This window comes from Lampris incognitus, chromosome 2 (genome assembly GCF_029633865.1).
Source record: "Lampris incognitus isolate fLamInc1 chromosome 2, fLamInc1.hap2, whole genome shotgun sequence".
Taxonomy (NCBI): Eukaryota; Metazoa; Chordata; class Actinopteri; order Lampriformes; family Lampridae; genus Lampris; species Lampris incognitus.
Window position 1 is genome coordinate 146,894,856 of NC_079212.1, and position 72,089 is coordinate 146,966,944.

The following is a 72,089-nucleotide window of genomic DNA, read 5'->3' on the forward strand; positions in this document are numbered from 1 at the left end:
GTGCGGTTTTTTAAGTAGAGGTTTAACCACAGCTGTCTTAAAACTGCTGGGAACAATGCCAATAGTAAGAGATAAATTAACGATGTCTAGCATTGTAGGTCCAAGAAAAGGCCAGGGGTCTTTAAAAAGTTTTGTTGGTAAGGGATCAAGTAGGCAAGCAGTTGGTTTAGAAGCTGACATGATCTGAGGCAAAGTTTCAAGAGAGAGAGTCTCAAAAGCTATAATAACAGGGACTGTCAGTGACTCATCGTATAGATGTGAATTTGGTATGACAGAATCTGCAGGAGTAGATGGAGTTGAAGAACTAATTTTGTTTAAGATCTCATCAACCTTATTGCAGAAAAAGTCTAGAAACTCATGGGCTGTGAATGGTGTGCAGCTAATAGACGGCTGCTGTTTAGTAAGTTGAGATACAGTGTCAAAGAGAAATCTGGGGTGATGTTTATTAATATTTATTAAGAGAGAGAGATACGATGTTTTTGCAGCAGATAAAGCACACTTGTATTTCAATAAACACTCATGCCAAGTTAGGTAAAAAACTTCCCGTTTTGATTTTCACTATTTAAGTTCCAGTCTCCTGCAGGCCCACTTAAGAGCACGTGTCTCGTCATCAAACCAGACTAATATTGTCATGTTGACACCTGTATGAGGAAAAGTGACTTCCCTTCTCTGCATGAAAACCTACAGATGTGTCAGCCTGTGGTTTGGGTGTTGATTTGGAGGCGGGGAAAGTTGGGATTGGCTTAAAGATTAATGAGGCACACCTGTCTGTCTTTGCACGGTTGCAAAACCTCTCTGAATGTCTTTCCCACAAGCCAACAGGAGAGGCTCTCAAAATTCAACCTTCAGGCACAAACACACTAACACCAACACACACACACACACCAACACCTACCCATACCAACACCGACACAAATACCAACAAACACCAACGCCCCCCTGCCTGTGCAGTGATTGTGATGTGGTCAGAGAGCGTGCATGGCACCGCGAGCCACAGCCAAGCAGGAAAGTAAACACATTACCAATTCCAGTGTGTGTGTGTGTGTGTGTGTGTGTGTGTGTGTTTTATGTGTGTTTTAGTTGTATGCCCTGGAGCTGACCACTGAGCTGCGTCTACCTCTGCTCGAGCCGAGCTGTCAGGACAGCGAGGCGTATGTCTGTGCAGAGAGACTTTTCATCAGCCTGCACCACACACACACACACACACACACACACACACACACACACACACACACACACACACACACTATTCAATACAGCAGGAGGGTCTTGTGCCCAGGTTCAATTCCTGTATCATCACCATACACACCAAAGTGCCATTTAGCAAGGTACCTGACCCTATCTAGTGTAGTGACCTAAAATAAAACACATTCTTTGGGGGAATTAATAAAGAAATAAAAATATATTTAATCTGTCAGATAGGTTGTTTTCAATATTCTCAGATTTTGAACCTCTGAACACAATAGCAATAACTAAAAATAACCTTTGAAGACAAGCACACAGGAGTAGCTTCTGAGATGCTGAATGTGGAGCTGCCAAGGAAGAGGAGAAGAGGAAGGCCAAAGAGGAAGTTTATGGATGTGCTGAGGGGGGACATGCAGGTGGCTGGTGTGACAGAGGAAGATGCAGAGGACAGGAAGAGATGGAAACGGATGATCCGCTGTGGCGCCCCCTAACGGGAGCAGCCAAAAGTAGTAGTAGTAGTAGTAGTAGTAGTAGTAGTAGTAGAAGAAGGGAATAGAAACAGCTAATAATATGGCTTTATTAGTGACTTGTATTATTTTGGTTCAATACCCTCTAAACATACCTGCTAGACAGGTATGTTTAGAGGGTATTGGCTTTTCAGCACCATCCTGACAGACGTATGTACATTAATAACATCTCCCCCCCTTTTTTTTTCTCCCCAGTTGTATCTGGCCAGTTACCCCACTCTTCCCATCATGGTCAGTCTCAGCCTTTTTGTCTGTGTCCCCTCAGCCCACAACCAAGATGTCGCCCGCAATAGGCTCGATGCCTTTCAGTCCAACCAGAAGCTCATGTTGTTTTTGCTGACATACCTCAGGTGCCATCGATACTCCGAATGGTAACTTGAGCCAACGTTTCCTCCCCCAGGGAGTCCAAAAAGTGGTCACGAGACTGCTCTCGTTATCCAGTTTGCATTGCAGAAACGCATTTCTGGCATCCACCAAGGTGAAGATTCTTGCCTTTGGTAGTTTGTATAGGACGTCCTCCAGAGTTTAGCGTCTTACCCAGTTGAGTCCTGGGTAAGACACATTGGGTGCCAGCCTTTTCTTATCCTTGAGGCTCATTATACATTACAAGTGGCCCCAGAGTCCAACTGACATTGTTGTGGCTTGAGAAGTCTTCATGTTACAAACCATTTCTTCCCTTTAGCTTGTGCTGCACCGATTCACTGTTTTGCTCTGACTTCTCTGCCATATTTTCCATGCAGTGCACTTTTCCATCAGTAGGTCTTCTTTTGCTTTTTTGACACACTTTGACACTTTCTGCATCTACGGATTTGGATGACTTACTCCGCCTCACTTGGTTATGCCTGGATTTTTGGCGACGGTGTGAACCACATGGGTATGTGGACTTGCTATTTCCATTGTTGTCATTCTAATGTAAGTCTCAATAGCAGTAATTAACGTGAGTTCCTTTTCTCTTAACATTCTGCGCGTTGTTCTCTCATTTGCAACACCCAGTACAATTTTGTCACGAATCATCTCATCTCTTAGCTGTCCGTTCTCACAGGTCACTGCCTTTTCTCTCAGTCTAGTCATGAAATTGTCTATGGATTCGCCTTCCTCCTGTTTGCAGCTCCCAAACACGTACCTTTCCTATATCACCTTCGTCGCAGGTTTGAAATAATTTTCCAACACATTCAGTATCACTGCGGCATCCCCTTGATCCTGCTCAGAGAGGTTCAGGTTGTGACGGTAGATATGTCTGCATTTTTTTAGAAACTTGATGCATCTCTTGTCAATACATTTGTAGCCCACTTCCTCAAGACTGTTAGCAACACCCACAAGCTGGCCGCAGCAAGCCACAGTGACAAGCTGCAGCCAGCGATAAGTTTAAAAAGTCATAAGTTTAAAAAAAAAAAAACTCAAGTAAAGTACAGATACTCGAAAAATATACTTAAGTACAGTACTCAAGTAAATGTACTTCGTTATTGTCCACTCCTGTTTAAAATACATCAGACTTTGTGTGTTAGCTTTGGTCCCAGGATCCATGTTGACAAGGTGGAACTGTTTACTGCTGAGCTGGCAGCACACCAGCCACGATGGCTGCTACACCTTGTTTGTAATCCTGCTAAATCTTGTTTGTAGTCCTGCTACATCTTGTTTGTAGTCCTGCTATACCTTGTTTGTAGTCCTGCTATACCTGGTTTGTAGTCCTACTACACCTGGTTTGTAGTCCTGATACACCTTGTTTGTAGTCCTGCTACACCTGGTTTGTAGTCCTGCTACACCTGGTTTGTAGTCCCAGAACTTCAGAGTCAACAGGTCTGTTTCTCTCTGCCACCTACATCCATTATATCACACCATTGTTCTACTGGAAGACTGACTGTCTGTCCAACACCACCACATCACCTCCACCTTTCACATGGATAAAATAAGCACTTATTAATGGAGAAAAATCATGGATTTGAACTCAAGGGTTGCTCACTGCGTGTTTAGAGCTAATCTTGTTCGCATGGCTTTTTTTGCACCATGTTTCACGTCTGTGTTTGCGGTAAGACAGCGACATGTCCATGCATTGCTTTGCTCTGTGAGTGATGTTTGGGTTTGCTTATACCTGGACAAGCTTCAATTGAATAATTCTTATTCCAGAGCTGTTTTAAGAATCATTGCTGAGTAATGAATGACATTTAAAAGAAGCAAGCTGGGTTCATTGCAGTTCATTGACTGTCTCGTTATGTGTGTTGCTTGCGTGTTTGTGTGTGCGAGAGGAAATAAAATCGCTGCCCTGCATGCACTTTGCATGGTAGCCCTCCTTTCCATTAGTGTGACAGTGAAGAGCCATAATGCCTTAACGACTAAAGCAGTTTAATTGGCATTTGAAAATGACTTCTCTGTGGTTATTAGAGAGGCATGCAATCCAGAAAATGGGATGTTTTGCTTTATTTGCTCCTTTCCCCCTTTCTTTTGTCATGCTAGATTTGTTTTTCTTCAGGCATTTTTCATTAAAACCATTGGAAACTGTCCTCATTTTGGGTTTCGTTGGTGTGTCTGTGTAGTTTTTTAAAGGTTTGGTGAAGTTGTGATGAATGTGGATTAACAGCTGCATGACATTTTTTTTATGGGCAGCAGCCCAGTCTCACTGCAGTGTTTCTATGTGCAGACATAACTGCAGACATGGGAGCCACCGTCCTGTTCCGAATGCCATTTTACCACAAAGTGGATGATTGGATAACAGGGAAACATCTCTGGTAGTGAAACAGTTGATTGCAGGTTTATTTACACTCGTTTAAGAACTCCTTTATTGCTTTAAAATATTATTGCTGTGAATCTGAGGCACACAATAAGTAAGAATTCATTCATTCATTCATTCATCTTCAGGCGCTTCTCTGGGGTGGGGTCGCAGTGGCAGCAAGCTAAGTAGGGCACTCCAGACATCCTTCACCCCAGCAACGCCCTCCAGCTCCTCCTGCAGGATCCCAAGGTGTTCCCAGGTCAGATTGGACATGTAGTCCCTCCAGCGAGTTCTGGGTCTACCCCGGGGTCTCCACCCAGTTGGCCATGCCTGGTAAACCTCCAAAGGAAGGAACCCAGGAGGCATCCTGATCAGATGCCCGAACCACCTCAACTGGCTCCTTTCAACACAAAGGAGCAGCGGCTCTACTCTGAGCTCCCTCCGGATGTCCAGCTCCTCACCCTATCTCTAAGGCTGAGTCCAGACACCCTACGGAGGAAACTCATTTCAGCCGCTTATATCCGCCATCTCACCCTTTTGGTCACTACCCAAAGCTCATGACCATAGGTGAGGGTTGGAACCAAGACTGACTGGTAAACTGAGAGCTTTGTCGTCCGGCTCAGCTCCCTCTTCACCACAACGGTCCGGTACAACGTCCGCATTACTGCTGATGCTGCACCAATCCACCTGTCAATCTCCCGTTCCATCCTACCCTCACTCGTGAACAAGACCCCGATATACCTGAGCTCCTTCACTTGAGGCAACAACTCATCCCCAACCCGGAGGGAGCAATCCACCATAATCCGGTAGAGAACCAAGGCCTCAGACTTGGAGGTGCTGACTCTCATCCCGGCCATTTCACACTCAGCTGCAAACCGCCCCGGTGCGCTGGAGGCCGCGTTCTGATGAAGCCAACAAAACCACATCATCTGCGAAGAGCAGAGATGCAATTCTGAGGTTCCCAAAACGGACACACTCCTCACCTTGGCTGCAGCTTGAGATCCTGTCCATGAATATCACAAACAGAATAGGAGACAAGGGACAATAAGTAAGAATTGGCTCTTAAATCAAGCTTGGTGATATCAGTTGCAGTATTCTGTACTAATATAAGTAGTACTGGCGTGATCATACTTCACACTGCACATTTTTTCATGTAGTCAGAAATACTGTTATAAACATTCAAATAACGTGTTTGCATTTCTCGCTGGAATAGACGCTATTTTCCAAATAATGTGGCTGGAAGTCTGTTCCAATGGAAAGACATTAAAAATCATTATTATCTATAGATCTTTATTTATTTTTGCAGATAACATATATGGCAATCATGCTTTTTCATATAACACCATCTAAAGACATTTATTATATTTTTTTTACATATAATATTTTACATTAGGCCCATGAAACAGTTAGAAATATATAAAACAATATTTTCTTACTAGACAGTGTTTCTATTACATTATAATTATCATTATTATTACTCTATTACTGTTATTGTAACTTTTTTTTTTACATTTGAGAAAGATATGTGCTTTAGTTGTCTGAGATAATCATATTATTGCAGAAAACAGTAAATAATATCAGATTCTTTTCAACATCAAGACAGAAAACGTCAGGGTGTACGGACAGTCACAGGAACATGTATCACAGTCCAGTTCAACATCATCCAAGAGAGAAAACTGAAATATGGTAAATTTATACAAACTTCTGGAACCCTTTGTCATTGCACATTTTAATTCATATGTCTTTACAAAAACAAATTAAACTAATTAAACCTGATCTCTATCACGTGTAGCTGCCACAGAAGCAAACTATGTGTGTCCTTTTCATAGTAGTGTAGTTTTATCTGTGGCGTTGAATGGCCTACAGCACAAAATCAGCATTTGTATTAAACTCTGTTTATATTGCTGAACAAGTTGATATGTAATAGTAGGTTTTCCTTTAACAAAGGAAAAGGAGGCGTTTCAGTGGTGTTTGCCTATACAGTATATAGCATTTGGCTGCCAGAGGAGCGAGCGGCTTTACTGCGACAGCGATGTCTTCTGGTTTAGCAGCGTCCTCTCTCCTTATCGGACACCGGAGACTTGCACGTGCAAAGGGACAGAAACACACTATGGCTTCTAACAAGGGGCTGACTAAATGCCTTCACAGTTCTTATACACTGAAAGAAACCATGCTAGCAAGAGGGGAAAAAACTACTTGGGAGAATAAGTGAGGATGTTGCTCTTTTCATCATTTAATTTTAGCATTCTGCGAAATATTCTACATTTCAAGTTTCTGCTGTTTCAGATATGTTGAATTTACAAAGTAAGGGAAATTGCTGCCATTTAAAAAAATAGCATTGTTTGTTTGTTTTTTTCCAGTGTATAGTCTTTGAGAGAATTTGGTCACTTCCACCTTTGTTCCTGAGGAGCGGGTCTCTAAATATGAAGGAAGGTAAATGCACTCCAGCGACAAGAGCGTTGGCTAACATAGCAGTCCTCCGTCTTAACAGCCATCCTGTCTCCTGCCTTCATACTGCAAGAACGCAGCCGATGCCAGCTTTCTAGAATACTGAACATTTTGAAGACACTTCAACCAAGTGGAATGACACAAAAAACAAATTTAATTCCTCAGAAGAAAAAAACGTAACAGTAATGTATGCTAAATAGAGGTACTGACACTGGCCTCTTCCACCAGAACGGTGCCGGTGCGGAACCAGTTCTCCCTTGGTGCCTTTTGAAAACTGGCCCGCATTTCGACAGGTTTGAGAACCGAACTAAAGGTTACGGAGCGGAAGTTGGGGTAATTTCCATAGGTAGGTGGACAGAATGCATTTGCTTGACTTGCTTTTTATAAAGTTACTTTTACAGTCACTCTGCTTTCACTCATGTTTCCCCAAAATGGTGGCGAATTTCTTATTTTTACTGCATAACTAAACATCAATAGACATGCGCCAAGAGTTAAGGTGCAGTGAATTTCTTGTGGTAGCCCCTCCCATAGCCACTGATGTCAGGTTCCAACTTCTGGTCCAGGATTTTTGTGGTGCCATGCTGGTGCCAAAAGCACCAGCACCAGCACCAGTCTTTTTTCGGTGGAAAAGCGCGGAACCGGTTCTAGATTAGGCACTGGCACCAGGGTGGTGGAAACGGGCCTCATGGCTACTGTAAAGCTAAATAATTCTGTTAGCCGTGCTAGCTTATGACTTGATCTGGTGCTAATAGGCTGGTCTTTAGTACCCTGTTGATCTACAGTGAGACAATGGGGATGTTTGATTTTTCGATATTTAGTCAGCAGGTCTTGTTTTCTCTTTTGGACATGAAAAGATAATTTTGGTCCTTCTCACCCTCCCACAGAAACACCTCAAGAATGACCCTAAAAAGGGATTCACACAACATACAAAGTTATCGTTCTTTAGAAAACAAAGAAACAATTTTAACAGTCTCCTGATATTCATACTACACAGGTTACTTTTGCTTTTGTCACCGGTACTCAATCATGCCAACAAAAAAAAACCCAAAACCAACAAAAAGGACTGGATGGTTCAAAATCCATACTGGTCTTGTGCTTCTCAAAGGTGGCCCCAGAACCGGGTGGTAAACATTATTGGTTAACTGCAGACTGTCTGGCTAAAGAATATTTTACATATACAAGGAGATTTGGCCTTGCCCGTTGCACATTCCCATTTAGTCTGCTTCACATTGGTCAAAATTCAATTTTACCTTTATAATTTTCATTCACCAACAACATCGCATTCAATTCAATGCATTTCTTCAACGTACAAGCAAACTGAATTTTATCTATATTTTTCTTTGAAGAGTAATATTTTAATAGATTATTTACTTGTAAATATCTTTAAATTAGCACAATACGGTTGAATCACACCGGGCCTCCAAATTTAAATTAAAAATCCAAAATACAGTAATCTTCTAGGTCACATTTCCTTTTCTAGAAAGACTAACATTTTTTTGCATAATGAAATACAAACTACCACAACAACATCGCCAGATAGTTTGTCTTTCCTCGTAATTTTTTTAAACTCTGTATTATACAAATGAACAAGAGAAAAACCTCTAAAAGTGACGGCGTAATCAGGTTGTTCTCGTGTGTCCCCAGGAGGTAGGTGAATAAAAGCAGACGTTGAAGTCTGGTGGTCGTTCCCAACCTTGATTACGTGTTTTTCCGTGCGTACGGCGCCAATCTGGCCCATCAGACAGACAGACACACAGACACACAGACACACAGAGAGAACAACGGATGGACAGAAGTTTCTAGATGTACGCCTCCTCGTTGACTGGATTCTGGTTCTGGTTCTCCATCTGCTGGTCAGGGCCGTTCTCCTGGGCCTTCACCACCCCCACTGGCTTGAGCATTGTCCTCAAACGCTGTCGAGGGACATGACACAGACCGTCACAAACTGTCACAAGCATCACCAAACAGCCAAATCCAACCTTATCGGGTTGATACCCGGCTAAAATGGAGTATCGGTATCAGAGATTTTACCTGAGAATAAAATCTACTACTACTACTACTACTACTACTACTTTCAGCTGCTCCCGTTAGGGGGCGCCACAGCGGATCATCCGTTTTCATCTCTTCCTGTCTTCTGCATCTTCCTCTGTCACACCAGCCACCTGCATGTCCTCCCTCACCACATCCATAACCCTCCTCTTTGGCCTTCCTCTTCTCCTCTTCCCTGGCAGCTCCATATTCAGCATCCTTCTCCCAATATACCCAGCATCTCTCCTCCACACATGTCCACACCATCTCAATCTTGTCTCTCTTGCTTTGTCTCCAAACCGTCCAACCTGAGCTGTCCCTCTAATATACTCGTTAGTAATCCTGTCCTTCTTCATCACTCCCAATGAAAATCTTATCATCTTCATCTCTGCCACCTCCAGCTCCACCTCCTGTCTTTTCATCAGTGCCACTGTCTCCAAACCATACAACATAGCTGGTCTCACCACCATCTGGTAAACCTTCCCTTTAACTCTTGCTGGTACCCTTCTGTCACACATCACTCCTGACACTCTTCCCCACCCACTCCACCCTGCCTGCACTCTCTTCTTCACCTCTCTTCTGCACTTCCCGTTACTTTGGACAGTTGACCCCAAGTATTTAAACTCATCCACCTCCGTCACCTCTACTCCTCACCATTCCACTGTCCTCCCTCTCATTCACACATATGTACTCCGTCTTGCTCCTACTGACTTTCATTCCTCTTCTCTCCAGTGCATACCTCCACCTCTCCAGGCTCTCCTCAACCTGCACCCTACTCTCACTACAGATCACAGTGTCATCTACAAACATCATAGTCCACGGAGACTCCTGCCTGATCTCGTCCGTCAACCTGTCCATCACCACTGCAAACAGGAAAGGGCTCAGAGCCGATCCTTCATGTAATCCCACCTCCACCTTGAACCCATCTGTCATTCCAACCACACACCTCACCACTGTCACACTGCCCTCATACATATCCTGCACCACTCCTACATACTTATCCAAGAATAAAATGAAATACCAAAAGCCGTGAGTAACATGTCTTAAATAAAGGCAACATGATTTTATTTGCTGCATTGTTGGCACATGGAAGTCTGTATTTCTTTGATGGTGGGGGGAAAAAAACTGATTCTAACTCAGTTATTTTACCCATTGACCTCAAACTAATGGACTGAATCTGCATTGTTCAGTAAAAGCAAGGGATCAGCTCGGTATTGGCCGATACTTGAAGATGCGCACTAAGAGTCGGTGTCAGCAGTGTCGGTATATCCCTAGCTAAAATGTAGAAAACGGGACCCGAACTTGAAAAAAGTGTGTCTTGTGTTCTGAAACCCAGCTGCAGTAAGTTTGAACCGCTGGGCTCCGCAGGAGTGCATGTGGCGTGTGTCTGCCTCGGTGCTGAGCTCCAATCAGTTGGCTGATTGCTACAATTAAGACAATCAGCCATCGGCTGCTGCTGAAGCGTCTGTCATCTGCTCATCGCCTCAGCAATTACAGCCCCGAGGACCAGCCCGCCAATCATCAGCCAACATATGTGGTGCCAAGTAGCGTACAGGTGTGAGGCTGTTATTCATTCCATCATAGAAGACAGCGGCTCACTACTGACGGCAGCTATTGATTAAGAGCACTGGATCAATAAATACCTCGTGCCATTCATCCATCTGAATACTAATCAGTGTAATTTATTGAGGCTGTCGTTTGTGTTTACTCAGTGTGTTACCAGGAGAGGCAGCTGGCGTGTTTCTTCATTCTACTCCTTTTATCGCCTTTATGCTCCATGCCACATCCTCCCCTCGCTACGACGTTCACTAATGAGTCTGACAAATAACAAAAGCACCTGATCTATAAACAGTACTGCCTTTTGGATTTTTTTCCTTTGGCTTTCCCCCCCTTTTCTCCCCAGTTGTACCTGTCCAATTACCCCACTCTTCCGAGCCTTCCCGGTCTCTGCTCCACCCCCTCCGCCAGTCCGGGGAGGGCTGCAGACTACCACATGCCTCCTCCCATACATGGGGCATCGCCAGCCGCTTCTTTTCACCTGACAGTGAGGAGTTTCCCCAGGGGGACATAGCACGTGGGAGGATCACACTGTTCCCCCTCAGTTCCCCCCCCCCTGAACAGGCGCCCTGACCGACCAGAGGAGGCGCTAGTGCAGCGACCAAGGCACATACCCACATCCGGCTTCCCACCCGCAGACACGGCCAATTGTGTCTGTACGGACGCCCGACCAAGCCGGAGGTAACACGGGGATTCGAACTGGCGATCCCCGTGTTGGTAGCCAATAGAATAGACCACTACACTACCTGGATGCCCCGTTTTGGATTTTGCATCGAATAAAAGTGCACTGTATTACAATGAGCATCTTAATAGCCAGGGCAAAGTGTGAATTCTGTTCAGTGACAGATTATTCATGACAATGCCAATAAATACACACAAGAAAGAGACAGATAGATAGATAGATAGATAGATAGATAGATAGATAGATAGATAGATACAGAGAAAACAGAATGAAGTGCTGTGATGTTATCAGGACGGGACAGGACGGTTTTAATTTAAACGGTGAAAACGTTAGGTACAGGTGACAGACGGGTCGTTGGTTTTACCTCTTTGTACGTGCCCTTGAGTGTGAGGAACATGTAGCCCATGTAGCCGGGAATAAGGACCATGGAGGAGAGGGCCATGAACCAGCCGACACCCTGGCCCCAGGCTGGAAACACATAGTCGCCCATGGTGAGAGGCACCATTTGTACTGCGCTGAACAGGAACACACCCTACACACACACACCAGAGAGAGAGAGAGAGCATGATTGATCACTTATTCATTTACTGATCATTTCACCATTGATAAAAAGGAGTTGGGAGTTTTCTGGTTCCAGACAGTTCTGTGGGAAAAAGAAAAGTTTGTGCTGCAGGCGACTTCAAAAAAATCGATTTCAAGCACACGATTAACATGGCACAAATATGATCATGATAAAATCAGGATGACTAAAGCGCTGCTTCAAACTACAGGTTATTGTTTGGCATCGACCTTAACACCTGGAAACAAGCAGCGAAAAGCAGGGAGGCCTGGAGGCCGGCTCTCCATCAGGGTGCTGGGCGCTTCGCTGTGCTGCTGAAAACAAGTGCAGACTCAGAAAGGAGCGACTTACCAGAGGGGTCCAAATCACGTCCTCAACCACTTCTTCACACCCTGGCCCACATTGCCCCAAATATGCGGCTCCAGGATCCGCCTCTACGCCCTACACCGCATCTACCATTGGCCCCAAAGCATAAAAAGGTCCTCCTCAATAGGAGGGGGGGGGGGTATGCGTTTTTTTCATGTCGGGCTCCACAGATATATGACAGAAAGCTTGACCCATTCTCTTGATAATTAACCAATCAGAATGAAATAAAAGCTGTTTCCAAGAAAATGAACTCTCATGAGTGATTATTGTATTGGTGAGATGGCTGGGCAGGTGGTGCCAGGTCAGCAAGCGGCAGTACACTGTATAGACTGGCTAACGCTCAAGGTGGGTGGGCATAGAGAGCAGGTGGCTTACACTGCACAGATTCAAGATCAGTTTTTCTTAAGCCAAGTCCAAGTTAAAAACGGTGGAATTAATGTTTACCTGACCCACTACCAGTTAGGTTGTATCAGTGAGAAGTGGGCGGGAACAACTGCCAAGCAGCAGAAAATGGACGGCGATAACCAAAAGCCCAGCGGGGCTGCCAAAAGAAAGACAGGAAAGGAAAAGGAAGTGAAAGAAGCGGCCAAAATAAAAATGTCCCGCTAATAACTAGGGGCTCCCCCCCCCCAAAAGCTAAACAAAGTGAAGAAGAGGGCATTCCGATGGAGGATGTCGAGCTAGCTAGTAGTAACGATAGCTTGGAACCGTCTACCATCGATTGCAGCAATGCGCAGCCTCAGCTAGCTAGCAACGAAAACGTTAGCCCGGAAGTCTTTAGCTCCAGCAGCGACGCACAGCCTCGGCTAGCTAGCAACGAAAACGTTAGCCCGGAAGTCTTTAGCTACAGCAGCGACGCACAACCTCGGCTAGCTAGCAACGAAAACGTTTGCCCGGAAGTCTTTAGCTCCAGCAGCGACGCACAGCCTCGGCTAGCTAGCATCGAAAACGTTAGCCCGGAAGTCTTTAGCTCCAGCAGCGACGCACAGCCTCGGCTAGCTAGCAACGAAAACGTTAGCCCGGAAGTCTTTAGCTCCAGCAGCGACACAGCCTCGGCTAGCTAGCAACGAAAACGTTAGCCCGGAAGTCTTTAGCTCCAGCAGCGACACACAGGCTCAGCTAGCTTGCAACGAAAACGTTAGCCCGGAAGTCTTTAGCTCCAGCAGCGACACACAGCCTCAGCTAGCTAGCAACGAAAACGTTAGCCCGGAAGTCTTTAGCTCCAGCAGCGACACACAACCTCAGCTAGCTAGCAACGAAAACGTTAGCCCGGAAGTCTTTAGCTCCAGCAGCGACACACAGCCTCTGCTAGCTAGCAACGAAAACGTTAGCCCGAAAGTCTTTAGCTCCAGCAGCGACACAGCCTCAGCTAGCTAGCAACGAAAACGTTACCCCCGAAGTCTTTAGTTCCAGCAGCGACGCACAGCCTCAGCTAGCTAGCAACGAAAACGTTAGCCCGGAAGTCTTTAGCTCCAGCAGCGACGCACAACCTCAGCTAGCTAGCAACGAAAACGTTAGCCCGGAAGTCTTTAGCTCCAGCAGCGACGCACAGCCTCAGCTAGCTAGCAACGAAAACGTTAGCCCGGAAGTCTTTAGCTCCAGCAGCGACGCACAGCCTCAGCTAGCTAGCAACGAAAACGTTAGCCCGGAAGTCTTTAGCTCCAGCAGCGACGCACAGCCTCTGCTAGCTAGCAACGAAAACGTTAGCCCGGAAGTCTTCAGCTCCAGCAGCGACACACAGCCTCTGCTAGGGGTACAACAAGGTAGGGGAAACGACGAAAGAACGGGAGAAGAAACGGACAAAGACGGGGATGACCAGACAGTGGAGAGTTTAGGTCTTTTGTCAGCCCCGAGCGAGATAAGACTCCTGCAAACCTATTGCAAGTTGTGCTGAGGAATGGACTCCAGACAACCTTCCCCAACGTTTTTGTTACGCTCAGGCTTTTCCCTCACACTGCCTGCATCCACCTGCGAGGGAAAGGGGACATTTTCACACTGAAACGGATAAGAACTGATCTCGGAACAACCATGGGTCAGAAAAGGCTTTCAGCGATGGCCGTCAAGTCTGCGCTTGTGAGGGAGCTGAATTTTGAGGACTTGATCACAGAGTTTGCAAAGGAAACGTTAAGACAGAAGAATTGCTAAAGGTAAGAACCATATGATTATGTTGTCTGTGCATTGAGCAGTATTATCTGTTGTGGTTGTGTGTTGCTGTATATTTTGTGGATGGGTTTATTTGACATGCTGTTTGCATAACGTGTATTGCATCACTGTGGTCGTGTGATGCTGCTATGTTGTGTTGGAGTCAGTTTGTCAAGTTCATTATATGCTGGTTTTTGCAGTTGTGTGTGAAGTTGCCTAGCTCACTTAGTGAGCCTTATTTTGAAACCTGCGTTCAGCTGTGCTGTGTGATTACCTTAGGATGGTGTTATTGTAAGCCCAGTCCTAGTCAGTCACATTACAGTGTGTCAGTAATAACTGGTGTGCTGTCTGCTTGGGTGGTTTTCTATGAACACAAATATTGCCATAGTCTAGAGTCATATGCTGCCTTGGGGTAATTGAATCCATTGTGTCCTTGTCTTGTGATGTGTGAGTGAAGTGGCAGTACTTGGTCTAGTGAAGTGTATAGGCATACCTGCTCAGCTGGACTGCTTATTCAGCCTTTGGCCAATAGGTGGGTGATTATGGTCTGGTGGATTTGACATGCCAGCTTGACTGGAAGCTCCAAATAATTAAGGTGGGGTTTAATGGCTGGGGAGGCAGGATATGAGCTTCATTGCCCAGGGTCCCCTGGGGGTACTAATCCAGCCTTGTCTATGCCCACCTGATGACCCACAAGGCCCTAGAAGGAGAATAGTCATACTCGACCCCAAGTAACCATGGATAATGGTGTGTGTGTGTGTGTGTGTGTGTGTGTGTGTGTGTGTGTGTGTGTGTGTGTGTGTGTAGTATGTGAATGGGAGGTGGAAAAGAAACTGAGGAAGAAAAGCGGCATTTTGAACACCATAAACACTGAGAGCTATGCTTTATAGTTTTTCTCCAAGGCCGGGTGGTTAATGTAATACTATTGTAGCTAGAAGTACGCATTATTTTACCAGTTTACAGTGGCCTACAGTGGTTAACACCTGTTTACAGTGGTAAATACAGTGTAGTGTATGGCTCTGGCCGAGGGGTGTAAGAACCTCCTGGATGGATCGGTCACTTCTGGCTTCTGCCTTTGTGAGATTTGGCTTCGTGAGCTCAATAACTGCTGTTTATTCTCTTACTCGGGCGACAGCATGTTGGTGACTACTGACACCTTACATAAGCCTAATGAGAAGGGCGTGCCTGCCTCTGTGAACACAGTCCAGCAATGTCTTGATCAGTCAAGGTCAGCTTCAGTCTCAGGTTTTGCCCGGCATCCATCCTGCTTCTGTGTTTTGTTTTTATGGCAGCAAGTGAAGAGAAGCCTTTTCGCACAGACGTGGTTGCAAAAGGATGGAGAAAGCGCACGGACTTGTCCGAAAGCATGGGGTATCAGTTGTGTTGCTGTATCCCAAAGTCCAGCAGCGACTGACTTCTGAAAGCAGACTTCAATGTTTCGTCACAAGATAATTCTGTTAAACTCTCCTGCTCACAAACAGCAAAGTCCTTGAGCGTTTCAGAGGTTTCGATGACGGACGGGTTTCTCATCCAGTTGTTTGCTTCGGCTGTCACTGGGAAATATTCTCTATAACTGTTGTCTGAGCAAGACGAGGTGTGCCCTGTTGTTGTCCCTGACTCCATCATCAAGGGTCAGGTCGCTGTCAGACAGAAAACTCTCCAATGCGGGGAAACCTGAAACATCACCTGCCTTGACTTGGATTTCAAACAACTCCATCAGCATTGCGTGGATTTTGTGCTGCACATCAAAAATACTGATGGAGAGTCCCTGTACTCCCAAATTCAGTTCGATTACACGAGAGAAAATGCCCAACAAGTGTTCCCGTTGACTGAGCCACATATTCATTCATTTATTCATTATCCAAACGGCTTGTCCTTACACAGGGTCGCGGGGATGCTGGAGCCTATCCCAGCAGTCATTGGGCGGCAGGTGGGGAGACACCCTGGACAGGCCGCCAGGCCATCACAGGGCCCAAACACACACACACACTCACACCTAGCGACAATTAAGTACAGCTGATTCCCCTGACCTACATGTGTTTGGACTGTGGGAGGAAACCGGAGCACCCGGAGGAAACCCACGTAGACACGGGGAGAACATGCAAACTCCACACAGAGGACGACCTGGGACGACCCCCAAGGGGCTCGAACCCAGGACCTCCCTGCCGTGAGGCGACGGCACTAACCACTGCACCAATGTGCCGCAGTGCGGCTGTCAGAACAGTCACCCAGGCTGGCATTCGTTCTCTGGACAGTGGAATTTTTGGACTGTGTTGCACTGAGTGGATTGTGTTGTTAACTGTTTGTGTGTTGTTGTTGTTTTTTTTGTTTTTTGTTTTTTGGTTTGTTCTCTCTGTTTTTGTATGCTTTTTAGTAGTGTCGTTTTTGGGAAATTTGGGGCATGTGTTTTTGTCTTTTGTGTCGCACTGCTGTTGGGCTGGGGGAAACGGAATGTCGTTTCTTTTGTGTACACAAGTACATGAAGGAAATGACAATAAATTGTTCCTGATTTTCCCTGATTCCTGATACCACTAGAGGAAGCACGCATACCACTACGCATACCACTGGAGGTACCATAGTTTGAGAACCATGGGTTTATAGTAAATATCAGTGGTGGGCAGTGGAGCAGCAAAGGAGCTACAGATTCGAGCTCTCAGTCCCTGCTGAATAAACCCATCTGAAATCTTAAAGACCTCAATGTGTTCTTTGAGCAGAAGGATTTTTTTTCTTGTCATAAGGTGACTGATAGAGGGCTTTGTGAACCGGACCAGCCTGGAGGGTCGATTGTATTGATCCTCTGTAAGACTGGGTCTCACCATCCTCTCATTGAAAGCGATTACACAAAGGCTGGCCAAGCTTGGAAGTCATGTTCACAGCTTTAGAGATTGATCCAAGGGGCCGATACAATGAGATGTAACATGGCAGCGCTTCCAACAATGGCAGCTTTGGTGAATAGTAGAGTTAATTATGTAAAGAAAGTCATCTCATAGAAAAGTGACAAAGATGCAGTGTGTGACGTGCAAGCGAGTGTTGGCTTTGCTCATAAGAATTACTCTGTGTTGTAAGTTTTATGGCTTTGTATCGTTGGCCACTGTTTTTTTGGGGGGGGGTTCCCCCTTTTTTTTATTCCCAATTGTACCTGGCCAATTACTCCACTCTTCTGAGCCGTCCCAGTCGCTGCTCCACCCCCTCTGCTGATCCGGGGAGGGCTGCAGACTACCACATGTCTCCTCTGATACACGGCCAATTGTGTCTGTAGGGACGCCCGACCAAGCAACGGAATAGACTGCTACACTATCCGGACGCCCCAGAATGTAAGATTTTGACCCTATGATGGGTTAAAATAGACATTCAGGGGCCATTTTCATGTATTTCATCATAGTACTAAGAGTACTCTTAGATGGCACTAAAAGTTCCTAGCTAAAAGTTCCTTATTAAAACTGACTGTAGGGACACCTGACCAAGCCAGAGGTAACACAGGGATTCCAACTGGCAATCCCTGTGTTGGTAGGCTACGGAATAGACCGCCATGCCACCCGGACACCCCATCTTCTGCCATTGTTGTTTAAAGATTTGTGGCACAGCTATAACTACTTAGCCTAATTGGATTCGCCTCCAGAGGTGTGACTGGAACGACACCTTTTGGAAAGGCCCACCTTTTTGAAACCACTCTCAGCAGCGAGTCCTTCAAAAGATCTTTGGGATGTTTTCTAAATGTAGTCCAGCTCACAAGATAAGGTGATTGACAGAATCCAGCCTGTTAGAGAAGAAATTCAAAGACGGAAGAAGATACTTACAGCCACTATGAGAGGAGTGAAGACAACCCAACAAGCCTTCCACCACAAACAGGGTTTATAGCCGATCATCTCAGCGATGTTGTCGTAGAACTTGTTCACGCCTTAAAAGGACAAACAATAACAAATCAGTGATGACCAATTCTTTAGACAGACAACTAAAAAACAAGGTCCTTCTCATGTGTGTCGATTAGCATGTGTGCGATCTGGTGCTGGTTAACATGTGTGGTGATTTCAGAGAAAACCTAAAGTAAAGCTAAAGCCTCGGTGTGTTCAGATCACTCAGAAGGACCCCGGAGAATCAAACTACCACGTCAGATTCAAAATGTAAAAAATTATGGGTTGGGGTTTTGGGAGGTGGGCAGGGCTCACCGTAGAACCAGGAAATGGAGATGCACTCAAAAAAAACCAGGAAGAGAAGACACATTCCACTGGCAGAGTAGTAGTCAAACAGCTTAAACACATACAGACCACCCTGTGGAAAGAGGGATGGAGAAGAGAGGAGAGGAGAGAGAAAAGAATAAAAAGGACAGAAAAGAAGAAGAATAAACCTTGTTTCCATAGTGCCTTTCTTAACAAGAGTACAAGGTGCTTTACAGTAAAATGAAGAAAATTAAAAGACGTGTTAATACAAATCAGCCAATAAAACACCAGCGCCGATAAAAGCTGAAATAAACAAAGTGTGAAAGCAGCAATGGACAGAAGAAATAAAAAACGTGCTCAAAAGCATCCATTATCCATCCATCCATCATCCAAACCGCTTATCCTGCTCTCAGGGTGGCGGGGATGCTGGAGCCTCTCCCAGCAGTCATTGGGCGGCAGGCAGGGAGACACCCTGGACAGGCCATCATAGGGCTCAAAATTTCCCAAAAAAAATTGCTTCAAAAGCAATGCAGTAAAAATAAGGAACAGAGTCACACTAAAATTAACACATTTAAAAACTTTTTTTTTAAATCACACCTCAAATGGGATTTAAAAGAAGACACTGAGCTGGCTGACCTACGTTTCTAGAGAAGAGATGGCAGCCAGTCAGAGAAGAGAGAATGGGAAAGCGAGTGGAGGTCATAATAACAATAATCATCACCATCATCATCATCATCATCATTACATTTATGTAGAGGATTAGATATTCAACGTAAAACCAGTGGAATGGAAAAACATCCAGGACACCAACGACCTCTCACTGGGGCACTTTGGAGAGGAAAATAGTCAGAGACGTCAACAACAATCTCTGGATCCCTGCCAAGATGATTGTTGCTGAACTGGCCTCTTCTGGACTTGAGGTTTCAAGGAAGACTGTTGTGAGGGGTCTTCATCGTGGTGGGCTTCAAGGTCATCGTCCAAGAAAAACTCCATTGCTCACACAGTGGCACATCAGAGCCAGACTGAAGTTTGCCCGTGAACATTTGAAACATGGGCATGCGTTCTGGAAGTCTGTCCTTTGGTCTGATGAGACTAAACTTGAGCTTCAACCCTAGAAACACAGTTGCCAGAGTTAAACATGGTGGTGGGGTTATAATGCTGTGGGGCTGTTTTGCTGCTTCAGGCACAGGGAATCTTGTTCGGGTGCATGGGATCATGAAGAAACAAGATTATGTTGACATTTTGAAGGATAATGTAAAGAAATCTGCTGCCAGTGTAGCTTTAGGTCGCTGCTGGGTCTTCCAGCATGACAATAAGCCAAAGCACATATCGCGAGGCAATTCCCTGATGCTCTGCACGAGAGCGGGGGTAAACTGTTTAGCACCACGTGCAACGTTGTGGTGGAACACAAACGAAAATCATCGATTGACAAACACTTTTCCACCGCAAAACACACCCGGCGCATGGCTGAAAGGCGTGGACAACACAAGACAAATCACCGTGACAGGCTGCTGCGTCCAGATCTGCTGCATCCAGATCTGCTGCATCCAGATCTACTGCATCCAGATCTACTGCGTCCAGATCTTCTGCGTCCAGATCTGCTGCGTCCAGATCTGCTGTGTCAAGATCTGCTGCATCCAGATCTGCTGCGTCCAGATCTGCTGCGTCCAGATCTGCTGCGTACAGATCTACTGCGTCCAGATCTGCTGCATCCAGATCTACTGCGTCCAGATCTGCTGCATCCAGATCTGCTGCGTCCAGATCTACTGCGTCCAGATCTGCTGCATCCAGATCTGCTGCATCCAGATCTACTGCGTCCAGATCTGCTGCGTCCAGATCTGCTGCGTCCAGATCTGCTGCGTCCAGATCTGCTGCGTCCAGATCTGCTGCGTCCAGATCTGCTGCAAGCGCGGAAAGAATCAAGGTGGGTTAGATTCAGTATGCATGGTTAGTGGTGAGGTTCTGTGCACTTTAACTTTTAAGCCTGTTTGCTGCTTTGTGGAATACCCCTAGGTGCACTTCTTCATTTACAAATAAAGCACATTTTGTTAGAATTTTTGTAACCCTGAGCCTTTTTTTGTTGTTGTAAGGTTACTTATAACACTCGGAACAGTGCGGTTTTACTCTCACTGGAACAAGTTGCCTTTGATTTTTAATGAACTTTAGGAGAAAAAAATCGCAGCTATTTTTGCAATTTCCACTTGCTCCTGCAATTTCATGGCAAACAAACAAACAAACAAACAAACAAAACAGCTAAAAACATCGCAACGTGCATTGCAATTTTTTTTTCAGAAAAGCTGCGGTGTAATCAGGCATTTTAAGCCACAACAACCCCCCCCCCAAAAAAAAAAAACAAAACAAAAAACAAAGCCCCCGAAATCCTGGAGGGACTGGTTTGAAACGGAACCGGGTCACTTGTACCGGGCGGTGTAATGCTGGACGGTGGCGTCTGACCGTCCGTCATGTCACATGTTCCTCTGCGAACATCTCTCCCTGGCAGGACTGGGATGAATTCCTTCGCAGTGTGGGGTTATAAAGGTAATTATTTCGGCCTGTCTGGAGTCGGGCAGTTTATTTACCTGTGTGATGTTGGACAGGCCAATGATGTAGGAGATCAGACAGACAACGGCGATGAAAAGCTCTCGTCGGTTCCGGAGAGCACGAGGGAACTCGTCAACCAGCGCAGTGATGAAGCCCTCCACGGTGCAGAACTAGAGACACGTGGGAAACGTTAATTCTGTAATGTCAGAATCAAAAGATGAACCCTCAAGCTATGCTGAACTTACAGTATCTTACAAGAGCACATGTGGAGAACACTAACATGATCCCAGTCATGAAGACTGCCCTGCAGACCGGACCATCCACATGAGCCCCAACACTGCCTGGCTTAAACATGACTTGATCTAACTCTCCCTGAAAGAAACAACTCGTCTTTACATTTTTATTTCTCTGTCTTGTTGGACATTCTCACAACCAAAATAAGAACCACTGACTTTTCTCCATCAGTGCAGCACATTCAAACAAAAACGTTGATATAGCGGGAAGCTATGGTGTACAGTTTTTACCATCAACTTGATCAAATGGGTCCTAAATATAGAATCTGAATCGGTTTTACATTTAAAATACCAGGAATTCAACATGATTTGTTTCTGACTGCGACAAAACAAAATGTAAGAATATGAAAAGTAAAAGCTAATTTGATGTGTACTATGTTTTATGACCCTACCAACAGAGCCTGTGTGACAGAGGTATTTGGAATGGGGGGGGGTCTTGTTTGTTTCTTGTATTGTAAAATTGTAAAATAAAGAAATGGTACAGAAATAGCTGACGGAACGAGATTCATAAAAGTACGTTTCAACGAACGGGTCCGTTCAGACAGTGGCACTGATGAAAAGACAGGAGGAGGAGCTGGAGGTGGCAGAGTTGAACATGATAAGATTTTCATTGGGAGTGATGAAGAAGGACAGGATTAGGAACGAGTATATTAGAGGGACAGCTCAGGTTGGACGGTTTGGAGACAAAGCAAGAGAGACAAGATTGAGATGGTGTGGACATGTGTGGAGGAGAGATGCTGGGTATACTGGGAGAAGGATGCTGAATATGGAGTTGCCAGGGAAGAGGAGAAGAGGAAGGCCAAAGAGGAGGTTTATGGATGTGGTGAGGGAGGACATGCAGGTGGCTGGTGTGACAGGGGAAGATGCAGAGGACAGGAAGAGATGGAAACGGAAGATCCGCTGTGGCGCCCCCTAACGGGAGCAGCCAAAAGTAGTGGTAGTAGTAGTAGTAGAATGTAAGATATCAAAATGTAAGAGTAATGTTTCTGTAATGTCTCTTCACCTGACTGTCGATCCCCAACATCAGCAGCATGGAGAAGAAGAGGATGGCCCACAGCGGAGAGATGGGCAGCTGGGTGACCGCCTCTGGATACGCTAAGAATGCCAAACCCGGTCCTGGAAAAAGGTAGACAGCCAAGTCACTCATGCAAGATCAAATATTTTGTATAAAAAACAGGTGAAAATTACATACTTAAATGGTCAAAGTACCAACATTGCATGATTATTTTACACTAAACTGTTGTAGCTAGGCTCGGCCACAATCATGGTCCTCTGGCGTACATATGGCCGGTGAGGGCTGAACAGACCGTTTATTTAAAGACAGCATTCAACAATATTAACACATAAAACATTTTAACCCAACCAGTCATCTTATAGTTAGTGTTTATTAGGGGTGGGACGATACTGGATCGAATTCTGAGTCGTTTGATACGGTCTTCACGGTTCGAGACGCTCCCCATTGCGCGAGAACGACCGGGATTTCACTCCTACCTAAAACGACCATGGGCGGTCAAAATGACCGCCGGTTTTTAAACTCTATATTCTGTCAAGGTAAATACTCAGTTGAGATATTAATGCATTACATGTGTTAGTATGTCTGTTATGAAAGTAACTGACACCAAAATTAACATTTTAACAACTGTAATACTATTTTTCAAACAATCTAAAATCGCCGGTGTCCAACGCCTGTAAATACTGCAACACCTCAGTGGTAGTCATGGTGCGTCTGTAACGGCGTCTGTACCCAGACATGTTGGACATAATACCTGAAAAACAAAGCGGAAAACACATGTTGCTGCTCTAACAAACTAACAAGGCCCATAAAACGTGAAAAAAAGAACTGAGTGTTGTGCAGGAAATGAGCGAACAACACACGTCATAAATAGTGACATGATGCGCAAATTACGCGCAGTCATTTTGACCGCACATGGTTGTTTTAGGTAGATCTTATCATAATTTTTTTGTGCAATTGATCTAAATCTCATTTTAATGCAAATACATGCAGATTTAGGGGCATTCAGGGAGCGGCAGGTCTGTATCTTTTTTTCTCATAAAGTTTTTAAACTTTGAAAATCCAAACCGGTCAAAATGACCGCCCATGGTTGTTCTAGTAGTTGTTAAAGTAAAGTAATTGTATCACACAACATGAAAAGATGGCACAACATTTTGCCAGAACTTTTGCATGTGCATTATGTCTGAATACGTGCCGTAATGATGCCAACATGTTGGGCGCCCGACTGCAGCGGTGTTTTGTCTCCTGCGCACCAAGGCATCCACTGTGTGGTACTGAATCCAAACCCTGAGCCCTGACTCATCAGACGTATTGAACCCGTCAGGTTTGTGACTCGTCCCACCCCTAGCATTTGGCTTGCCAGGTCTCTGTGTCTCGCTCTCTTTTTGCCTCTGATGGTTCTTTGTCTAATCATCCCAACGTAATTTGGCTAACTTGGGGCAACTGGTCCAAACCACCACGTCTGTGTTAAATACAAATACTCAAGATCGCTGCTGCACAAAATAAATGTAATACTGAACAGAATTCAGACACTCTTCCAAATTATGAGTGTATGACAGACCCCTGATTTTGAACTATTTTGTAATATTAGTAGTTTGATTCCTAAATAGCATTTACATTAGTTTTTAAAAATACTGAGTATTTTTTTCTGAATATTAAGTAATGATTCTTAGCGTTCCTATCCTATCTAGAATAGTACACCTTTGGTAACTCAGCTAGAGCAAGTAAACTACCGCCCTCGGAGGGAAAAAATGCATTTTTGGCCATAGTACCAGTAGTCTTTTTAGTCATGGCAAAACAGGATCACAGAAAACCAATTCCCCTTTCAGGCTAAAAACACCAATTCAAAGCTGCTCCTGTCGCAGCGTAATTTTCTGTCAGCGGTTCAGAGCGACCCCTGCCACGTCCCTTTTGTCCCCATTGAATTGGGCATTGATTGTAATTACCTGAGGCCGCCACGTCAGCGATGGGTCTCTTTGTCACGTTGGCCATGAATCCCACAATGGAGAAGATGACAAAGCCAGCAAACATGCTGGTGAAGGAGTTGATGCAGCAGACAATGACAGAGTCTCTGCAGGTGGAGAGACAAAGGGATGAGGCGACCATTGTTATGCCTGTATCAATTCCTTATCAACCCGTCCCACATGTCCTTCATGGTTTGGGGGGGGGGGCGTTAAGTATTGCCTGTCTGAATGGTCCAGTACGTTTATATTGAGCTGTTCACACAAAGTGGGACTGGACTGTCAGTTAAATGGCGACGAGGCAAATCAGGAATTGAGCTAGATGACTGACAGCTGCTGACCTGCACGTCTGATGGAAAAACTTCTGTCCTTCTTCAAGGACAGCATGAAACCACAACTGACTGACAGGAGAGACGAACTCAATGACTCAAACGTAAGAGGTCTAATACCACCTGGAGGCCAAACGAATCCCCTGAAGGAATATTTCCAACATGGTTTCTAGAACAGAACAGGCTGGAATACTGTAGAATAGGATTGATTTCTGTTTTCAAAGGGAACTTCAAATAATGGCTAAAACAGCACGAGCAGCGCCCTCATAACTACAGCTGCTTCCATGTTCCATTATAAACAAGTTGACGTCAAATAATTCAAGAGGAAATGGAAAGGTTAAATAATATAACGACCTAAAACAACCAGTTTCAAAGAGAAACAACTGACACTAAACATCGCCGTCACTGAACTATCCTAGCTCAAATGTTTCAAGAATTACTTTTCTTAAAGATCCAGTCCAATGATTTAAATCCATTCAGACAGTTTATATTGTGTGCCGCGCAATGACTGCTGGAATAGGCTCCAGCATCCCCGCGACCTTGAGAGCAGGATAAGTGGCTCAGATAATGGAGGGATGGATGGATTGTTATTATTATTATTGTTGTTGTTGTTGTTGTAGCGAATTTGGAGGGCAGCCCGGGAACCGCCGCAGCCAGGATGCAAATCCGGATCTCCCGCACCACAGGCGACTAAGTTAACCAGTCGACTAAAGGGTCTGACCCGTTAGCCAAGGGCCAGCGAGTCTAGTCATCCGTGATCGTTACAATATTATTAATAATATTAATGTTAGGAGTGCTTTTTTTTTTTAGCTTCAGAAGCATCATTTGATTTGGTATAACTGTTTTAGCGCCCCCTCTCTCTGAACACAGCCAATTCTCAGGAGGTTGAGGGGGCGTGGTCTCTGTTGACTGACAGTTGCCTACATAAGCTCCTCTGTTGACCTCAAAATGCCCTGAGTATCTAACAAGACTCCTACTTGTCCTATGTTGTTGTTGTTGTTATTATTATTATTAGCTTACTGGTGGTGAATCTGGCAACACTAGTGCCACTCCTCGAAACTAAAGCCTTGCATACTGTACACGTTGCTGTTTTACTGGTAGGACTTTGCAGTGTAAAATATTGCCAAATCCCTGACATTTTGCTAGCGTTACAGTAAATTACACGAAATCAACTCTTCTTCGCCGCTCTAAAATGGTAGCTGCCTGCCAGCGGCAACACAGCGCAGCTTGCTGTGTAGGCTGCTGTTTTGGAGCAGCGAAGAAGAATTGATTCCGGGAAAACGGACGTTTTAACCAGGCGAAACTACTTTAAAGTTGATCCCATTTCGGGGCTAATAAGTTACGTGATAATCGGATCGGTGCATAGACTCGCATACTCGCCGATACCAGATCCAGCGTTTTAGGCAGTATCGGATACTGGTATCAGTATCGGAACAACTCTGCCTAGGTCAGGTGACTAGACCGTACTACACTGTCCCTGTGTGTGTGTGTGTGTGCGTGTGGGTGGGCGGGCCATCTGGCCCTGTGATGGCCTGGTGGCCTGTCCAGGGTGTCTCCCTGCCTGCCGCCCAATGACTGCTGGGATAGGCTCCAGCATCCCTGCAACCCTGGTTGGGATAAGCAGCTTGGTTAATGGATTACTATTATTATTGTAATAATAATAATAATTATTATTATAATTGCTGTTGTTGTTATCATTATATTATGTACAAGTCAGATACTCTAGAAACTCATGAGCCAGAGCCTGGAGTGAGTGAACGCCTTAGAGACCAGCAGATTGTGAATCAGAGGTCACAACAAATAACCTGAAACTAGTCAATGTCAGTGCACCTGACAATGCTCGGAAGCTCACTAATTTGCATTGCTGTTGCTAGGCAACTGTGATAGGCCTGACTGGTGGTGACAATTCATTTACTGTTTAATCAAAACAGGGTGTTAGATGACGTCATTCATTACCCAAATCTAATTGGTTTTCTGAAAAAAATTAGTTGTCTTGACAACCAGGAGGAGAGTTCATCAAGGGGCCTTAGTCACATTTTCACTGCAACAGGGGTTCTAACGTTTTGCTCAACTTTACATTCACAAACCTGTTAAAAAAGAGACTGGAAAACATTTTCATTGGAATGGATCTTTACAAGTATCATTTCCAAATTAAAGTAGGAATGTTTAATGCATCACGTGATGCCTTGTGTTGTGCCTGCATTCATCATATATCATATTTCAGCTCATACTATGAAAAAACATCACAAAATCACAGCAAGACTCAGGAACACATTTTTTGGCTCCCCCCCTTCCTCCCCAATTGTACCCGTCCATTACCCCACTCTTCCGAGCTGTACTGGTCGCTGCTCCACCCCCTCTGCTGATCCGGAGAGGGCTGCAGACTACCACATGCCTCCTCCTATACATGTGGAGTCACCAGCCGCTTCTTTTCACCTGACAGTGAGGAGTTTCACCAGGGGGACATAGTGCGTGGGAGGCTTACGCTACTCCCCCTAGTTCACCCTCTTCCCCCCAACAGGCATCCCAACCGACCAGAGGAGGTGCTAGTGCAGCAACCAGGACACATACCCACATCCGGCTTCCCACCCACAGACATGGCGAATTTCGTCTGTAGGGACGCCCGACCAAGCCAAAGGTAACACGGGGATTCGAACTCGCGATCCCCGTGTTGGTAGGCAACGGAATAGACCGTTACACTACCTGGACGCCCCAGACTCAGTAACAAATGAACTTGGCCTGCAGCTTACCTGTAGACATTGTTGTGAAAGGTGTTGTAGCTGCCCAGGGCGATAAGAGAGCCCAGCCCGAGGCCATAGGAGAAAAAGATCTGAGTGGCAGCGTCCAGCCATACCTGACACACACAAATATAAGAACAGGAAAAGTCGTAAGTTGAACACGTGATGGATATTTGTTAAACAAAAGGTGAATGATCTTGTTAAATGAAACCTCTTTATCACTCTCGCACATCCGGGGGGCCCAGAGTTCAGGTGTCTGTCATGTGACTGTGATGCCTCATCACCAACTCAGCTAACATACTGTCTCCTCCAATCACATCACATCTCACCTGGACTCGACTACATATCTCTCATCTCATTTTGTCCCGTTTTTTTATTCACGACTTTCCAGATGGATACACATCCACCATGAGAGGAGTTCTGTTCATTTGTACCTGCAGACAGATGTAGACTGAACCAAATGGAGGAGGTGAAGTCCATACTACTTCCTTAGCATTGACTTAGTCATTAGTCGTAGAGAGCTGGCGTTGGATCAGCTGAGGGAGCTGGGTCTGCTGCGTCCTGCGGGCCCAGGCACCACGGCCCTGCCTGGAGCTGTGCCCGAAGAGGCAACACTGAGGGCGGGCTTACAAGATGCGGAAGTGGGGCAGGCTAAGCTAACTGCTAGCCCATGCAGACCGGCCGTTCCGACAGTCATGCTGGCTGGCGTTCGTTCTCCTGGACAGTGATTTCTCTTTTACTTTTTTTAATTTTTGTAGTTTAGTAATCTGTGTTAGTTTGGATATGTGTTCTTGAAGTTCTTGTAGTTTTTGGATGTGTTTTTGTCTTTGTGTTGCACTGCTGTGGGCTGTGGGAAACCATGTTTCATTTAATTTCATGTGCGCAAGTGCATAAAATGGAATGACAAAGTGTTGTGATTCTCTTCTGTCAGTATTTTCTTTTTTATTCTGTATACCCACTTATCACATGTACCAGTCTACCACGCCATAAGAAACATTAGATCCACGGTGAGCCCACCCAGCTCGCGCTTACTGAGCCCATAGAGAGCCTGTTGAATGGGAATGCATCCAGATCACATGTTCACTGCTGATATGGGTTCTGGGTACAAATCTTTCAGTCGATACCAAGTACTGATCCGATCCATTACTTTTATTGAACAGTGCAGATTTACACCATTAGTTGAGGGGGGGGGGGTGTCAATGGGAAAAATGATTGAGATAGAGTACGTTTTTTTCCTGCATTAAAGAAATACACACTTCCATGTGCCAAAAATGTACTTAATAAAATCATTTTGCTTTTATTTATGGCATGTTACCCATTACTTTTGATATTGGACTTAAGTCTTGGGTAAAATCTCTGATATAATACTCCATGTAAGCCTGAGTATCTGATACCAATGTCAGTAATGGCGCATCCCTACTTGTTGACATTACCGAAATTTCACGTCTTTTGTGCCTTTCATGGATTTAAGTTGATATACTGTTTACTGAAACTAAAACTTTTGTGACACTGTACTTTGCAGATACACTACATGGCAAAAAGTATTTGGCCACCTGATCATCACATCCATATGTGCTTATTGAACCTCTTAATTCTAAAAGCATGGGCAATAATATGGAGTTGGTCCTCCCTTTGCTGCTATAAGCCTCCATTCTTCTGGGAAGGCTTTCCACTAGATTTTGGAACATGGCTGCTGGGATTCACTCCCATTCAGCCACAAGAGCATCAGTGAGGTCGGGCACCGATGTTGGGGAACAGGCCTGGCTGACAGTCGGCCTTCCAATTCATCTCAAAGGTGCTGGATGGGGTTGAGGTCACAGCTCTGCTGGCCAGTCAAGTTCTTCCCAACCAAACTCAACAAACTAAACCATGTCTTTATGGACCTCGCTTTGTGCATGGGGGCATTGTCATGCTGAAACAGGAAAGGGCTTTCCTCAAACTGTTGACACAAAGGAACTAAGGGGTGTAGCCCAAACCATGAAAAACAGCCCCACACCATTATTCCCTCTCCACCAAACTACAGTTGGCACTATGTATGTGGGTAGCATTCTCCTGGCATCTACCAAACCCAGATTGGTCCATCAGAATGCCAGATAATGAAATGTGATTCATCACTCCAGAGAACGTTTCCAATGCTCCAGAGTCCAATTAATGTGTTCTTTACACCACTCCAGCCGACGCTTGGCATTGCGCGTGGTGATCTTAGGCTTGTGTGTAACCTTGCTCGACCATGAAAACCCATTTCATGAAGCTCCTGATGAACAATTTTGGTGCTGACATTACTTCCAGAGGCAGTTTGGAACTCTGTAGAGAGTTTTGAACCAAGGGCAAACGATTTTCAGCACTCGGTGGTCCCCTTCTGTGGTCTTGTGTGGCATACCGCTTCACGACTGAGCTGTTGTTGCCCCAGACGTTTCCATTTCCCAATAACAGGGTTACAGTTGACCGAGGCAGACAAACAGCTACTGACCTGTTGGAAAGGTGGCAACCTATGGCAGAGACACATTGAAAGTCACTGAGCTCTTCAGTATGAGCCATTCTACTGCCAATGTTTGTCTATGGAGACTGCATGGCTATGTGATTGATTTCATGCATCTACCAGCAACGGATGTGGCTGAAATAGCCAAATCTACCCATTAGAGGGGGTGTCCACATACTTTTGGCCATGTAGTGTATCAGGATATGAGATTTTACAGTCTCTACCTATAAAAAATATAGAGAGCTATATAGCTCAGTAGGTAAGAATGCCGAAGATCGGGGTTTCAAATGCCAGTTGGGCGGAGTCTCCAGTAAGAGTCCGTGGCTTAGCCTGTTTATGCAATATGGGCCAATTACTTCTCAAATGTACATCACTTTGGATAAAAACGTCTGTGAAATTGTTATTGTAAAATATGTGAACAGTTAAAATGGATCGCCTATACTGCAATTGTCTCAGTTCAGTTGAGTTCCTTTTGTGGTCGTACAATGAAGCTGCATTTGCACCTCCATGAGCTAATGCATACAAAATCTATATACTAGGGGGTGTCCGGGTAGTGCAGCGGTGTATTCCATTGCCTACCAACACGGGGATCGTTGGTTCGAATCCCTATGTTACCTCCGGCTTGGTTGGGCATCCATCCCTACAGACACAATTGGCCGTGTCTGCGAGTGGGAAGCCGGATGTGAGTATGTGTCCTGGTCGCCGCACTAGCACCTCCTCTGGTCGGTCGGGGCACCTGTTCAGGGGGGAGGAGGAACTGGGGGGAGTAGTGTGATCCTCCCACGCGCTACGTCCCCCTGGTGAACTCCTCACTGTCAGGTGAAAAGAAGCGGCTGGTGACTCCACATGTATGGGAGGAGGCATGTGGTAGTCTGCAGCCCTCCCTGGATCAGTAGAGGGGGTGGAGCAGCGACTGGGACGGCTCGGAAGAGTGGGATAATTGGCGGGGTACAATTGGGGAGAAAAGGGGGGGATCCGAAAAAAAATCTGCGTACTTAAGAAGTAAAGTACTAAAAACTAAGTGTAACAGTTGGAAATTAAGAATCTAAATTCTTCAATAGACGATAAAGACAAGTAAAAATGAAAATACCGAACACAGTGCAGTAAAAACCAACAAAGTATGTAAAAAACCAAAGTGGACAAAGTGCACTGGCTCAGTAAACAGTTTGCTATGGGAGATGTGTACATACAGATGTGTTCATACAGATGTGTACATACAGCCACGGGGGGGGGGCGTCTGTCTCGGATCAGACTATATTATCGTGGATTCTGCCGGAGGGCAGCGAGAGACAAGGCAGGTGGTCGCTGTGATGATGCTGACAGCCTTCAACACATCCACAGAGCTTGTGTGTTGTATTGTAAACGTCTTCCTTGGCTGGTCGTCGTGTCCCAGTGATGGTCTGGGCAGTCTTGATAAGCCGCTGTAAGGCCTTCTGGTCTCAATAATGTCAATAAATGCACTCCTCGGTTGTCATCCGTTCATTATAAGCCCTGCTGAACTAACCTGATCCACATGCAGCCATCGCAGAAGTCACACTTCTTACACGCATGGTGCCAAGACATGTATATGTCTGAAGGGCATCTGTACTAAAGAGCAGTGTTCTGCATAGACAGTCAACACAACACCACTGACTCACATCCTAAAGAAATAAGTACCTATACAATCATACCATAGCTTGGCCTTACTTCTGCAGCGGTGGCCAGCAGGGGGTCACTCTCACCCGAACGAGATCCAAAAACCTTTCCAAATGGTTCTGGATCTTTATACAGCTGACAGGAGTCGAGATGGCCTACCTCAGACTGTTTGAGTTTGTCAAAATCTGGGGTGATGTAGAAGAGGATCCCGTCGATGGCTCCCGGCAGAGAAATGCCACGGCAGAATAGGATGAACAGCATGAAGTAGGGATACGTGGCTGAGAAGTACACCACCTGCAGGACACAACGTCACTGTGAGACAATACGGTAGAACAGAATGAAGAAGACCAAACTAGACTGGACTGGACTGGACTGGACCGGTCCAAAGACATGTAGGTCAGGTGAATCGGCCGTACTAAATTGTCGCTAGGTGTGTGTGTGTGTGTGTGGCCATGCTGAACTGGGTGTTAAATGGTTTCTCTCAGCTTGATAAAATGGGATGAACAGTCTGTGCTCCTGAAAGTGGAGTTTACGACCAGGTTTTGACTGATGCCTTGGTATGGGTAACCTTCTCCACCTCTGGCCAAGCTCAGAAAACCACATGTAAACCCACCCCGAGTGTGTAGACTGCACGTGGTATGGCAGGATATAGGGGACGTGGTTAAGTTAACCTCCGGTCATTGGACTCTCAGTTCTTCAGCCTTCCAGGAGCAGTGTTAGAGTACTACTGCAGTAGTGTTAGAGTTCTACCGCAGTAGTGGTGGTGCAGTAGTACTCTGGAGTATTCTAAAGTACTGCTGCGGCAGCACTCTAACACTACTGCAGTAGCACACTAACACCATTGCAGTAGTACTCTAATACTACTGCAGTGGTACTCCGGAGTACTATGAGTACTACTGCAGTAGTGGTAGTGCAGTAGTACTCTGGAGTACTCTATAGTACTATTGCAGCAGTACTCTAACACTACTGCAGTAGCACACTAACACTGTTGCAGTAGTACTCTAATACTACTGCAGTATAATACTATTGCAGTACTATTGCAGGAATGTTAGCGTTGGAGTACTACTGCAATAGTGTTAGTGTGCTATTGCAGTAGTATTAGAGTACTACTGCAATAGTACTCTGGAGTACTACTGCAGTAGTGGTAGTGCAGTAGAACTCTGGAGTATTCTAAAGTACTACTGCAGCAGTACTCTAACACTACTGCAGCAGCACACTAACACTACTGCAGTAGCACTCTAATACTACTGCAGTAGTACTCGGGTACTACGAGTACTACTGCAGTAGTGGTAGTGCAGTAGTACTCTGGAGCACTCTAGAGTACTACACTAACACTACTGCAGTAGTAGCACACTAACACTACTGCAATAGTTCTAGAGTACTACACTAACACTACTGCAGTAGTAGCACACTAACACTACTGCAGTAGTACACACTGTCCTTCAGTCTCCACAGACCAGATGACCCCAGAAAGACCTCAGAAGCAGCCCTGCTGCCTCCTTCCCCTGCACTGGTTTCCCACTGTGCTACACCCGTCCATCACTTCTACACATCCTGCGGCTGTACATCAGACTGTACACGTACTCGCAGCAAATAAGACCTGCAGCACCCACATGGCTTTATTTCTCTGTTATATGTGTCTTGTTATATCATGCCGTGTCCTAACCCCCCCCCCCCCCCCATGCTGTCTCCTTTATATCGTACCGTGTCCTAACCCCCCCCCCCTACTGTCTCCTGATACGAAGAAGCCGTGTAGGTTAATGTGCAGGTTAATGTGCAGGTTAGTAATCGTATGTCAGTTAACTAACGTAACTTCCTGTCCAGCCCACAGTGAGACATTACCTTGTGTTGTGGAGGAACAGCTGGGGGAAATCACTTAACAAATCAAATCAAATCAGAAAAGCCGGTTGACCGAGACCTGAGTCCTGTTGGAGAAATGTCATCTGAATATGAAATTTGACTTTCTGATCAGAGGGGGGTTCTTCTTTCCTTCAGAGTCAGGCTTCATAACTGGATTTGGGCAGTTTGGGAGCTAACTTAGAGGCTGATCACTAGAAAAATGAAGGCACAGAGAGAGAAACCAATATGTGTGTTTCTATCGGGGTCTGCTGTTTATTCCTTCTTTTCTTACTTTGCCGGTCCAGCCGACGCCCTTCCAGATGCAGAAGTAGACGAGGACCCAGGCGATGGCCAGCGTTATGGCCAGCGGCACCCTGATCTCCCCCGGCTTGTCCAGACCGTCCGTCAGCTGGTGCATGTTACGCCTGTGAAGAGGGAGGTAAACGATGTTATTGGACCTCACACACACACACACACACACACATGCACATACACATTAAATGATGTAGCTTTGACAAAGACTGTTAACTGAACTAAGGTCAAATCGTACCAGGGGTCTCATTTCTTACACACACACTGTACATTCTAAAAGTTACGTTTACGTTAAAACAACAGGATTACACTGGGAAAAGTAGGTAAATGAACTTAATGGTGTCAAGTTATGTGAAATCATTTCACATAACTTTACTTACTTTTCACAATGTAATTGGTTTCCTGTCTTTTTTTTCTTCTTTTTTTTTTAAGTTGTTAGAATTTACAGTGCACATTTCTTCTTACAGTCAGGGAATATTTTAGTGCTTCGTGTTTGTTTCATAGAGGAGAAGAAGAACAAGAAGAAGATGTTTGTCTCATAGAAAAGAACAAGCTGTTTGTCTCATAGAGAAGAAGAACAAGAAGATGTTTGTCTCATAGAGAAGAACAAGATGTTTGTCTCACACAGAAGAAGATGATGTTTGCCTTATGGAGAAGAAGAACAAGATGTTTGTCTCATACAGAAGAATAAGAACAAGAAGATGTTTGTCTCAGAAGAAGAACGAGAAGGAGATGTTTGTCTCATAGAGAAGAACAAGAAGAAGATGTTTGTCTCATAGAGAAGAAGAACAAGAAGAAAATGTTTGTCTCATAGAAAAAAACAAGCTGTTTGTCTCATAGAGAAGAACAAGAAGTTGTTTGTCTCATAGAGAAGAAGAGCAAGAAGATGTTTGTCTCATAGAGAAGAAGACGATGTTTGTCTCATACAGAAGAACATGATGTTAGCCTCATGGAGAAGAAGAACAAGATGTTTGTCTCATACAGAAGAATAAGAACAAGAAGATGTTGTCTCAGAGAAAAAGAGCGAGAAGAAGATGTTTGTATCATAGAGAAGAAGAAGAAGAAGATGTTTGTCTCATAGAGAAGAACAAGATGTTTGCCTCATAGAGAAGAACAGGAACAAGAAGATGTTTGTCTCATAGAGAAGAAGAACAAGAAGATGTTTGTCTCATAGAGAGGAAGAACAAGAAGATGTTTGTCTCAAAGAGAGGAAGAACAAGAAGATGTTTGTCTCATAGAGGAGAAGAACAAGAAGATGTTTGTCTCATAGAGAGGAAGAACAAGAAGATGTTTGTCTCAAAGAGGAGAAGAAGAACAAGAAGATGTTTGTCTCATACAGGAGAAGAAGAAGAACAAGAAAATGTTTGTCTCATAGGAAAGAACAAGCTGTTTCTCTTATAGAGAAGAAGAACAAGAAGATGTTTGTCTCATAGAGAAGAACAAGAACAAGAAGAAGCTGTTTGTCTCATAGGGAAGAAGAGGAACAAGAAGAAGATGTTTGTTTCAGAGAAGAAGAACAAGAAGATGTTTATCTCATAGAGAAGAAGAACAAGATGTTTGTCTCATAGAGAAGAAAAACATGAAGAAGATGTTTGTCTCATAGAGAAGAACAAGAAGACGTGTATCTCATAGAGAAGAAGAACTAGAAGATGTTTGTCTCATAGAGAAGAACAAGATGTTTGTCTCATAGAGAAGAAGAAGAACAAGATGTGTGTGTCATAGAGAAGAAGAAGAACAAGATGTTTGCCTCATAGAGAAGAACAAGAAGATGTTTGTCTCATAGAGAAGAAGAACAAGAAGATGTTTGTCTCAAAGAAGAAGAACAAGAAGAAAATGTTTGTCTCATAGAAAAGAAGAAGCTGTCTGTCTCATAGAGAAGAACAAGAACAAGTAGATATTTGTCTCATAGAGAAGAACAAGAACAAGAAGATGTTTGTCTCATAGAGAAGAAGAAGATGTTTGTTTCATAGAGAAGAAGAAGAAGAAGAAGAAGAAGAAGAAGAAGAAAATGTTTGTCTCATAAAGAGAAGGAGAAGAAGAACAAGATGTTTGTCTGATAGAGAAGACATGGAGCCTGGTTAAGCCCTGAAGTTGGACATGAGCTGGCTAACGCTGGTGTCTTTGCAAACCTGGTTGAATGCTAGCTGCAGGAGGTGAACAATAGTTGTCAGTTAGAAAGAATAAAAAATAACCATCAGGCTTTGCTGCTGTCTGCAAGACAAAGCTGAGGGGTAAAAAATCCCGAGTGTGAGATTGTGCGTATGAACATTTCATATGTGTAGCCCCTGAACCTGTTCTGGATTTGCCATTTGGAGCCATGCACACGTTCAAAATCTCAAAACAAAGAAAAACAAAACGTAAACATCTTCTCCCTCTGCATCAGATCTGCTGACCCCCCGCCTCCCCATCTGCCTCCTAAACGACACAGCCCCTCCGCCATCTTACTCCCAGAACTCCACCACGGCGCTGGTGAGTTTGCTGGTGTCAGCGATGCTGTAATTGGTGTAGCATCGGTCGGTGTTCCAGGGATTACCACAAGACTGCCATGGAAGATCCTAGAAGAAAAAAGAGAAGAAAATAAAAAATAAATAGAACCCCACAGACAGCTCTCTTTACATGGCTTCTCTCCCGCTGCCAGCTCGCTCTCATCCCTTCTACTGTCATGGGGCCAAGTCTAAGCTACTGGTTTGGGACATTGGGATTTCATGCTCATCTGAAAGAAGTGAATGCCTCGTTGCCAAAGACATTCATCAATGCCTCGTACACGGCTTTAATTACGTGGGAAGGGAAGTAATAAATGTCATACTTAGTTAAGGGGTTTGGCATTCTTTACGTAAGGTGCTCTCACAGAGGAGAGCCGGACACATGCCTCACAGGTTTTCACTCACGCATGTACAGCATGGAACAGTCACACCATCCGGCAGGTTTTCTATGCATTTCTGTCTGTGTTCAATACGTTCTCCATGGCTGTCAGAAGAGAAGTGTAGATACTCACAGTAGTGAAGGAGTTGTAAAGGTAATAAATAGCCCAAGCGATGATGACGATGTAGTAGATGTTGAGCCAGAAGGACAGAACAGCAGCAGCCAGCCCAACACCTACAGCACACACATTCTCATCAGCTGTCAATACTGTTATCAGCTTATCAGCAGCTATCAATACTGTTATCACCAGCTATCAATACTGTTATCAGCTTATCAGCAGCTATCAATACTGTTATCACCAGCTATCAATACTGTTATCAGCTTATCACCAGCTATCAGTACTGTTATCAGCTTATCATCAGTTATCAATACTGTTATCAGCTTATCAGCAGCTATCAATACTGTTATCACCAGCTGTCAATACTGTTATCAGCTTATCACCAGCTATCAGTACTGTTATGAGCTTATCATCAGTTATCAATACTGTTATCAGCTTATCAGCAGCTATCAATACTGTTATCAGCTTATCAGTTATCAATACTGTTATCAGCTTATCAGCAGTTATCAATACTATTATCAGCTTATCACCAGCTATCAGTACTGTTATGAGCTTATCATCAGTTATCTATACTGTTATCAGCTTATCAGCAGTTATCAATACTGTTATCAGCTTATCAGCAGCTATCAATACTGTTATCACCAGCTGTCAATACTGTTATCAGCTTATCACCAGCTATCAGTACTGTTATGAGCTTATCATCAGTTATCTATACTGTTATCAGCTTATCAGCAGCTATCAATACTGTTATCAGCTTATCAGTTATCAATACTGTTATCAGCTTATCAGCAGTTATCAATACTGTTATCAGCTTATCAGCAGCTATCAATACTGTTATCAGCTTGTCAGTTATCAATACTGTTATCAGCTTATCAGCAGTTATCAATACTGTTATCAGCTTATCAGTTATCAATACTGTTATCAGCTTATCAGCAGCTATCAATACTGTTATCAGCTTATCAGTTATCAATACTGTTATCAGCTTATCAGCTATCAATACTGTTATCAGCTTATCAGCAGCTATCAATACTGTTATCAGCTTATCAGTTATCAATACTGTTATCAGCTTATCATCAGTTATCAATACTGTTATCAGCTTATCATCAGTTATCAATACTGTTATCAGCTTATCAGCAGCTATCAATACTGTTATCAACATTGTTTTCATCATCAGCACCGAGACAGTAATTATTATCCGAGTTTATCTTGGAAATGTGCTGGTGTCAGATTACTGGGGAGGATTTTGTTATGGAACATTAAAGACACCGTCTGCTCCATCAGGACCCCGAGCCTGCAGTAATGTCCGTGTTCCAGCCTTCATGGTAAACTCTACAGCAGGGCTGGGCAGTCTTATCCAGAAGGGCCGGTGTGGGTGCAGGTTTTTGTTCCAACCAAGCAGTTCCACACCTGGGTCTCCTGATCAAGTCCCCCAGCAAAGACTCTACTGGTTGGTTGGTGGGATCAGGTGTGTAACTGCTTGGTTGGAACACAGACCTGCACCCACACCGGCCCTTCCGGATAAGATGCCCAGCCCTGTTCTAAAGGGTCAATTGACGACAAAGACCCCATTTACTCTTGGTTTTAAAATGGGTTTTTTGTGACCGGACCACAAGTGGACGGCGCTAAATACAAGTGTAAACGACCACCCAAACGTTTTGTGACCCGGTCACTCAAACCACTTGCCGAGGTGGTCTGGGACGCATTTGACCACATATCTTCTGTAGTGTAAACGCTAATGCGTCCTGATGCGTCCCCGACAAGGACGTAACGGGAAATCTTCTTCTTCTCCGGAGTAACGAAATCAGATCACAGGTGGCCAGCAGGACGCATCTGCAGGACGCATGACAGACACACGTGTCAAGGGCGATGTGTCTCGCTGTCCACTTGCGATCCGAGCGCCCAGAACGCATTTTAGTACCCAGTGTGAACAGGGCCAACGTGTTTTACCTTTAAACATGGGCGCCAGTTTCCACACGCCAAGTCCTCCGATAGACGTGTACTGACCCAGCGCCGTCTCCAGGAAGAAGAGGGGCATGCCGGCAAATATAAGGGTCAAAAAGTAGGGAATCAAGAAGGCCCCTGGAGAAAGGGTGAGAGATAAAGGCGGGTGAGTGAAAGCAAACAATAGACCATGTACATTCAAGATGATCCGGACAGAGATTTCGTGAAACTACTATTTTCCCGCGCTGCGCGACGCATTCCCGCGCGTAATTACGCGCAGCCAGACCAAACATACAGAACGCGCCGAGCGCCCGCGGCGGACTGGCCGGGAGGAAAGTCGACATTTTCTAACTGCCTTTCCTGCGACCCACGAGTTCTCCATTACCTCCTCCGTTTTTGCCACATAGATAAGGGAACCTCCACACATTGCCAAGCCCAATGGCGTATCCGACACACGAGAGGAGAAAGTCAAATTTGCCACCCCACGTTTCTCTCTCGGGAAGTTCCTTTTTCGTCTTCTGGACTTTCACCACCAACGTCTTGGGCTTGTCGTTCGGCGCCTCGTTCACCGCCTCCGTGAGGAGGTGTCCGTCCGACGCTTTGGTTCCGTTGGTCGCCATGGTTCCGCTCGGTGTGTTTCAGTCCGGACCGGTGGACCGGAGGGAGTTCGGTCCGTCAGCCGCCTCCGCGGATCACGGCGACGGGAGGCGAATCGGAGCCGAGATCACCAACCTGCGGACGACACAGAACAATGGACGTTAACTTCCCTGGATGAAGAACAACACACACACACACACACACACACACACACACACACACACACACACACACACACACACACACACACACACACACACACACACACACACACACACACACACACACACACATATATTTGGTCCAAAATAAAAGCGAGTCAAACCGTTTAGCCACCTACCGATGCAACCCTGCTATGTGACGGACATTTTAACGAGGACAAATAAAAACTGGATCTCTAAACTCCAACAAGGTCACAATATTGTCTGTTTGATTCACTGTAAACATTTGGTAGAAAAAGAGACGGCAGCTGCCAGGGTCTCCTGCAGACTCGACCAGGGTCTCCTGAAGACTCGACCAGGGTCTCCTGAAGACTCGGGCAGGGTCTCCTGCAAACTCGGCAGGGTCTCCTGCAGACTCGGCCAGGGTCTCCTGAAGACTCGGCCAGGGTCTCCTGCAGACTCGGCAGGGTCTCCTGAAGACTCGGGCAGGGTCTCCTGCAGACTCGGCAGGGTCTCCTGCAGACTCGGCCAGGGTCTCCTGCAGACTCGGCCAGGGTCTCCTGAACACTCGGGCAGGGTCTCCTGCAAACTCGGGCAGGGTCTCCTGCAGACTCGGCCAGGGTCTCCTGAAGACTCGGCCAGGGTCTCCTGCAGACTCGGCAGGGTCTCCTGAAGACTCGGCCAGGGTCTCCTGAACACTCGGGCAGGGTCTCCTGCAGACTCGGCCAGGGTCTCCTGAAGACTCGGCCAGGGTCTCCTGCAGACTCGGCCAGGGTCTCCTGAAGACTCGGTCAGGGTCTCCTGCAGACTCGGCAGGGTCTCCTGCAGACTCGGCCGGTATTATGTCTAATAATGCAGTCATGATGGTAGCAAGGTTCGGCTGTGCGGTGCGTCGTGGTTAATACCAGAGAGGATGTGACGCCGTCCATACAAGACGACACCGTTTCATTTCACAACAGCCTCCTAGTCTAACGTGTAATTCGGACCATGCTCCTTCGAGAGTCAAATAAAGGAGAAGAAAACCACGACGGACTGGATGGACCATGGCGCGCGCCCCCTCCTCTGCCGTGCGTAATAATAATTGGCACCCGCGGATTATTATACCGGATCCTATGGATGGCCCGAGACGCGTTATATGGCACAGATATCCGACGTACTTCCACTAAGCCGGCTTGTCATAGGACCTCCGCTTGTGTTAAGCGGTTCTCTCGGAGGGGACCGTCTCCTTCAAGCACACGCCGAGCCGGAACCCGACGCGCGCATCCCCGCTTGCCACACGGAGGAAACCTGCACCTGGAGCGGTTGCGGCTCCGCGCATCCCCCCACGTGTCTTTTGGCGCTCGGGTCGACGGATCTGCGGGTCGCGACGCATTTTGGCCACACGTTTAAAGCCGAAGTCGTGCGTGCGTGCGTGCGCGCGCGCGCGCGCGCGCGTCGCCGGCTGCGCCGCGGTGACCGGGAGTCGTCAGTAAAAGTTTAACCACGCTAGGAGACTCATGCAGCGCCTACAGACGCACAGCAACGCACCTACAGCGAACCCTCTCGCTCCTCTCCGGGTCTCTCTGCCTCTGGGGGTGACACCTCGCGCGTCACCAGTAAACGAGTGATTTCCTCTCCGTCTGACGCGTCGGGGCCCAAAGTGGGAGCTTCTCCATCCGCGGCGGAAGAACAAAATATCCCGATGGAGGGATGGAGGCGAGCTGTGCGTAAGAGTGCGCGCTGCTGTCCAGAGAGAGAGAGAGGGGGAGAGAGAGAGAGAGGGGGAGAGAGAGAGTCGCTGAAAGAGGAGGAGAGAGAGAGGGGGGGGGGCGTAAGACACAGTTCGCGTGCGATCCGCGTGCGCTCTCATCCACACCGCGTCAATGTCAGCTCAAAGTCACCCCCCCTCCCCCATTTCCTCCCCTCCCCTCTCCTCCCCATCCGCAACATGTCTTCCAGAGAGAGACGGCCGGTCAGAGAGACGAGTCCTCTTGTCTCAAGGTTTTATATCCTTACCGCGTTTTTTGTTTTTTTTTACATCAGCAACTTTTCTCCCTCTCTCTCTCTCTCTCTCTCTCTCTCTCTCTCTCTCTCTCTCTCTCTCTCTCTCTCTCTCTCTCCACGCGCGCCCTCAAAGGGCCACGTACAACCAGTCAATGTCCAGTAATGACTTAACGTTTTCGTCGTCTTCTTCTTCTACTACTACTTTCGGCTGTTCCCGTTAGGGGGCGCCACAGCGGATCATCCGTTTCCATCTCTTCCTGTCCTCTGCATCTTCCTCTGTCACACCAGCCACCTGCATGTCCTCCCTCACCACATCCATAAACCTCCTCTTCCCTGGCAGCTCCATATTCAGCATCCTTCTCCCAACATACCCAGCATCTCTCCTCCACACATGTCCAAACTATCTCCATCTTGTCTCTCTTGCTTTGTTTCCAAACCGTCCAACCTGAGCTGTCCCTCTAATATACTCGTTCCTAATCCTGTCCTTCTTCATCACTCCCAGTGAAAATCTTATCATCTTCAACTCTGCCACCTCCAGCTCCACCTCCTGTCTTTTTATCAGTGCCACTGTCTCCAAACCATACAACATAGCTGGTCTCACTACCATCTTGTTTAACTCTTGCTGGTACCCTTCTGTCACAAATCACTCCTGACACTCTTCTCCACCCACTCCACCCTGCCTGCACTCTCTTCTTCACCTCTCTTCTGCACTCCCCGTTACTTTGGACAGTTGACTCCAAGTATTTAAACTCATCCACCTTCATCACCTCCACTCCTTACATCCTCATCATTCCACTGTCCTCCCTCTCATTCACGCATAGGTATTCCGTCTTGCTCCTACTGACTTTCCTTCCTCTTCTCTCCAGTGCATACCTCCACCTCTCCAGGCCCTCCTCCACCTGCTCCCTACTCTCACTACAGATCACAATGCTATCCGCGAACATCATAGTCCACGGAGACTCCTGACCGCCCCCGCCAAGTGGACGGAGAAGTCCTGGATGTGCAGGATGGGGTAGCGGTCTGGTGTCAGGGCGTTGTTGAGGCGGCGGTAATCACCACATGGACGACAGGCATTATTAGCCTTCGTGACCATATGCAGGGGGGAGGCCCACAGGCTGTCGGGGCGGCGCACGATGCCGAGGCGCTCCATGTTGGCAAACTTCTCCCTGGCGATGGTGAGCTTGGCTGGGTTGCGGCACTGTGCGCGGGTAGACTGGGAGGCCGGTGGTGGTGATGTAGTGTTCCACTCCGTGCTTGGTGACTGCTGACGAGAAGATGGGCTTTGTGAGGTCCGGAACAAACACTGAAACTCATCCCCTGTGGCGAGCATATTGAACAGGCTGATGGGACCCACCTCCCCCAGCGCACATGAGTAGGAGCAGAAGGAGACGGCGCCAATCAAGCGGCGGTTTTTAGCGTCCACCAACAGCCCGTAAGCGCGCAGGAAATCCGCGTCCAGGAGGGGAATGGACACCTTCGCCATCAGAAAGTCCCACCTCCACATACTTCATGCTATAGGTGCGGACGGGGCTGCCGTTGGCAGCAACCATGGGGGGAGGGGATCCGCCGGCCATCGCGTCCACTGGTGTCGCAGGCAGGATGATCCGCTGCGCGCCCGAATCAACTAGCAACCGCCGGCCGGAGATGGCATCCTGAATAAACAGCAGCCTGCCTTCCTGGCCAGGTCTCAGGGCTACTACTGAGCGCCGCCCCTGGCTTTTCCCACCCAGCTGAAAGTGCATGGTGCACGGCACTGCTTGGCTTTGGCTCCAAACCTAGCATGGTAGAAGTGCAGTCCCCCTGAGTCCTGCTGCCGACGAGAAACTGCTGCAGCGGTGACGCCCACAGCCTCAACCAGCGGTGGTGGAAGAGCGTGGGCAGGCAGCAGAGCGGCCTCACACTGCTGTCGGCTGGCAAGAAAAATCCCGTCAGCCTTCGTGGCCAACTCCCGAAAGTTGCTGGTGGTGGACAACTTGGAGCTTCCCAAGGCAGGACGGACGTGCGAGGGGATCTGACGGAGGAACAGCTGGCCGAAAAGGAAGGCGGGGTTGCACGAACCCAGCATACTCAGCATCTTGTCCATTAGCTCCGATGGCTTGCCGTCTCCCAAGCCTTGCAGCGAAAACCACCACTCTGCCCGCTCCACCTCTGCTGGCTCAAAAGCCTGCAGCAAGTGTCTCTTAATCGTGCCGTGCGTATCCATGGGCGGCGGGGCTTGCAGCAGGCCCAATATCCGTGACGTCATGACATAGTAGTACCTGGTCTCATCCACGGGGATGTTCCTAGCTGCGAACTGGGCCTCGATGTGAGCGAACCATGCTGCCACAGCCGTCTCCCAGGAGTCGGGCGGTTGGAGTGAGATGGCGTTAGCCACTGCTGCTGCACTGGGAGCTTCGGTCTCCATGACTCACGCCGGGATCACCGATGCGGAGGATGACAGAATATTATATTCCCCTTCTCTATCTGAGAATATGTTTTGTATATTACTGGGTAGTAGAGTGTTTCTTGCTTTGAACATTATTTTTGCTGTGCTAAATTCTACTAAATCCCTGAACTTCAAGGCACTTGACTTTAAAACCAGCTTGTTGGTGTGTTCACCATATCCTAGATTGTTGACTATCCTTATGGCTCTTTTTTGTAGTATACATAATGGTTGTAGGTTGGTTTTGTAGGCATTGCGCCATACCTCCACACAGTAGATCAGATATGGCCAAATAAATGAACAACACAGAGTGTACAATGTTTTATGATCAAGAATGTGTCTTGCTTTTCCCATGATGCAATGCTCCTTGCCAGCTTTGCTCGCACACATGTTATGTGAGGTTTCCAGCAGATTGTGTGGTCTAGTATCACACCGAGGAATTTATTTTCATATACTTTTTCTAGTTTGACATTGTCTATCATCACTTCTACTTTGGTGTTTATTTTATGATTTCCAAACAACATAAACTTTGTTTTGTCCTGATTTAAGGATAATTTGTTTTTGTCAAACCACTGTTTTAATTTTTCCATTTCTATTGTGGTCACCTCCAAAAGCTGCTGTAAATTCTCACCAGAACAAAATACATTCATGTCATCAGCAAATAGAACACATTTCAATATTTTTGATATCTTGCATATATAATTTAAGTACAGAATGAACAAGTTTGGCCCTAAAACCGACCCCTGGGGTACACCACAAGTAATATCCATGCATGTTGATGACTATCATTACAAACTGCTGCCTGTTACTTAAATAGCTTCTTAACCAGTTCTGCTCCACCCCTCTGATACCACACCTTTCCAATTTGTCTAATAATTTATTGTGATCAATAGTGTCAAAAGCTTCTTTTTTTTAGATCTATAAATATTCCCACAGCAAAATGTTTTGGTCTATACAGTTAGTTATTTCTTCAATTAATTCAATGAGTGCCAGACATGTGGATCTGTTTGGTCAAAACCTGTACTTGCTATCGGTAAGCAGATTGGACTCCTCAATGAATTTGTCTAGACTAACAGTAAATAGTTTTTCTAATATTTTGGAGAATTGTGACAATAATGAAATCGGTCTGTAGTTTGCAACTTGGTGTCCATCTCTGGTTTTATATAAGGGTATGACTTTTGCTGTTTTCATTTTGCTTGGAACTTCCCCAGTTTGAAAGGACATGCTATAGATGTGGGTTAGTGGTTTAGCAATACATTCTATTACTTTCTTAACTACTGTCATATCAGTATCATTCCAGTCAGCAGATTACTTTTGTTCTCGCATTTGTTTACAACGTCCATGATCTCCATCTCTTCTACCGCTCTAAGAAAATTTGAATTTGGATTTCTGTCCCCATATTCACTCTGATTCTCCTCTGTGATTGTTTGTGTGTCATTGATTTTTCCTCCCAGTTTTTTGCCACAATTACTAAGAATCTGTTGAAGCCACTGACCATGTCTTCCATGTTATTTATAGTCTTATCATTATCTGTAAAGTACTGAGGGCAGCTTGGGCTTCAGGACCTGTTTCTAATAATACTAGTCAACACATTCTATATACCTTTGGTGTTGCTTTTATTGGTCTCTAATTCTTTATTGTGGCATTTCTTCTTGCATATCCTCATAATGTTTGTTAGCTTGTTTTTCTATTTTCTGTATTTCTGGTTCAACAGTTCTGTGCTTTATGAATTCTTTATAGAGCTTTGTTTTATGACAAGTGTTACGTAGTCCCTTTGTGATCCATGGACTATCTTTATATTTCTATTTACTGTTGAATTGTTCTACTGGACGGTTTTTGTCATATAAGTATTGAAATATGTTTAGGAATGCATCATAAGCTTTGTCAGTGTTTTTTCTTTGTAAACAATACTCCAGTTGTATGTTAGTAATTCATTTTTGAAAGCATTCATGGATTCCTCTGTTCTTACTCATATATATCTAATGTTGTTGGGAACTTTGTTCTTTCTAAAATTGCAGTCATAAATAGAAAAAAACATGTTTTCATGTTTCGAAAAGTGAAAAATTTTCCCAGCATTGGATGGTGGTCTGTATGATGAGTTTGGAGACCAAGAAGAGGAAGCGAGTGAAGGCAGAGCCAAGGATCAAATGGTAGAAGTTGAAGAAGGAAGACTGTTGTGTGGAGTTCAGGCAGGAGTTAAGACAGGTACTGGGTGGTAGTGAAGAGTTGCTGGATGGCGGGACAACCACTGCAGAAATAGTGAGGGAGACAGCTAGGAAGGTACTTGTTGTGTCATCAGGACAGAGGAAGGAAGACAAGGAGACTTGGTGGTGGAATGAGGAAGTACAGCAAAGTATACAGAGGAAGAGGTTGGCAAAGAAGAAGTGGGATAGTAAGAGAGATGAAGAAAGTAGACAGGAGTACAAGGAGATGCAGCGTAAAGCAAAGAGAGAGGTGGCAAAGGAAAAGGCGTATGGTGAGTTGTATGACAGGTTAGACACTAAGGAAGGAGAAAAGGACTTGTACCGATTGGCTAGACAGAGGGACTGAGTTGTGAAGGATGTCCAGCAAGTCAGGGCGATCAAGGATAGAGATGGAAATGTGCTGAGAAGTGAGGAGAGTGTGTTGAGAGAAGATGGCAGGAGTACTTTGAGGGGCTGATGAATGAAGAAAATGAAAGAGAAAGTTGGATGATGCAGGGATAGTGAATCAGGAAGTGCGGTGGCTAGGCAAGAAGGAAGTGAGGGCAGCTATGAGGAAGGTGAAGAGTGGAAAGGCAGTTAGTCCAGATGACATATCTGTGGAGGCATGGAGATGTTTAGGAGAGATGGCAGTGGGGTTTTTAACTAGATTGTTTAACAATCTTGGAAAGTGAAAGGATGTGTGTGTGTGACAGTGGTGAGGTGTGTGGTTGGAATGACAGATGGGTTCAAGGTGGAGGTGGGATTACATTAAGGTTCGGCTCTGAGCCCTTTCTTGTTTGCAGTGGTGATGGACAGGTTGATGGACAAGATCAGGCAGGAGTCTCTGTGGACTATGATGTTTGCGGATGACACTGTGATCTGTAGTGAGAGTAGAGTGCAGGTGGAGGAGAGCCTGGAGAGGTGGAGGTATGCACTGGAGAGAAGAGGATTGAAAGTCAGTAGGAGCAAGATGGAATACCTATGTGTGAATGATAGGGAGGGCAGTGGAATGGTGAGGATGCAAGGAGTAGAGGTCATGGGTGCAAGTCCATGAATACCGGGATGGCATCCACAGGGTTAGTGGTTGTGTCAGGAAGGGCATCTGACATAACATTTTGCCAAACCATTAAGCGGATCAACAAGACCGCCATCAGTGCTGTGCCCTCACAGAGTACTGATGGATACTATCAAATCCACTGTGGCGCCCCCTGGGAAACAGGGAACAAGCTGAAAGAAGAAGAAGGGGTGGGTCTTGCTTGACCCACATAATAATCTGATGCAAAAAGTTAACTTAATTTTTTAAGTACATCAAGCAGGGTATTTTTATCAGTGTATGAGGGTAGGGATCGGTATTTCCGTTGTAGAAGTCATTGTTCAGCAACCTGCCACATTATTTGTAAATGGGGTGACATGTTGTAGAAGAAACACTCTTTCCAATCGAACAGATCTAAACTACAACACGTTTCCTTGTGTTTCTTCGTGTGTCCCTCCTGGTGAACACACACACATCATTATTCTCGGCGATGAAGTGTATTTGTGAATCAGGGTAGTGAACACGGACGGTGCTGTTGGGAAAAAGAAAAAAAAAGTTAGCATTGTCGCCCGTGGTGTGGGAGATCCGGGTTCGCGTCCCGGTTCCGGGCTGCCCCCCGAGTCCGCTACATTGGTGTCAGAAGTGGGATGGTGAGACCGTGAGGCCATCGGAAGCACGTGCGCCCAGAGGCGTGAGGGAGCTGATATGCTGAAGCGCGGGAACGCGCTGCCCGAAGGAGGATGGTGGTGTAACGATCACGGATAACTAGACTCGCTAGCCCTTGGCTAACGGGTTGGACCCTTTAGTCGACTGGTTGGCGTTGTCGCCCGTGGTGCGGGAGACCCGGGTTTGCGTCCCGGCTGCGGCGGTTCCTGGGCTGGCCCCTGATTTCGCTGCAATATGATCGGGAGGGCCGTGAAGAGAGAGGGGTTTGAAAGGTAAAGGGAAAAGTCACTGATCTGAATCTTAAAATGAGAGTCTGTCTTCGCTTCCTGCGGGGATGGAATAACAAGTCTGACTTGCGATGTTTTTTTCACCTAATTGCCACAAATGAGGAAAATTATAACCAAATAAAAACGACTCAAAATCTGATTTACAAATAAAATCCTGACGACACTCGTCGACCTGTCTCTCAGTGGTAAAAGACCCCAGGTGGAGAGAGAGAAAGAGAGAGAACAGAAGATAGTGGGTTGAACATCTCCAACTTCCTGTCAATACAAATGTGTGATAGCCAGTCAAGACCTTGGATTAGTTGTTGCCACGTCAGCATCACCTGTCATAATCCTGGCTGAGGAGTTGTGGCAGGTTGCATCATCGGTTGTTTCTGCAGGCCTTCAGGTCCAAGCAGACCTGAAGGCTGCTCGCGACTTAAAACTGATGAAACCTGATGACTCTGATGAGCAGGTGTAGGAGAGTTACATGCCTCTACACATCTTTCCTGTTTTTCTCTCGCGTCTCTCTCCTGTCCTCTTCCTCCTCCTCTCTACCTCTCTTTTACTTTGTCTGTCCCTGCCTTTTGTTCATATGCACACAAAGACACACACTTGGAAAGACACGAACAACATGCTGCACACATTAACACACAAATACTAACATACAAACAAATATGTGCACACATGTATAGGCACACACACAAGCATACGTTCTTTTCTTCTCTTGTCCTGTCTTCATGTTGAAACCTGTCTTGTGTTGACAGTGTCACCTAAAACACACACACACACAAGCTCTCATCCCACTACCTGTCTGCTGGACCTGATACCATCCAGCCTCCTATACACCATTCCCCCCGCACTTAACCCTGCAGTCACACACATCATCAACTCCTCACTGCAACAGGTGTGTTCCCCACTGCATTTAAGCAAGCTCGAGTCCCCCCACTGCTCAAAAGACCTACACTCAACCCAGCCCAGGTTGAGACCTACAGACCAGTTTCACTCCTACCCTTTCTTTCAAAAATACTTGAGCGCACGGTCTTTGACCAAGTCTCTGAATTCCTTTCTGAGAATAATCTGTACGATCTGAATCAGTCTGGCCTTAAGTGGGGTCACTTTACCGAGACTGCACTCCTGTCGGTAATGGAATCACTGCGTTTGGCTAGAGCTGCTGGTCAGTCCTCAGCTTTACTGCTGCTAGATGTCAGCTGCCTTTGACATGGCTAACCGCCAAATCCTCCTCTCCACACTCACTGAGCTTGGTATCTCAGGATCTGCCCTCCACTGGTTCATGTCCTCTCTCTCGGGGAGATCTATTAGAGTATCTTGGAGAGGAGAAGTGTGCAAACCGCACGGCTTATCCACAGGGGTGCCTCAAGGGTCAGTGCTCGGTCCCCTTCTCTTCTCAGTATACACCATCTCACTTGCTGCAATCATCCGCTCCCATGGTTTCTCATACCATTGCTGTGCTGACGATACCCAGCTCTTCCTATCATTCCTGCCAGATGACCTCACAGTCTCGGCACGGATATCATCATGCCTAGCGGATATCTGCATGGATGAAAGAACGCCACCTTCAGCTTAACCTTTCTAAGACTGAGCCCCTTCTCATCCCAGCAACAGATCAATATCCAGCTCGGATCAACCCAACTCATGCCCACAAAGTCTGCCTGAAACCTGGGTGTCATGATTGTTGACCAAGTAACCTTTAAGGTTCATGTGGCCTCGATTGCTCGGTCTTGCCGATTTGCCATGTACAACATTAGGAAAATTAGACCCTACCTGTCTGAGCATGCAGTACAACTCCTGGTACAGGCTCTTGTTATATCACGAATTGACTACTGCAACTCCTTAATGGCAGGTCTCCCTGCATGCACTTTCAAACCTCTGCAAATGATCCAGAATGTGGTGCCACGTCAGGTCTTCAACCAGCCCAAAACAGCACATGTCACTCCGCTGTTCATGTCCCTCCACTGGCTCCCAGTTGCTGCCGGCATCAAATTCAAAACCTTGATGCTCGCTTACAGAACAGCAACTAAGGCGGCTCCCCTCTACCTGAACTTCCTCATTCAAGACTACACTCAGTCCTGCTCCCTACGCTCTGCCAATGAAAGGCGCCTGGCACTTCTGCCACAACGGGGCCCTAAGTCACTAGCCAGACTCTTCTCTTCTGTAGTTCCCCGGTGGTGGAACGAGTTACCAAACTCCATTCAATCTGCTCAGTCCCTCTCCATCTTTAAGAAGAGGCTAAAGACCCAGCTCTTTCTCCAACACCTCTTCACCTGATAGTATTAAAAAAATCAAATCAAATCCCCTTCTGCACACCTTTGCCTTTGTGCACTGCCTGTTGACACCAATGTCCTATCGGACTTGAACCTAGTTTTTTGACACTTCATTGCGTTGTAACCTCCTGACTAGATCCTTGCTTGTGTTGTATTAACTCTCAGATGTACGTCACTTTGGATGAAAGCGTCTGCTAAATGAAATTGTAACATTGTAGCAAGCTTGGATGTACGTCATCACCGGAGGTCACTCGGGGTCAAGCATGACTGTCCTCCTTCCAGGTCCTTGTGGGTAGACGCCTGCATGTGACAGCTTTTTACGTTGAGTGGCTGATGCTCCTGTAGCCACCACACAGTCCTTGGCAGGGGGTGGCCAGAGTCCAACGGCATGGAGAACCAAGACCACCCTCTGGTGCAGCCTTCATCCGCCTTCACTGGCTCTGGACGTGCGTACACACACGCACACGTTTGCACTTGCAAACGCATATGCACACATTGATATACACACAAATGCACATTAAATTCTCCTCCCTCTTCTGCCCTATCTTTATGTTGTAACCGCTTGTTTTGACAGCATCACCTATCTCACACACACACACACTCTGTATTGAGAGGAAGTGGGAGAAGTCCAGATGGTGAACCAATGAGGGGGGACCTAACCTTCTCATGATACCAAATAGAAATTTAACATATCTGATCCCAGCTGGCCGTTTGGCCCTCGGGCTCGCGGCTCTTCAGACGTGCCAAACGTTTTGCCCGGCCAGCCGGGAGGATGGAGGGCCACACGCTGGTGGCCCCGGCCCCACCTGACGCCCGGCCGTTGTGCACTGGAGCTTGAAATTACAGAAGAAGGAGGTGGAACCAGAGAGGAGGCACCGGCAGACAGCTGGCCTCCTGTTTCTCTCTGCTCACACATACGATGCAAATGAGACACTTGGAAAACCACAGCAGTGATGTGATAGAGACCAGACCGAAGCCAACGATGATGATGACGATGATGAAGATAGGAAAGAGAAATATCGAGGAATGCTTTATTTGGAGACATAAAGAAAACAAAATTTGTATTATTGTCATATCAATGTGTGTGTGTGTGTGTGTGTGTGTGTGTATATATATATATATATATATACACACACACCCACACACATATATATATATATATATATATATATATATATATATATTTATTTATGTCACCACGGATACAGGAAAAAAGATGTTAGTGCATCGCAGTACAGGCCTGTTTGGTGCGTCTCACACTCATCAGCTGCTAATGAAAATGTTTTTTCACAAAGAATCATACAGTTACCTTGTCCAGCGGCACGCCCCTAATTTCCACTGGGCAGCGACCAATCACATGAGGAAACATTGAAATTATAACAACCAATGGGGTAGGTACTTATGATGCACAGCAATTGGTTGTTATAATTTGAATGTTTCCCATGTGATTGGTCGCTGTCCAACCGAAATTAGGGGCGTGCCGCTGGGCAACGTCACGGTATGATTCTTTGTGAAAGAAAACATCAGCAGCTGATGAGTCGCACGAACCAGGCCTGTACTGCGATGCACTAACATCTTTTTCCTGTATCCGTGTTGATATTCCGCCCCTCATTAGCTGAGCCCTCACAACACCATTGGCGGTTTTGGGGAAAAAAACGCTATATATATATATAAATGTTGCCTTTAAGGCATAATGATTGATGGACCTTTATTTTGACAAGACTTTTATTTTGATAAGTGTTAGCCATCACGTCCTGTCAGACATGTTTGGGAAGCTGGCTGAATTTGTCTAATGTTTGCGTTCGTTTAGTTACAACCCCAAGGAAGTACTGCACAACCAAGGAACTACTACACAACCAAGGAACTACTGCACAACCAAGGAACTACTACACAACCAAGGAACTACTACACAACCCTCACTGTCAACACCAGAGGCAATGTCGTGAGTAAGTAATTCCATTGTACTTATAAGTTAATGTTATTTACATGAAAGGGCATTTGATTTGTTTGTAATTAAAAGGGTTTTATTTACACGTATTTACGTTTGAAAAAACGCATGCTACCCATAAAATGGTGATTGTTTATATTGTTTTGTTCCAGTTTTCTGTGTGTGTGTGTGTGAGATGGTGTAAAGAGACACACTAAACAGCGAGTAAAGCTGACTACGACTCAAGTCATCATTCTGCGAGAAAGAGTTTAGCTAGCGGGATAGCTGCAGCTTCTACGCTGTACTGAAGACAACATTTTATAGATGAATATATACTGTCCTGCCCCTGCTTCCATGTAGTCTCCACCCTGCTACCATGTATTCTCCAACCTGCTACTATGTAGTCTCCACCCTGCTACCATGTAGTCTCCACCCTGCTACCATGTAGTCTCCATTCTGCTACCATGTAGTCTCCAGCCTGCTTCCATGTAGTCTCCACCCTGCTACCATGTAGTCTCCAGCCTGCTACCATGTAGTCTCCAGCCTGCTACCATGTAGTCTCCACCCTGCTACCATGTAGTCTCCAGCCTGCTACCATGTAGTCTCCAGCCTGCTACCATGTAGTCTCCACCCTGCTACCATGTAGTCTCCAGCCTGCTACCATGTAGTCTCCAGCCTGCTACCATGTAGTCTCCGCCCTGCTAAAGTGTAGTCTCCAGCCTACTACCATGTAGTCTCCAGCCTGCTACCATGCAGTCTCCGCCCTGCTAAAGTGTAGTCTCCAGCCTACTACCATGTAGTCTCCAGCCTGCTAAAGTGTAGTCTCCAGCCTACTACCATGTAGTGTCCAGCCTGCTACCATGTAGTCTCCAGCCTGCTACCATGTAGTCTCCATTCTGCCACCATGTAGTCTCCAGCCTGCTTCCATGTAGTCTCCAGCCTGCTACCATGTAGTCTCCAGCCTGCTACCATGTAGTCTCCACCCTGCTACCATGTAGTCTCCATTCTGCTACCATGTAGTCTCCAGCCTGCTACCATGTAGTGTCCAGCCTGCTACCATGTAGTCTCCAGCCTGCTACCATGTAGTCTCCGCCCTGCTAAAGTGTAGTCTCCAGCCTACTACCATGTAGTCTCCAGCCTGCTACCATGCAGTCTCCGCCCTGCTAAAGTGTAGTCTCCAGCCTACTACCATGTAGTCTCCAGCCTGCTACCATGTAGTCTCCGCCCTGCTAAAGTGTAGTCTCCAGCCTGCTACCATGTAGTCTCCGCCCTGCTAAAGTGTAGTCTCCAGCCTACTACCATGCAGTCTCCATTCTGCTACCATGTAGTCTCCAGCCTGCTACCATGTAGTCTCCATTCAGCTACCATGTAGTCTCCAGCCTGCTACCATGTATTCTCCAGCCTGCTACCATGTAGTCTCCAGCCTGCTACCATGTAGTCTCCAGCCTGCTAAAGTGTAGTCTCCAGCCTGCTACCATGTAGTCTCCAGCCTGCTACCATGTAGTCTCCAGCCTGCTACCATGTAGTCTCCAGCCTGCTAAAGTGTAGTCTCCAGCCTGCTAAAGTGTAGTCTCCAGCCTGCTAGCTCGGCACACAGATAACAGGTTCCCAGGCCTCAGATCCAGGAGTTCCGTTTAAAGCCTTTCCTCAAGAAAATCTGTAAAACGTGTCTGTTGCACATGTTGTGGCTTACGCACGGGCTACGGCAACTGAACAGGCACAATTTTAAAGGCAAACACTGCCACTACACCCCTGCATCCAGACAACACACTCCCGCCTGTCATCAGTTGTAACACCATCAGGTCGCGACTGTGTGTCTAATAAAGAATAATGCCAGGTACACTCAGGTGTCTGGAGTTTGATTCTTCTGCTCGTTTAATTTCGTCCTGCTAGTTGCACACTCTCGTGGTAGACCACACGATCCCATTAGATTAACCACTTCCGCTACATCTGGTTAGTGCATTATGGGTAATGTAGTAGTTGTCCCTTCATCCAGCAGTACTAATCGTCTCCCGTCGAAAAGAAAAGAAAAACAAGTGTGCAAATATACAAAAGGCACAAATATATAAAAGGCACATAACCCAACAGTCTTGTATCGTCACCTGCGTCCCGAACTTAAGTAAACAGTAGCTGACACAACAAATAATAAACGGTTTTCACATCAGGATACAGTAATAAACTGAGTACACCTCACATAACAGGTAAGTTGTTTTTCACATAACAATTTTTGTTTTTGTTTTCACATATTTCTCTTCTTTTTTTATAGGACAGCAATCCGCCTACACCCTTTTCAATCGGTTGTAAGTCAAGGACCTGCCTTGGCTTGATGGCACGGCCATACCTCGTGTGGAGACGGGGCTCAGAGTGATTCGGTTCGCACACAGAACCATGGTGAGGTTCCTGTTCCCCTGGTCCAGTGACCTGATCATCTTCGGTTATCTCAGGCTGCTGTCTGCTGGGTGTGTGCTCGTCTTCTCGGGTTTTGAGAAGGTGCCGTCGGTTGCATCTGAAGGTCTGTCCTTCGCTGGTTTCGCTGTCTTGGAGTTTCTGCAGCTTGGATGACTGTTGCTGGGTTCCACCTACCATCTCCCTGCCGGAAGCGGATGGGCGTTCCGCTGTGCAGTGTCGACAGAGGTCTGGCAGACCTGTTGTGGGTAAGTCAAGTCAAGTCAAGTTTATGTATATAGCACATTTAAAACAACCATAGTTGAACCAAAGTGCAGCACAAACTTAAAATACAACATAAAATAAGTGACCCAAAGGCTGCTCTGGTGGCCGAGCGGAATAACCCGCCGTTCTTGCAGTCCGCTCGTCATGTGGCTGGGAGGTTCGTATCCCAGACTCGCCGTAACCGGTCACGGCCAGAGCGTCCACGGGGTGAGGCATTCATTACGCCACCCTTACCCAAGGGACAGTGGTTGGAGAACGGTGTAGTGTTTGGGGACTCGTCGTTCTCCAGCGACCCCTCTGGCCCACCCGGGGTCTGCAGCCAAGCCAACGGAAGCATTCTCCCTACGTGTCCTTCGCGGCCTGAAGGTGATGCAATCCATGCGAGGAGGCTTCAGCGTGTAAACTAGCCAGAGCAGCCGACACGAGTTTGAAGGAAGCTGGTGTTACGACTATCTCCTTCCTGTAGAAACGAGAGCCAGGGGAGTTATTCAACAAGAGTTCCGGTCATGTGCCATTGGGTTAATCGGGTGGGATAAGGGGAAAAACTAGAAATAAATTTAAAATAAAAGTAAGTGACATATATGAATATAACAATATATGTAAAGAAGACATAATAAAATAAAGAATATAAAATGTAAACAATAAAACATAAGACTAAACGTATTGTAACATGCACGGAGAAGTAGACATGTTAGTTGAGCGGTTAGCGATGTCTCCCGCGGTGCGGGAGATATTGGTTCGCGTCCCGGCTGTGGCGGTTCCTGTGGTTGCCCCCCGAATTCGCTACAGTATATTTGCACAATAAAATCACAGTGTGAAGCTCCACTTGAATTGAATGCCAGCAAGAAGAGGTAGGTCAAAGATTTAAAAGTCTCTAGGATCTGAGCAGTTCTTATTCATGTGTACTGGTAGAATGTTCCAGAGATCAAGGGCAGCCACTGCAAAGGCTCTGTCGCCCCTATTCTTAAGCCTGGATCTCGGAACATGTAAGAAGAAAGAACATCTGGTTTGTTGATCTGAGTGCTCTGACTGGTGTATGATGATGTATTAGCTCAGATAAATAAGATGGTGCCAGCCCATTTAAAGACTTAAAAACAAGTAATAAAATCTTAAACTGGATCCTAAAACAGACAGGAAGCCAATGAAGGGCGGCCAGTACAGGCGTTATGTGATCACGTCGCTTCTTTCCTGTCAGAAGGCGAGCAGCTGCATTTTGTACAAGCTGCAGGTGATGATGCAACGACTGAGCTACACCAACATACAATGAAGTAAGCAAGATAGAGGTAGGGTAAGATAGAGCGCAGCCTGCGGCTCATCTGGATCTGTGCTGCAGATTTGAGGCTGTCGACTGGTGTATTCCTATACTCCAGCAGGCTAAGATATGGGTCTTTCTTGTCCTCTTTGGCTTTTGTGAGGATCCGCTTTGCGGTCTGGACAGTATTTTCAGCTAGACCGTTGCTCTGGGGGTAATGAGGGCTCGAAGTAACATGCTGAAAACCCCATGACTGTGCAAACTATTGGAATTCGCGTGAGTTGTAACATGTCCCGTTGTCACTAATGACTGTTTTTGGTATGCCATGTCTAGCAAACACGGCTTTCATTTTATGGATGACAGCAGCCTTGAGTGTCTGTAATAGAACCCAATTTCCCCTCGGGGATGAATTAAGTATTCTGATTCTGATTCAGCCTTACACCTCTCTCCCTGGTCTAGCTGAGCATGGCTCTGAGGTTGCGGTCATGCTCGTCTTTTGTTTTCCCAAACACAACGATGTCATCTACGATGCCAGCCACTCCCCTGAGGCCCTCATCTCGTCTACCCTCCTCTGGAATTCGTACTGAGTAGACACAATACCGAAAGGGAGCCTGAGAAAGTGGCATTGCCCAAATATGGTGTTAAACGTAGTGAGCAGTCATGACCCCTCACTGAGATTGATGGCCCAGTAGCCTGATCTTGCATCTAAGATGCTGAAGTATTTTGCCCTTACCAATTTGGAAGTCACATCCTCGAGTGTGGGTAGAGGGTATTATGGCCTCAGTATTGCCTTGTTTAAGGGCACACTCTAAGCTTATGTGTATGGGCTTCTTGCACATTACCAGCGCGTTAACCCACTGGGTAGGCTGAGTCACTTTGCAGATTATGCAAACCCCCTCCATACTGTCTAACTCTTTCTTTAGGCATTCTCTTAGGGCAAATGACACTCTCCGTGGCGGGCAGACCAGTGGTGTGACGCTAGGGTCCAGAGGTGTAAAACCAGGTCCAGAAAGTAAATGTCCAAACCGTGTATTTGCTTCAACCATGTTACTAAACCACCTGATTTCATTAACTAGTTTTCCCTACCTAGTTGAAGAGTGGTGTTGACTAGAATCTGCTGGTGTAGTGCATGAGTAGAGCAAATACGTGGTTTGGACTTTTACTTTCTGGACCTGGTTTTTAACCCTCTGCTAGGGTCTATCCTGAAACTGCATTCAGCCTGGAATTCACCTATGCCTTTGAAAACATTGGCATACTCACTCAGTATGTTGGCTGACTGGGTGGCTCGCTCTTCCTCACTGGCGTCGGTGACAGCATATACCACACCTTGATGAGCCCCAGGTCTCAACATGCTCTGTAGCCTAGGATGGGTGGGCCGTTGCATTCCACAATGTAGAACTTCTGATTTACTGACCTGTTCTTGTCTGCCAAATTGCAGTAATCGTTTACTTTCAGTGCATGCCCTCATAGCAAGTTATCTTACGGTTGTCAATCATTACTGGTGTGCTGGGCATGATTTTTGCAAAGTCTTTGACTGGTATCACATTTGCTTGTGCACCTGTATCCAACTTAAATGTGAGTTTTCGATTCTGTGGCCCCAGTCCTATGTCTGCTACTTCCTACTCTTTATTCTCTGTTGTAACAGTGTCTACAAATAGCTGAGTAAAAATACTCATCATCTTCCTCAACCTACTACTACTACTTTCGGCTGCTTCCATTAGGGGTCGCCACAGCAGATCATCCATTTCCATCTCTTCCTGTCTTTTGCATCTTCCTCTGTCACACTAGCCACCTGCATGTCCTCCCTCACCACATCCATAAACCTCCTCTTTGGCCTTCCTCTTTTCCTCTTCCCTGGCAGCTCCATATTCAGCATCCTTCTCCCAACATACCCAGCATCTCTCCTCCACACGTCCAAGCCATCTCAATCTTGTCTCTCTTGCTTTGTCTCCAAACCGTCCAACCTGAGCGGTCCCTCGAATATACTCGTTCCTAATCCTGTCCTTCTTCATCACTCCCAATGAAAATCTTATCATCTTCACCTCTGCCACCTCCAGCTCTGCCTCCTGTCTTTTTGTCAGTGCCACTGTCTCCAAACCATACAACATAGCTGGTCTCACAACCATCTTGTAAACCTTCCCTTTAACTCTTGCTGGTACCTTTCTGTCGCAAATCACTCCTAACTCTCTTCTCCACCCACTCCACCCTGCCTGCACTCTCTTCTTCACCTCTCTTCTGCACTCCCCGTTACTTTGGACAGTTGACCCCAAGTATTTAAACTCATACGCCTTTGTCACATCCACTCCTTGCATCCTGACCATTCCACTGTCCTCCCTCTCATTCACGCATAGGTATTCCGTCTTGCTCCTACTGACCTTCATTCCTCTTCTCTCCAGTGCATACCTCCACCTCTCCAGGCTCCCCTCAACCTGCACCCTACTCTCGCTACATATCACAATGTCATCTGCGAACATCTTCATCCATGAAGACTCCTGCCTGATCTTGTCCGTCGACCTGTCCATTACCATTGCAATCAAGAAAGGGCTCAGAGCCGATCCTTCATGTAATCCCACCTCCACCTTGAACCCATCTGTCATTCCAACCGCACACGTCACCATTGTCACACTTCCCTCGTACATATCCTGCACCACTCCTACATAATTCTCTGCAACTCACGACTTCCTCATACAATACCACACCTCCTCTCTCAGCACCCTGTCGTATGCTTTCTCTAAATCTACAAAGACACAATGCAACGCCTTCTGGCCTCCTCTATACTTCTCAATCAACATTCTCAAATCAAACATCACATCTGTGGTGCTCTTTCGTGGCATGAAACCATACTGCTGCTCGCTAATCGTTACCTTTCCTCTTAACCTAGCTTCTATTACTCTTCCCCATATCTTCATGCTGTGGCTGATCAACTTTATACCTCTGTAGTTGCTACAGTTCTGCACATCGCCCTTGTTCTTGAAAATTGGTACCAGTATTCTTCTTCTCCACTCCTCAGCATCCTCTCACTTTCCAAGATTGTGTTAAACAATCTAGTTAAAAACCCCACTGCCATCTCTCCTAAACATCCCCATGCCTCCACAGGTATGTCATTAGGACCAACTGCCTTTCCATTCTTCATCCTCTTCATAGCTCCCCTCACTTCCTCCTTGCTAATCCACTGCACTTCCTGATTCACATCCCCACATTATCCAACCTTCTCTCTCTCTCATTTTCTTCAGTCATCAGCCCCTCAAAGTTCTCCTTCCACCTTCTTAGCACACTGTCCTCGCTTGTCAGCATATTTCCATCTTTATTCTTGATCGTGCTAACTTGCTGCACATCCTTCGCAGCTCAGTCCCTCTGTCTAGCCAATCGGTACAAGTCCTTTTCTCCTTCCTTAGTGTCTAATCTGTCATACAACTCACCATACTCCTTTTCCTTTGCTTTTGCCACCTCTGTCTTTGCTTTATGCTGCGTCTCCTTGTACTCCTGTCTACTTTATTCATCTCTCTGACTATCCTACTTCTTCTTTGCCAACCTCTTCCTCTGTATAATTTGCTGTACTTCCTCATTCCACCACCAAGTCTCCGTGTCTTCCTTCCTCTGTCCTGATGACATACCAAGTACCTTCCTAGCTGTCTCCCTCACTATTTCTGCAGTGGTTTTCCAGCCATCTGGCAACTCTTCACTACCACCCAGTGCCTGTCTTAACTCCTGCCTGAACTCCACACAACAGTCGTCCTTCTTCAACTTCCACCATTTGATCTTCGGCTGTGTCTTCACTCGCTTCCTCTTCTTGGTCTCCAAAGTCATCCTACAGACCACCATCCGATGCTGCCTAGCTACATTCTCCCGTCAGCACCTAGCAGTCGCCAATCCCTTTTAGATCGCGCCTTCTATATAAGATATAGTCCACCTGTGTGCACTTTCCTCCACTCTTGTACGTCACCCAGTGTTCCTCTTTCTTCTTGAAATATGTATTCACCACAGCCATTTCCATCCTTTTCGCACAATTGACCACCATCTGTCCTTCCACATTTCTCTCCTTGACACCATACCTACCCATCACCTCCTCATCACCTCTGTTCCCTTCACCAACATGTCCACCGAAGTCTGCTCCAATCACCACTCTCTCCTCCTTGGGTACCCTCTCCACCACATCATCCAAATCACTCCAGAATTCTTCTTTCTCGTCCATCTCACACCCAACTTGTGGGGCATATGTGCTGATAACATTCAGCAATACACCTTCGATTTCCAGCTTCATACTCATCACTCTGTCTGACACTCTCTTCACCTCCAGCACACTCTTGGCGCCTCTTGGCTAAAGCCTAACGGGACCGCGGACTGGCGGTTATAAAAATCCCCACATCCCTGGCTCGTAAGTGCCTAACAAGTGGACAGTCCGCACTCCCAATCCGACCATCACTTGGGTGCAACCTGTGGCGGATCCCATCGTCTTCACTCTTGTGTTGCAATGGAACTAGATCCTCCCAGGCCAAGCACTGTGGACCAGCGTTGCGACCTGATCACCTCTTTAATCAAGGCTTTAGCGAATGGCTCCAAATTTTTAAGCACACACTTTAATCTCTTGGAATGGATCCTCGGACACGCGAGACGCCAACGACGACGACAGGTGGTGGGGAACGGAACAGATCGCTACCTGGACGCCCCAGGCACAATTGTAAAGGCAAATGCACAATTGCAATCAAGTGCTAAGGCGCTTTGTGAAATACTCTTATCACAAAGATTTAGGAGTCCTAAGTTAAGACTGACCCTGATTCCTCCTCCCGCTTCAGTGAAGCGTAGCGGAGACTGGAGTGCTAACTGGGACATCTTCAGGGCAGATTCTGAGATAGAATTCGTGCGTCAGCACTCATGAGCAAGCACGCCAGTTTTGCCTCCGAAACAGACACGTCCATTATATTCAGGAGTTCCTCCTAAATTGGTGAGTGAGGAGCAACTTTTAGCCTTAAGCTGTTTTGCGGATATGCTCCAGGAACAGAACACACCTGAGCTGGCTGCTGCCATTAACAGCTGCTGTTAGACTGGAAGCTGATCACAGGTACAAATTTACCTTCATTTCATAAACAAGTTGTGAAAGACAAAAAATCTTCTCTTGCATCCATTCAGTTTCTGTTCCCGTTCGTGCAGCGATATGTCGGCTTGTTCCCATCAGCCACAGCCATTCTACATGACCAAGAAAAGGATGCATTTTAAAGCCTGTGTAGCCTATCCCATGAATATGCTAGGAGACACTCGACGTGTAAGAGGTTGCATTAAAATAAATTAAAGCCTGATCAAAAAGTCAGTATTTTAATGTTAACCAGCGACTACTTACATATTCATTAAAAAATTGTTTTCCTTATTTGACTATGGCAACAGGATTCATGCCCTCTACCTTTTCATTTTTAGTCTACTGCATAGACGGCATTGGGGTCCCTTTCAAAGTGTTTCAGGAATCCATCCCACACTGAAAAAGGGGGGAGGTGGGGTTGTACAATTTACAAAAATGCATTTCGTATGTATGACATGATTCATTTATGTTACTTCTCTGATCATATGTCAGTCATGTAGAATTCTTTTAATTTTGATGGATGTAAAATCTAAACGTTTCAGTCATGTAAAGGACGAATGAATGTTTTGTTTGGAAACTCCGACCCCTTCGAACAGCGAAAACTTCTGCAGCGGGAAATTGTAAATATGTCAGTGGTTACTACTCACTGTGCCACTGCCTGCAGAACGTGTGCATCAACATGCGTCCAAACAGCATGTGTACATGTGAGCAGCTTTTATAAGCGTTTGCTTTGCTGGCCATCATACCAACATGTACCGCAGGAGCGCAACGGGGGGGGAGGGTGTGCAGAGGGTGCAATGCACACAGGTGCCACATCAGCGGGGGCGCTAAAAGTACAGTGTACAGTCAAAAGTTTCTGGTTATAGGCCTATTTGTTTTTTTAAAGTTTAATATTTATGAATATTATTACTTAGATAAGAATTTTGGATTAGAATATACATAGATGTTATATTTTTTAGTTATGCCTGTGGTAGTTTTTTTTTTGCATATGGCCTTTTGGCGCCCCCACTGATGCGGTGCCCCTGCTGATGTGACGCCTGTGTGCATTGCACCACCTGCCCCCCCGTTGCGCCCCCCCCTGGCTGTGACAAACGACGGAAGCTAAGTAGGTATGGACTTGGCTAGTACTTGGATGGGAGACCTCCCGAGAAAACTACGAAACTGGTATATAGTATATTGAACATGAATAAAGTATTTTTAGAAAACACAACTTTAATATGTGCAACCGATGTACATAATTTTTTTGTGTAAATCCAACAGACTTTTTTTTCAGTGCATCCAAACTTCAGAGAGAGTTGTTATGAAGAATTCACCAACACAGACCGCTCCCCTGTCAGCGAATCACTGTGGCCATATCATGACACATAACGTCTCCATGGCAACGGGGTCAACCCCGCCCTTTCCTATCGGACTCCGTTCTTGTGGAATAACCTGCCTGCTGTCGTCAGACAATCAGAGTCTGTTGAGTCCTTTAAATCCAAATTTAGGAGCGTTCAGGTAGTGTAGCGGTCTATTCCATTGCCTACCAACACGGGAATCGCCAGTTCGAATCCCCGCGTTAACTCCGGCTTAGTCAGGCGTCCCTACAAACACAATTCACCCTTCGCTAAGCCACGCCCCCGAACCGCAGACTGGCCAGTCAGCGCAGCGTGGGACAGGCTCCGACAGCGGTCCGACACTCTCATGGCGGCGCTCCGTTGACTCCGATGCAAACGTTTCAGATTGTCTTCATGTGCGAGCTGGTTTTGTGGACTTTTAGCTAGTTATGGTTCAACATTGTGCCGGGGGCACCTGTAACAGTGACACTCGTTACCCGGAGAGGCTGGAAGGAGATGTACGTTCTTTTGCCTTTCCAAAACCCAAATCAAACCCTGAAAAGTGTAGGCTGTGGATAAAGCTATGTGGACGTCCTCAAATCCAGTTGAACCCCACAAAGACCAACAAGAACAGCTTTGTCTGCTCCAAGGTAAGCAATTGCTTTTATTAACTGTAAAACAATGTTAAAGCTTGGCGGACTTAGCAACAGTAACTAAGGGGGTGGGCCTTAGCGAAGGGTGAATTGGCCATGTGTGCGGGTAGGAAGCTGGATGTGGGTATGTATCCTGGTCGCTACACTAGCACCTCCTATGGTTGGTCGAGGTGCCTCTTCAGGAGGGAGGGGGATCTGGGGGAAATAGCGTGATCCTCCCACATGCTACGTCCCCCTGGTGAAACTCCTCACTTTCAGGTGAAAAGAAGCGGCTGGTGACTCCACATGTATGGGAGGAGGCATGTGGTAGTCTGCAGCCCTCCCCGGATCGGCAGAGGGGGTGGAGCAGAGACCGGGACGGCTGGGAAGAGTGGGGTAATTAGCTGGATACAATTGGGGGGGGGGGGATCCACACACAAAAAAAAATCTTAAATTGTCACTAATTTACCCTGGGCATGCCTTGTTCAAGTACCAACTCAACTCTTTCTCATCAGAATCTGCAAGCTGACTTCCAGATGAAGCAAAATAAACCCTGATTCAATTCAACTGAATCTAAAAATATGAAGAAACATTCTTATAAAAGTGTGCATCTGCTTTAATACTTGTTTGCCTGTGTTTCTTTGTGTGAAAGTGGAGGGGGAGACCGTGATACAGAGAGAGAGAGAGAGAGAGAGAGAGAGAGAGAGAGAGAGAGAGAGAGAGAGAGCGAGCGAGAGAAGTAGAGGAAAAAGAGAAAAGAGCAAATTCTTGAGTTTTCCCAAATGTCTCAGTTCCTAAAAAGCCCCCATTCTTCCTTGTTGGTCTACAGAAGGAGGGATCTGTGTCAGGAGTGGTTATGTGTGACACAGATCGGCTCTCTCTCGCTTCATTGGTAAGACAGTCAGGTAGGACTCTGGCCCGCGACAGCACCGATCCCTTCACCATCACAGAGCTCAGACACAGTGGCGTGTCTGTTGCTGGGAGAGTCACAAAAACAAGAACTCAACAAAACAAACACTGACCTCCTTCCCCGTTCACCCCCCATCTTCTCACAGCCAGAGAGAGAGAGAGAGAGAGAAATATGGAGAGAGAGGAATATGGAGAGAGAGGAATATGGAGAAGTGAAGATGTCAAAATTGATGTTAAGGAGCCGTCGTGCTTTGGAAGTAATCTTTGAGAAGACCACTGTATCGCACATCATAGAAATGGGATTTTGTCATTACAATATGGTTTTTGAGAACAAAGAAGGAATTAAAATAATCGCAGTAAAACAAGAGGCAAAGAGGGGAAAGAAATGGGTGGGTGCAGTACGTATAGCCTATTAACACACAAACATGAATTCCATCAGTTTCCAGACGTGACCTCCTAAATTTCCAGGATTCATCATTCACTACATTGTCTTTAATTAAGGGAGGCCATTATCAACTCTATAGGACACAAGTTATGACGAAATACAAACCTGAAATTCAGGCAGACAATTTAAAGGATATTTCCATGTTTTACAGCCTGGGTCTTATTTCCCTATTTTTTTTCCATCATACATATCAGTTATTATGTCGTTTTACTCACCAGTTTCATTTAGTAGATTGTGGACATGGACCACTGCTGCACTGAGCTTTACGTCAGCGTCTTATGGGACAACTGAACAGGAGTGTCAGACATGTTTCATTCACCAAGTCCAATTTTACCCAATTATCTAAACAAACGTAGCTGAAAGTGAAAGTTAAAACTTATTATCTGAAATGTCCAATATGATCAATGGTGGCTGACATTGCTGATCTGCTTCCTAATTCAGCTTGCAGGAATGAGCAGCCTATACTTACCGTTGGTCATAGTAACCATTCATAAACGGTGAGCCTCTGAAGAGGAAGTAAAAGAGACCTTCTACGCCTGCTTAGAGGAGCCACTGTGAAGAATCCCCAAGGAGGATAAGATTATTCTACTAGGAGACTTCAGCGCCAGGGTCAGCCGGGATCAACACCTCTGGATAGGAAAGGAAGGCATCAGGAACATCAACTTCAATGGAGTTCTGCTTCTTAGCAAATGTGCTCAGTGCGACCTCACCGTCACTAACACACTGTTTCACCAGAAAGAGTAATCTAAGGCCTCTTGGAGACACCTGCATTCCAAACAGTGGCATCTCCATGACTGTCATTACACGAACCAGGGACCGCCACGATGTGAACATCACGAGGGCCATGATCGATGCAGATGACTACTGGACAGATCATCGCGTCATCCGCTCCACAATGTCCATCAAACTCAAGAGGAAGAGGAGGGTTCAAAAGAAGCAGATCCAGCCAAGACTGAACCTTGTAAGCCTGAATGAAACTGCCACCTCCGTTTCCATCTCTTCCTGTCTTCTGCATCTTCCTCTGTCACACCAGCCACCTGCATGTCCTCCCTCACCACATCCATAAACCTCCTCTTTGGCCTTCCTCTTCTCCTCTTCCCTGGCAGCTCCATATTCAGCATCCTTCTCCCAATATACCCAGCATCTCTCCTCCACACATGTCCACACCATCTCAATCTTGCCTCTCTTGCTTTGTCTCCAAACCGTCCAACCTGAGCTGTCCCTCTAATATACTCGTTCCTAATCCTGTCCTTCTTCATCACTCCCAATGAAAATCTTATCATCTTCATCTCTGCCACCTCCAGCTCCACCTCCTGTCTTTTCATCAGTGCCACTGTCTCCAAACCGTACAACTTAACTGGTTTCGCTACCATCTTGCAGAACTCCCCTTTAACTCTTGCTGGGACCCTTCTGTCACAAATCACTCCTGACACTCTTCTCCACCCACTCCACCCTGGCTGCACTCTCTTCTCCACCTCTCTTCTGCACTCCCCGTTACTTTGGACAGTTGACCCCAAGTATTTAAACTCATCCATCTTCGTCACCTCTACGACTTGCATCCTCACCAATCCGCTGTCCTCCTTCTCATTCACGCATATGTATTCTATCTTGCTCCTACTATCGTTCATTCCTCTTCTGTCCAGTGCATACCTCCACCTCTCCAGGCTCCCCTTTAACCTGCACCCTACACTTGCACAATCTCATTGGTGAACATCATAGTCCACGGAGACTCCTGCCTGATCTTGTCTGTCAACCTGTCCATCACCATTGCAAACAAGAAAGGGCTCAGAGCCGATCCTTGATGTAATCCCACCTCCACCTTGAACCCATCCGTCATTCCAACCACACACCTCACCACTGTCACACTTCCCTCATACATATCCTGCACCACTCCTACATACTTCTCTACCACTCCCGACTTCCTCATACAATACCACACCTCCTCTCTCAGCACCCTGACAGAGTATGCTTTCTCTAAATCCACGAAGACACAATGTACCTCCTTCTGACCTTCTCTATACTTCTCCATCAACATTCTCAAAGCAAACATCGTTATCTGTTGTGCTCTTTCGTGGCATGAAACCATACTGCTGCTCACTGATCATCACCTCTCCTCTTAACCTAGCTTCTATTACTCTTTCCCATATCTGGCTGATCAAGTTTATACCTCCATAGTTGCTAATGCTCTGCACATTACACTTATTCTTGAAAATCGGTACCAGTATGCTTCTTCTCCAATCCTCAGGCATCCGCTCACTTTCCAAGATTTTGTCAAACAATCCAGTTAAAAATCCAACTGCCATCTCTGCTAAACACCTCCATGCCTCCACAGGTATGTCAGCTGGGCCAACTGTCTTTCCACTACAACGGACAGTTAGGTCTGCAGAGAAAATCATTGGTGCCAACCTGCCCTCCACTCAGGACTTATACACCTTCAGACTCAGGACACGGGCAGGCAACATCACTGCAGACCCATCACACCCTGGTCACAACCTGTTCCAACTCCTCCCCTCTGGTAGGCGCTACAGAGCACTGTACTCCAAAACAACCAGATATAAAAAGTTTCTTTCCGTGGGCTGTCATTCAAATGAACACTTAACACACTCAAATAAATACACCATGTTGTATATACTGTACTGTACATGTTGTATATAGTGTACATGTTGTATATACTGTACTGTAAATGTTGTATATACTGTGCTGTACATGTATATACTGTACTGTACATGTTGTATATACTGTACTGTACATGTTGTATATACTGTACATGTTGTATATACTGTACTGTACATGTTGTATATACTGTACATGTTGTATATACTGTACTGTACATGTTGTATATACTGTACTGTACATGTTGTATATACTGTACATGTTGTATATACTGTACTGTACATGTTGTATATATTGTACATGTTGTATATACTGTACTGTACATTGTACGTATACTGGTACACTCTGTCATGTCCATCTACCTCAGGCATGTATGTAAGTAACCTGCTAACATCTATTTCAGCATCTCTGATATAGTGTCTGCACTGTTGCACCTCATCACCTCTTATTTCACCTGTATAAGTCAAACTCGGAGGTGGGGTAATTGGCCGGGTGATATTGGGGAAGAAAGTGTGGGGGGGGGGTGGAATAGAATGGACAAAGAAGAGGTGTTATTTTGAATTTTCCTTTCCTCTGGGTAATAACCATCTATAAAGTAGCCGGCCAGCACAATAGAGAAGTCATAGATGATGGACAGTCATGGACACAGTCTGACTGACACACTGGGGGGGTTGTTGTTTAAAGACCCCTGTTCACTTGTCCCATAAGACACCCCTGTAAAGCCGAGTCCAGCGGCGGTCCATGTCCAAAATCTACTAATGAAGGAGACTGTCCTCCACCAAAAAACGAGCCCATAGGTGGTTTGTACAAGCAGCTTATTACGACCTATAGTGAGGTTTTAAGCTACTTCCTCGAGGTCCTCTGTAATTATGATACGTCACTTTCCCTGTAACAATAAGCATCTCCTTCCATAAGCTATGGCGAGAGGGAATATTAATAAAAGCAAAGTTTAATGTCACATAGCAGTTATAATGTGCACGCTAGCTGACTTCTAACTTGTGGCTAACATTAAGTTAGCTCTTATGATGTCATTCATAGGTAAACACACTGCCAATAGCAATCTTACTTACTATACTAGACGGCCAAACAACACAAAAACGCACTGACCACATATTCTGTTGCTCTCACATTGTTTTAAAAACCCACAATGCACAGAGGCGAAAAGTATCTGTGGCATATCTCCTGCCGCCGGTAGGGGCGCTAATTCAGGAAACGCTCCTGTGGTCGTATTAGAGGACAAACGACCTGTGTGATCGTATGGGTTGGAGGTAGGGTTGCCAACCGTTCCTTAAAATAAGGAATCTTTCCTTAGTATATATAAAATATATATAAATAATGTGTGTGTGTGTGTGTGTGTGTGTGTGTGAGAGTAGTGTAAGGCACATTATATTTGTTATGCCCACGCCGCCCCATCCATCCAACCCCCGTCCCTGTCCCCTGTTCCTTATTTCAATTTCAAGGAGTTGGCAACCTTAGTTGGAAGACTTGTTGAAATGAAGCTGCAGAGTAAAATGACATAACTGATATGTAGGACGGAAAAAACGTGAAAATAAAACCCAGATTGTAAATTAAAACAGGACTATCCTTTAAAACTCTTACAGACTTCCTACCAAATTATAGTAGTACAGGTCATCAGTTAAACCTTTTTCCAGAGAGGACCTTATAAAAAGTCCATCAAGTTCATATTAACACACTTGCAGCACAGAGAGCTCATTCCATTGACAGAAAATCCATAAAATCCATCTTCTAATCCTCCAAACTAAAACCGTTTGGTTTATACGACCAGTTATTAGAACAATACAAAGCTAACGCAGTAATACAGAATGGGATGTTTTATCAAAATACCTGGAGAACCAGGAGAACCAGGTGACCTGAACCAGGACAACCAGGTGACGCCCTCACAGAAGGGGAATGTCTTTGGTAAAGGTGTAGGCTGATATAACCTACGTGTCTACCAGTGGCTTCAAACGTCCCCCCCTCCCCCCTGAATCAACTGCCATTATGTAACGGTGGTGGTGCAGATGTCAGAGAGGTGTCAGGCTGTTAAAGATGCGTGGCGACACGGGCTGAGTGATGGATTGTGGGTAATGTGGCATGACATTGTTTTGGCCCCTGTCATGATGTATTAGAAACATTAGCGCCACCGGTCGCTCAGAGTTTCCACCCTTGAAACTGAGACGCGTCATTGTGAAGGGCAAAAGTCAGCGGAACAACAGGACATCATTTATATCTATTTTATTTATATAACTGCCCTCAAAGCAAAGAAAATATTTATTTATTATATTTATGTAACTGCCCTCAAAGCAAAGAAAATATTTATTTATTATATTCATTATATTTATATAACTGCCCTCAAAGCAAAGAAAATATTTATTATATTTATTATATTTATATAACTGCCTTCAAAGCAAAGAAAATATTTATTTATTTTATTTATTATATTTATATAACTGCCCTAAGAGCAAAGAAAATATTTATTTATTATATTTTTATACCTGCCTTCAAAGCAAAGAAAATATGTATTTATTATATTTATATAACTGCCCTCAAAGCAAAGAAAATATTTATTATATTTATATAACTGCCTTCAAAGCAAATAAAATATTTATTTATTGTATTTATATATATATAACTGCCTTCAAACTAAATAAAATATTTATTTATTATATTTATATAACTGCCTTCAAAGCAAATAAAATATTTACTTATTATATTTATTATATTTAAATAACTGCCTTTAAAGCAAATAAAATATTTATTTATTATATTTATATAACTGCCCTAAGAGCAAAGAAAATATTTATTATATTTATTTTTATACCTGCCTTCAAAGCAATGAAAATATTTCTTTATTATATTTATATAACTGCCTTCAAAGCAAATAAAATATTTATTTATTATATTTATATAACTGCCTTCAAAGCAAATAAAATATTTACTTATTATATTTATTATATTTATATAACCGCCCTCAAAGCAAATAAAATATTTATCTATTATATTTATATAACTGCCCTTAGAGCAAAGAAAATATTTATTTATTAGATTATATTTTTATACCTACTTTCAAAGCAAAGAAAATATGTATTTATTATATTTATATAACTGCCCTCAAAGCAAAGAAAATATTTATTATATTTATATAACTGCCTTCAAATCAAACCAAATATTTATTTATTATATTTATATAACTGCCTTTAAAGCAAATAAAATATTTATTTATTATATTTATATAACTGCCCTTAGAGCAAAGAAAATATTTATTAGATTTATTATATTTTTATACCTGCCTTCAAAGCAAAGAAAATATGTATTTATTATATTTATATAGCTGCCCTCAAAGCAAATAAAATATTTATTATATTTATATAACTGCCTTCAAAGCAAATAAAATATTTATTTATTATATTTATATAACTGCCTTTAAAGCAAATAAAATATTTATTTATTATATTTATATAACTGCCCTCAAAGCAAAGAAAATATTTATTTATTTCATTTATTATATTTATATAACTGCCATCAAATCAAATATATATTTATTATATTTATATAACTGCCTTCAACGCAAATAAGATATTTATTTATTATATTTATATAACTGCCCTCAAAGCAAAGAAAATATTTATTATATTTATATAACTGCCTTCAAATCAAATCAAATATTTATTTATTATATTTATATAACTGCCTTTAAGGCAAATAAAATATTTATTTATTATATTTATATAACTGCCCTTAGAGCAAAGAAAATATTTATTAGATTTATTATATTTTTATACCTGCCTTCAAAGCAAAGAAAATATGTATTTATTATATTTATATAGCTGCCCTCAAAGCAAAGAAAATATTTATTTATTTCATTTATTATATTTATATAACTGCCTTCAAATCAAATCAAATATATATTTATTATATTTATATAACTGCCTTCAACGCAAATAAGATATTTATTTATTATATTTATATAACTGCCTTTAAAGCAAATAAAATATTTATTTATTATATTTATTATATTTATATAACTGCCCTCAAAGCAAAGAACATATTTATTTATTATATTTATCATATTTATATAACTGCCCTGAAAGCAAAGAAAATCTACTACTACTTTTGGCTGTTCCCGTTAGGGGTCGCCACAGTGGATCATCCATCTCTTCCTGTCTTCTGCGTCTTCCTCTGTCACACGAGCCACCTGCATGTCTTCCCTCCCCACATCCATAAACCTCCTCTTTGGCCTTCCTCTTCTCCTCTTCCCTGGCAGCTCCATATTCAGCATCCTTCTCCCAATATACCCAGCATCTCTCCTCCACACATGTCCAAACCATCTCAATCTTGCCTCTCTTGCTTTGTCTCCAAACCGTCCAACCGGAGCGGTCCCTCTAATATAATCATTCCTAATCCTGTCCTTCGTTACTCCCAGTGAAAATCTTAGCATCTTCAACTCTGCCACCTCCAGCTCCGCCTCCTGTCTTTTCGTCAGTGCCACTGTCTCCAAACCATATAACATAGCTGGTCTCACAACCATCTTGTAAACTTTCCCTTTAACTCTTGCTGGTACCCTTCTGTCGCAAATCACTCCTGACACTCTTCTCCACCCACTCCACCCTGCCTGCACTCTCTTCTTCACCTCTCTACTGCACTCCCCGTTACTTTGGACAGTTGACCCCAAGTATTTAAACTCAAATGCCTTTGTCACCTCCACTCCTTGCATCCTGACCATTCCACTGTCCTCCCTCTCATTCACGCATAGGTATTCTGTCTTGCTCCTACTGACTTTCATTCTTCTCTCCAGTGCATACCTCCACCTCTCCAGGCTCTCCTCAACCTGCACCCTACTCTCGCTACAGATCACAATGTCATCCGCGAACATCATCGTTCATGGAGACTCCTGCCTGAACTTGTCCGTCAACCTGTCCATCACCATTGCAAACAAGAAAGGGCTCAGAGCCGATCCTTGATGTAATCCGACCTCCACCTTGAACCCATCTGTCATTCCAACCGCACACCTCACCATTGTCACACTTCCCTCATATGTATCCTGCACCACTCCTACATGCTTCTCTGCAACTCCTGACTTCCTCATACAATACCACACCTCCTCTCTCGGCACTCTGTCATAAGCTTTCTCTAAATCTACAAAGACACAATGCAACTCTTTCTGGCCTTCTCTATACTTCTCAAAGCAAACATCGCATCTGTGGTGCTCTTTCGTGGCATGAAACCATACTGCTGCTCATCAC

General features: G+C 45.3%; 1 protein-coding gene across 1 annotated transcript; it reads right to left on the reverse strand.

Moving 5' to 3' along the window:
• Positions 1–8,666: 8,666 nt before the first annotated feature.
• On the reverse strand, positions 8,667–39,038 carry slc6a1b (solute carrier family 6 member 1b). Its single transcript, XM_056273905.1, has 14 exons — positions 38,804–39,038; positions 38,425–38,556; positions 36,493–36,593; positions 35,943–36,052; positions 33,478–33,610; positions 31,506–31,640; positions 27,245–27,348; positions 24,151–24,275; positions 22,196–22,308; positions 20,938–21,069; positions 18,368–18,470; positions 17,999–18,099; positions 11,499–11,666; positions 8,667–8,780 (listed from the first exon to the last, which is right to left on the reverse strand). The coding sequence occupies exons 1-14, from the start codon at positions 39,036–39,038 to the stop codon at positions 8,667–8,669; spliced, it is 1,806 nt and encodes a 601-aa protein (XP_056129880.1).
• Between the last annotated feature and the right edge of the window lie 33,051 nt (positions 39,039–72,089).

Bases quoted from the DNA above. Each gene is read 5' to 3' on its own strand.
- slc6a1b (XM_056273905.1), bottom strand. From the start codon at position 39,038: ATGGCGACCAACGGAACCAAAGCGTCGGACGGACACCTCCTCACGGAG. The intron at 31,641-33,477 runs GTAAGAAAAGAA...TGTGTCCTGCAG, and splicing joins GCGTCGGCTGGACCGGCAAA to GTGGTGTACTTCTCAGCCAC. The intron at 24,276-27,244 runs GTAAGCTGCAGG...CTCCACCTGCAG, and splicing joins TTTCACAACAATGTCTACAG to AGACTCTGTCATTGTCTGCT.